The sequence below is a fragment of the Dermacentor albipictus genome, chromosome 5 (genome assembly GCF_038994185.2).
Source record: "Dermacentor albipictus isolate Rhodes 1998 colony chromosome 5, USDA_Dalb.pri_finalv2, whole genome shotgun sequence".
Classification (NCBI taxonomy): Eukaryota; Metazoa; Arthropoda; class Arachnida; order Ixodida; family Ixodidae; genus Dermacentor; species Dermacentor albipictus.
In genome coordinates, this window is record NC_091825.1 from 35,865,130 (window position 1) to 35,937,218 (window position 72,089).

Below are 72,089 nucleotides of genomic sequence, written 5' to 3' on the forward strand. Positions count from 1 at the left end.
TTTTCTATGGAGAAGACCTTTTAAAGAGGTTCTGAACCAGACCGAACGATGTTGGCAACGAATGACACCTAATGGCACGTATTTCTTAATTACATGCTTAACTTGGTTCTTAAACAAAGACCAATTCGACTCAACTGTTTGTTCAACATAGTTAGACAAGTAATGATCAATAAAACGTGACAGTCCTTTGTTGTTAGAAATACAGTTGGCTTCAGAATATTCCCGTATATGCTTTGGTCTCAATGGAACACGCTTGGGGAAGACATTGCCCTTGAAATGTGTTTCTATTGAACTCTTTGCATGGCTGGCCTTGATTTGCATAAATTGTGAAGACCTGAGGGACTTTGTGATAAATTTTTCTGGTAGAGTCTCAAATCTCCGCTACCTCAATTGCGGCTGACGTTGTCCTGCAGTTGAGCTGATACCTTCGAATGACACTACAACCCAGAATAAAAGCTGGCGCAGTTAGAGTGGGGAATGTTACAGAACCCTCCGTGTACATGAGCATGCAGCTACCATAGTCTTTCTATTGTATACGACTGAACTTGAGTTGCCCGAAGCTTCAATTACACACTCTTGTAGAAAATATAATTAACCCACCGTATTTTTCACCAGCCATGCGCTGGACACTGCCAAGAGCGCAGGAACGATCCAACACAAGCAACAGCGAACAGCGGAATGACAGCTTATACTCGACTGATCTATTCTCGAAAAGAAATAGCAACATTGGGCAGAATAAAATGGACAAACGCGTCTTTGCAGTTCAAGAAAGTATACAAAGTATTGGATGTTATATGGTATCGAACGTAACCATGGGCGCCTTCTGCACAGGTTAAGGTTGCATTTACACTATACGCGACGATATATATATATATATCGTCGCGTAGAGTTTATATATATATATATATATATATATATATATATATATATATATATATATATATATATATATATATATATATATATATATATATATATTGCCACGACAAACTTGGTGACATTCAAGTTGCGCGCCCTTTGTTATGATTCTGTGCTTCGCAACAGACGTGCGCCGTACCTTCGAGGACGTGGAGAAGCAGTCAGAAAAATCTTTTATCAGGGCATATATCTGTTTCTTTTGGGCTTCAGGGAGTCTCGGGTTGACGGTAATTGATCTGTCGACACTGCAGGTTCCTGGCAGGGCAGTTGACGTAGTTAGGCTGCATAATTCGGTCGCTTCACAGAACTCGTGGAAATAGGCAATAGCTGTTCCTTGTGCGATGTGTTGGAATTCATTACCGAAATTTGTAAGTGCGACATTTGCACGGCCATCGCTTAACTGAACAAGGCCCCGAGCCACGCAAATACCTTTGTTGAAAAGGAGCTCTATGTTTCCATCTGCTATGCCTTCGCGGTCAGAAAATCTTTCATTCTCCACAAGAACCATTATACTGCAGCGTGGCGGCACAGTTACGTCATCGTCAACGACGCGCAGTGCAGCGAGACGTCGCTCCTCCGATTCTTCCACAGGTATAGCTTGTTTTGTCGAGAAAGATACACTGGACTTACGTAGGTTAATTATGGCGCCGTTAGCTTGTAGAAAATCCATTCCCAATATAAGTTCCCGTGAACATTCTGGCAGTACAATAAAGTCAGAAACGTATGTGAAGCCTTTTATCGTAAGTCTTGCGGTGCATCGGCCAAGGGGCGTAATAACATGGCCGCCTGCCGTGCGTATCTGCGGACCAGTCCACTTCGTCACAACTTTTTTAAGGTGCTTCGCCATCTTGAAGCTTACTACTGAATAATCAGCACCGGTGTCGACTAAGGCATTCAGCTCGCATCCGTCTATTATCAACCGCAAATCTGACGTAATCGTTTCGTTCCTGCACCTGTTGACTGGAATTATCTCGTCACCGCACTGGAATCGCGTTGGAGGATCTTCGTAACTCTGGTTATCAGCGGCCTCACCTCCACAGGTCGCTCGATTCAGTTTTCCTGGTGTGGGCTTGGTGAACGACGCCTAGGCGATCTTGGAGGCGCGCCTGGGCTAGGCGATCGGTAGCGCATGGGCGATGGTGCCCGTGGTTGATGTTGGCGAGGAGTAACGGGGCTTTGGCGCGTCGACAAGTATTCTTCGATCTCCGCTGGCCGTTCACCGTTTCGGGGGCATGGTGCGCTTAAGGGAAAACCCCTTAACCCAACTTGACGGTACGGGCAGAACCTATACAGGTGACCCGCTTCTCCGCAGTGGAAACACAGAGGCCTGCGCTCGTGGTCACGCCAGACGTCACTTTTGCGGGGCCTTTGTTCCGCAAAACGAGGTGCACTACGTGCTAAAGGCTGATAGGCAGCCGATGGTTCCAGTAGACGAGGTGCACTGCGTACTGTCGACGGGTAGGGAACGGTCGTCGCAACTGCTCCACTACTGTGTACCGCGGGTTGCCTGAGTACGTCGGCGTAGGTTGGGGTGCGCCGCGTCGGCTGTGGCTCACGCTCTGGATCCCGTATGACGTTCCTGAGTTCGTCCCGGACAACGTCGACGATAGATAGCGCAGCTGGAGCCTGAGGTATCTGCAACTTGTTGAGCTCTTCCCTGATCACTGACCGGACAAGCTCCCGCAGGGCTTGCAGGTCGTTTGGCAGGCCTCCAGGGAAGACATGGACAGGTGCGCAGCTTGCCTCACGGTTGTATTGCCGAGCCCGCTGTTCCAGTGTCTTTTCGATGGTCGTTGCTTCACATCTGAACTCGGCGACCGTGCGCGGTGGGTTGCGGACGAGAACTGCGAAGAGTTCCTGCTTTACTCCACGCATGAGATGGCGCAGCTTCTTATCTTCACTCATGGTGGGATCAGCACGCTTGAACAGGCGGGACATGTCCTCGATGTACATCGCCACGTTCTCGTTTGTGAGCTGGTTCCTGGCTTGAAGTGCGATTTCCGCCTTTTCTTTACGATCAGTGCTGGCGTACGTTGCTAGCAGTTGTCGTCGAAATTCCTCCCAAGAGGTCAAAGAGGGTTCGTGGTTTTCATACCACGTTTTTGCGAAGTCTTCCAACGCGAAATATACGTTACGGAGCTTCTGTCTTTCATTCCATTCATTAAAGCTCGCCACTCTCTCGAACAGTTCCAACCAATCTTCCACGTCTTCGAACGAGTCACCATGGAATGTTGGCGGCTTGCGAGGTTGGCTTACGACTAGCTGTGCCGGCGTTACCTGGGTAGTCATTGTGGCGGCGTCCGTTGCGGGAGTTTCTCTTGGCAAGAAGAGAAGAGGGCCGAATTCGGGCGAGTCACCTCGAAGACAGCGGCTGGTCCGCTGGTGTACAGGCGTCAGTTCCACGGGATGGACTCGCTGGTTGTCGGGGCTACGCTGACTTTCGTTCGTGGGGCTTCGACTCATACCCCGCACCTCCACCAGAAATGTAACGATGTTAGTAAAACAAGGATATTTATTAGAGGCGAACTTGTGCCCACAAGTAAAAGTCACTGAGGTCGCGCAGAAAACCGCGGCAGTCGCGTTCTCAAGCTGGGCTCGAACCGTCTTCCTCTTCTCCTCGCGTGACACCTCGTGCGCGTGGTGCATGCGAGACGGGTCCAACTGGCTGCCCGTGCCACGAAGATTGCTGCCTGTTGTTGCCGAACAGCGCCACTGTAAGGCGTGCACAGTGCCCAATGCAAAGGGCGCGCAACTTGAATGTCACAAAGTTTGTCGTGGCGCATATATATATATATATATATATATATATATATATATATATATATATATATATATATATATATATATATATATATATATATATATATATATATACATGTCGCAGCAAACAGGCTGTCTACTCCAAGTGTGATTTGGGGCAAGTGGCGCAGAGAGTATAGCAGATAATCGTTGCTTGCGCACAAGTAATTGTGAACAGGATGCATTGGCATGTTCATTACTGTAAATTGGCAACTTTGTTTCTAGAAACTCAGAAAGATTAGCTGTAAGAAATGAATGACTTCTGTCAATATAGATGCGTAATTGATAATACCGTTGCCTTGGTCCAGCTGAAAAATTGGCGTGTGCAAACACGCCCACCGCACTCTTTAAACATTAGGGTACTAGAAGAACTTCAACTGGGCCTCGTAGGTGTTTATTGCGTGACATCCTTGCATCTAAAAGAAAAGTGAGCACAGTGCATGAAGCACGAACAACTGTTCGTGTTGTTATTATTCTTTCCTCCGCTGACTTCGTCTTTCTTTAGCGGCAAGCATGTCGTACTCACATTAAGGCAGCCTATGTCTCCATTCATCACAAAGCAATGCTCGATACTTTGAAAGCCCTTGTCTGTAGAAGACGGCTTTCATCATCACCATCAGCCTGGTTGCCTTCGCCTTTGCCCACTGCAGGGCAAAGGCTTCTCCCATACTTCTCCAACTACCCCGGCCATGTACTAATTGCGGCCATGTTGTCCCGGCAACCTTCTTAATCTCATCCGCCCAGCTAACTTTCTGCCACCCCCTTCTACGCTTCCCATCACATGGAATCCAGTTCCTAACCCTTCATCATCATCATCATCATCATCATCATCATCATCATCATCAGCCTGGTTACGCCCACTGCAGGGCAAAGGCCTCTCCCATCTTTCTCCAAGAACCCCGGTCATGTACTAATTGTGGCCACGCCGTCCCTGTAAACTTCTTAATCTCATCCGCCCACCTAACTTTCTGCCGTCCCCTGCTACGCTTCCCTTCCCTTGGGATCCAGTCCGTAACAATTAATTTCTTTTTCTTGATTTCAACTAAGATGTCATTAACTCGCGTTTGTTCCCTCACCCAATCTGCTCTTTTCTTATTCCTTAACGTCACACCTATCATTCTTCTTTCCATAGCTCGTTGCGTCGTCCTCAATTTGAGTAGAACTCTTTTCGTAAGCCTCCAGGTTTCTGCCCCGTAGGTGAGTACTGGTAAGACACAGCTGTTATACGCTTTTCTCTTCAGGGATAATGGCAACCTGCTGTTCATGATCTGAGAATGCCTACCAAACGCACTCCAGTCCATTTTTATTCTGACTATTTCAGTCTCATGATCTGAATCCGCAGTCACTACCTGTCCTAAGTAGATGTATTCCCTTACCCCTTCCAGTGTCTCGCTACTTATCGTAAACTGCTCTTCTCGTCCGAGACTGTTAAACATCACTTTAGTTTTCCGCAGAATAATTTTGGGACCCACCCTTCTGCTTAGCCTCTCCAGGTCAGTGAACATGCATTGCAATTGGTCCCCTGAGTTACTAAGCAAGGCAACATCACCAGCGAATCGCAAGTTACTAAGGTATTCTCTATTAATATTTATCCCCAATTTTTTCATATCCAGGTATCTGAATACCTCCTGTAAACACGCTGTGAAAAGCCTTGGGGAGAGCGTATCTCCCTACCTGACGCCTTTCTTTATTGGGATTTTGTTGCTTTCTTTATGGAGCACTACGGTGGCTGTGGAGCCGTTATAGATATCGCTCAGTATTTTTACATACGGCTCGTCTACACCCTGATTACGTAATGCCTCCATGACTGCTGAAGTTTCGACTGAATCAAACAGTTTCTCGTAATCAATGAAAGCTATATATAAGGGTTGGTTATATTCCACGGATTTCTCTATCATCTGATTGATAGTGTGAATATGGTCTATTGTTGATTAGCCTTTACGGAATGCTGCCTGGTCCTTTGAATGACGGAAGTGTAATGTTTTCCTGATTGCAATTACCTTAGTAAATACTTTGTAGGAAACGGACAGTAAGCTGATCGGTCTATAATTTTTCAAGTCTTTGGCGCGCCCTTTCTTATGGATTGGGATTATGTTAGCGTTCTTCCAAGATCCCGGTACACTCGAAGTCATGAAGCATTGCGTATAAAAGGTGGCCAGTTTTTCTAGAACAATCTGCCCATCATGGTGCAACAAATATGCTGTTACCTGATCCTCCCCAGCTGCCTTCCCCCATTGCATGTCTCCTAAGGCTTTCTTTACTTCTTCCGGCGTTACTTTTGGAATTTCGGATTCCTCTAGACTATTTTCTCTTCCATTATCGTCGTGGGTGCCATTGCTACTGTATAAATCTCTATAGAACTCCTCAGCCACTTGAACTATCTCATCCATATTAGTAATGATATTGCCTGCTTTGTCTCTTAACCCTTACATCTGATTCTTGCGAATTCCTAGTTTCTTCTTCACTGCTTCTAGGCTTCCTCCGTTCCTGAGAGCACGTTCAATTCTATCCATATTATACTTCCTTATGTCAGCTGTCTTATGCTTGTTGATTACCTTCGAAAGGTCTCGCAGTTCTATTCTAGCTGTAGGGTTAGAGGCTTTCATACATTTGTGTTTCTTGATCAGATCTTTCATCTCCTGCGATAGTTCACTGGTATGCTGCCTGACGGAGTTACCACCGACTTCCACTGCACACTCCTTAATGATGCCCATAAGATTGTCGTTCATATCTTCAACACTAAGGTCCTCTTCCTGAGTTAAGGCCCAATACCTGTTTTGTAGTTTGATCCGGAATTCCTCTATTTTCCCTCTTACCGCTAACGGTTTGATCGGCTTCTTATGTACCAGTTTCTTCCGTTCCCTCGTCAAGTCTAGGCTAATTCAAATTTTTAGTATCCTATGGTCTCTGCAGCGCACCTTGCCGAGCACGTCCACATCTTGTATGATGCCAGGGTGGCCGCACATCTTGTATGCTGCCTGCACAAGGGTGGCAAATCCTGCTCTGGTGAGAGAGTGCGTTATCCGTTCTGGTCACCGGGATCAAGCCATACTCCAGGGCTCTTTATGGGATTTTATCAACACGCGGGATTTTTTTAATCTGGTGGAACATTGCGCGGCACCGGGATTCGAACCACGGTCCTCTTGAACGCGAGGCTTTACACACACATTACTGGTCCACACACGGTCCTCTTGAACGCAGGCTTTACACACACATTACTGGCTTTTCAGTCTGTACTGAAAACACAACTTTTGACGCAACGTTTTCTGTACTTCTGAAGACCTTACAGCGATTTAGGATTTTCAGGAAAAAAAATAAAACGAGAATATGTTACCTGCCGTGGTTGCTTAGTGGCTATGGTGTTGGGCTGCAAGCACGTGGTCGCGGGATCGAATACCGGCCACGGCGGCCGCATTTCGATGACGGCTAAATGCGAAAACACCCATGTACTGAAATTTATGCGCGCGATAAAGAACCCCAAGTGATCGAAATTATTCTGCAGTCCCCCGGAATATTATAACTTTAACTCTTTCATAATTGAGCCATTCATTCGTATCAGAAAAAACTGGCCGCGTTTTGTTAGCATCGCACTGTATGCGGACCACAACTGCATGTAGACCGCAGCGTGTTCCAGCCGTACCCCTCCAAGTCTCCAGAGAACACTAGAAGCTATCTGTTTACCTGAATTAAAGGGAAATGAGCTCGTTCCCCGACAAAAGCGTTGCTATGGCTTTGCCGCAGAGGTGTATGGACAGCTACTACATAGTATTAAATGGTCGTGCCCATTCCATATGTTTGAATACAAAATTGTTTCAGAGTGGCGATCAACATTAATCTCCCCCGGTTGCCTCAAGTGAAGAAATTGTGCGAGTTCTAGCTTAGGGCAAGCCGTCGGAAGCATCTATTCCCTAATTTCTTATTAAGTCTTAAATATTATATCACAAAACATACCACCCTAGGCAATGTCACCCCTCCGAAGTTCTAGCTTAGGGCAAGCCGTCAGAAGCATCTATTCCTTAATTTCTTGTTATGTCTTAAATATTATATCACGAAACATACCACCCTAGGCAATGTGACCCCTCCAAAGTTCTAGCTTAGGGCAAACCGTCGGAAGCATCTATTCCTTCATCATCATCATCAGCCTGGTTACGCCCACTGCAGGGCAAAGGCCTCTCCCATACTTCTCCAACAACCCCGGTCATGTACTAATTGTGGCGATGCCGTGCCTGCAAAATTCTTAATCTCATCCGCCCACCTAACTTTCTGTCGCCCCCGGCTACGCTTCCCTTCCCTTGGGATCCAGTCCGTCACCCTTAATGACCATCGGTTATCTTCCCTCCTCATTACATGTCCTGCCCATGCCCATTTCTTTTTCTTGATTTCAACTAAGATGTCATTAACTCGCGTTTGTTCCCTCACCCAATCTGCTCTTTTCTTATCCCTTGACGTTACAACTATCATTCTTCTTTCCATAGCTCGTTGCGTCGTCCTCAATTCGAGTAGAACCCTTTTCGTAAGCCTCCAGGTTTCTGCCCCATAGGTGAGTACGGGTAAGACACAGCTATTATATACTTTTCTCTTGAGGGATAATGGCAAACTGCTGTTCATGATCTGACAATGCCTGCCAAATGCTCCCCAGCCTTTTCTTATTCTTCTGATTATTTCCTTCTCATGATCCGGATCCGCCGTCACTACCTGCCCTAAGTAGATGTATTCCCTTACGACTTCCAGTGCCTCGCTGCCTATTGTAAATTGCTGTTCTCTACCGAGACTGTTAAGCATTACTTTAGTTTTCTGCAGATTAATTTTTAGACCCACTCTTCTGCTTTGCCTCTCCAGGTCAGTGAGCATGCATTGCAATTGGTCCCCTGAGTTACTAAGCAAGGCAATATCATCCGCGAATCGCAAGTTACTAAGGTATTCTCCATTAACTTTTATCCCCAAGTCTTCCCAATCCAGGTCTCTGAATACCTCCTGTAAGCACGCTGTGAATAGCATTGGAGATATCGTATCTCCCTGCCTGACGCCTTTCTTTATTGGGATTTTGTTGCTTGCTTTATGGAGGACTACGGTGGCTGTGGAGTCGCTATAGATATCGTTCAGTATTTTTACATACGGGTCGTCTACACCCTGATTCCGTAATGCCTCCATGACTGCTGAGGTTTCGACAGAATCGAACGCTTTCTCGTAATCAATGAAAGCTATATATAAGGGTTGGTTATATTCCGCACATTTCTCTATCACCTGATTGATAGTGTGAATATGATCTATTGTTGAGTAGCCTTTACGGAATCCTGCCTGGTCCTTTGCTTGACAGAGGTCTAAGGTGCTCCTGATTCTATTTGCAATTACCTTAGTAAATAGTTTGTAGGCCACGGACAGTAAGCTGATCGGTCTATAATTTTTCAAGTCTTTGGCGTCCCCTTTCTTATGGATTAGGATTATGTTAGCGTTCTTCCAAGATTCCGGTACGCTCGAGGTCATGAGGCATTGCGTATACAGGGTGGCCAGTTTCTCTAGAACAATCTGTCCCCCATCCTTCAACAAATCTGCTGTTACCTGATCCTCCCCAGCTGCCTTCCCCCTTTGCATATCTCCCAAGGCTTTCTTTACTTCTTCCGGGGTTACCTTTGGGATTTCGAATTCGTCTAGACTATTTTCTCTTCCATTATCGTCGTGGGTGCCACTGGTACTGTATAAATCTCTATAGAACTCCTCAGCCACTTGAACTATCTCATCCATATTAGTAATGATTCTGCCGGCTTTGTCTCTTAACGCATACATCTGATTCTTGCCAATTCCTAGTTTCTTCTTCACTGTTTTTAGGCTTCCTCCGTTCCTGAGAGCATGTTCAATTCTATCCATATTATACTTCCTTATGTCAGCTGTCTTACGCTTGTTGATTAACTTCGAAAGTTCTGCCAGTTCTATTCTAGCTGTAGGGTTAGATGCTTTCATACATTGGCGTTTCTTGATCAGATCTTTCGTCTCCTGCGATAGTTTGCTGGTATCCTGCCTAACGGAGTTACCACCGACTTCCATTGCACACTCCTTAATGATGCCCACAAGATTGTCGTTCATTGTTTCAACACTAAGGTCCTCTTCCTGAGTTAAAGCCGAATACCTGTTCTGTAGCTTTATCTGGAATTCCTCTATTTTCCCTCTTACCGCTAACTCATTAATTGGCTTCTTATGTTCCAGTTACTTCCGTTCCCTCCTCAGGTCTAGACTAATTCGAGTTCTTACCATCCTGTGGTCACTGCAGCGCACCTTGCCGAGCACGTCGACATCTTGTATGATGCCAGGGTTAGCGCAGAGTATGAAGTCTATTTCATTTCTAGACTCGCCATTCGGGCTCCTCCACGTCCACTTTCGGCTATCCCGCTTGCGGAAGAAGGTATTCATTATCCTCATATATTCTGTTCCGCAAACTCTACTAATAACTCTCCCCTGCTATTCCTAGTGCCTATGCCATATTCCCCCACTGCCGTGTCTCCAGCCGGCTTCTTGCCTACCTTGGCATTAAAGTCGCCCATTAGTGTAGTGTATTTAGTTTTCACTCTGCCCATCACCGATTCCACGTCTTCATAGAAGCTTTCGACTTCCTGGTCATCATGACTGGATGTAGGGGCGTAGACCTGTACAATCTTCATTTTGTACCTCTTATTAAGTTTCACAAGAAGACCTGCCACCCTCTCGTTAATGCTATAGAATTCCTGTATGTTACCAGCTATATTCTTATTAATGAGGAATCCGACTCCTAGTTCTCTTCTCTCCGCTAAGCCCCGGTAGCACAGGACGTGCCCGCTTTTTAGCACTGTATATGCTTCTTTTGGCCTCCTAACTTCACTGGGCCCTATTATATCCCATTTACTGCCCTCTAATTCCTCCAATAGCACTGATAGACTCGCCTCACTAGGTAACGTTCTAGCGTTAAACGTTGCCAGGTTCATATTCCAATGGCGGCCTGTCCGGAGCCAGTGATTCTTAGCACGCTCTGCTGCGCCGCAGGTCTGACCGCCGCCGTGGTCAGTTGCTTCGCAGCTGCTGGGGACTGAGGGCCGGGGTTTGATTGTTGTGTTCATATAGGAGGTTGTGGCCAAGTACTGCTCCAGGGTGGCCAATCCTGCTCTGGTGAGGGAGTGCGTTACCGGTTCTGGTCACCGGGATCAGGCCACACTCCAGGCCTGTTTGTGCAATTTCATCAACACGAGGATTTTTTTTAATCCGGTGGAAAACTGCCGGCACCGGGATTCGAACCACGGACCTCTTGCACGCGAAGCGGGTGTTCTACCTCTACGCCACCGCTGCACCCTGGTCCTTAATTTCTTCTTAAGTCTTAAATGTTATATCACGAAGCATACCACCCCAGGCAATGTCACCCACCCTAATTGTAATAAACGAGAAGAAAGGTCAACCAAGGCGCCCGATTTCTATTAGTCATATCATGAGAAGCCATCAAACACTGAAACCAAGGACAACATAGGGGAAATTACCTGCGCTTAATGAATGAAATACAGAAACGATATATGATGGAAATTAAAGTGGATGAAAAAACAACTTGCCGCAGGTAGGAACCGAACCCACAGCCTTCACATTTCGCGTGCAATGCTCAACAAATTGAGCTACCGTGGCGCCATTTCCCCATCCACTTTCTTGGGTATTTACGTGCACCAGTAGAACCCTGGCATTGTTAGCCAGCGCCACAACTCACAGACCTTGGCGGCGGACATGGAACGTCCTCTTTGCCGCAGGCGTAAGGAGAACGTGATTTTTTTGGGTGAAGGCAACTGGTCAATAAACCCACATGTGCTACCTGAAGGCATCAATGTTTCTGGATTCGAGACCCTCGTTATGTAATAAACGAGAAGAAAAAGTTTAACCGAGGGGCCCGATTTTTATTAGTCACATCATGAGAAGCTAACAAACACTAACACCAAGGACAACATAGGGGAAATTACTTGTACTTAATAAATGAAATAAGGAAACGATAAATTAATGGAAATTAAAGTGGATGAAAAAACAACTTGCCGCAGGTGGGAGCCGAACCCACAACCTTCGCATTTCGCGTTCATTTCGGGTTCGGTTCCTACCTCCAGCAAATTGTTCTTTCATTCACATTAATTTCCATTTTTTATCGTTTATATATTTCATTTAATGAGCACAAGTAAATTCCGCTATGTTGTGCTTGGTGTCAATGTTTGTTGGCTTCCCATGATAACCCTCCAAATTGTGCCGTATGTATTCCAGGAATCAGTGAAAAAAAATGGCTGTGGCTTAGCTAAGGTTAAGCCCAGGATGCGAAGCATGCTAGCCTTTATTTTAGTTGTTGAACCACTGTTTAGCCTGGTGAACTGCTGTTGCTTGGCTATATTTGTTTCGGCTAGACGAAGAAACAACTCATGCAGGCGAGCGCACGAGCTGAGAGCCGGCTATGTAGCTACGCGGCCGCAAGCGAGCGCACGATTTGAGCCTCTGCTTTTGCAGCTGTTATGACGTCATATGGTAGCTACGCGGCCGCGCGTGGCGCAGCAAGGAAGAGCGTGGTTGTGCGGCTAGTATGCTTTGCATAAAAACAGGTCAAGTGGCATACCTCTAACGAAACGCTTCAGGTATACTGAATGACCAGCATTAGCCTTCAGGACTGGTAACCAAGAAACTATACATTCAAAGCTATGAAATCGGCAGTTATGGCACGAAAGCGACATCGAGGGAATGGAAGTAGTGAAGTAGTGAATGAACAAACATAGCAAACTTAAAAGAGAATAGACCCACATATGAGACGCGCAGCAATGAACAATGGCTCATACCCTCAATGGTAGCTACGCGCCCGCGCGCGGCGCAGCAAGGAAGAGCGTGGTTGTGCGGCTAGTATGCTTCGCATAAAAACAACTTACAGTGGCGTTTCAATTCGTGAACGTGGGTCACGTACAAGCGTATGGGTGCTGCAGCGCACACGACGCTATCAGCCATCGGTGCGCCTAGACGCCTACGCTGTCCATATCGCAGATCGTATTCAAGGCAGGGCTCATGCGGCCGCGCCATACGCAGCAGCCGCCGGAGCAGAAGGCCCCGTTGTAAACATTCACTTGCTATCTAAAATACCCAGGATAGTGTCAACGCGCACAGGCAAATATCAACGCTTCACACTCGATGACCGCGGACACTCGTTGACAAACCGCTGACGTGAGGGATCGCCGCAGCAGCAACGGGCGAAGTGACCTTCATGCTGAGTGGTAAGAACACAGCGCACGCACAGCTACGAGCCATCGGCCCACCTACATTGCGCCGTCAAAGTAAATCGCCTTCCAGATAAAGCCTACACGGCCGCGCGTAACCGCACCGTGGGACAGTATGGTGGCACTGTGGCAGGTTAGTACCATTGATTACCGCATGGTGGCTTGTTTGGATTTTGTGGGGAATGGACGTGCTTTTTGGGGCTCCGTGGCAGCGACGAAATCATGAGTTCTTGTGCATGCTTTGAGCTTGCTTCTGTTCTTTATTTGCTGATTTTTCGGCTTTAAATAGTAAATGGGTGGTTTTCTTTTTCTGTCCTTTTCTTGTCTCTCGCGTTTCGGGTGCGCCGGTGTGTTTCGTGTACATTTGTTTTTCAGGATGCTTAGAGAGTCCTTTCGTGACCCGTGCTCCAACACGTGCAGCCGGGTGGGACGTTGAGTGTTTGTAGACTTTAAATGGTAGCTTGGAGTGACAAGACAAATATCTATTAGTGGTTTTACTGTGCGTGTTTTGGTAGGAATGTGAGAGCGTGGCCACGTGGTTGAGCGGTGCGAGAGCGTGTCATACCTTCGGTTTTCGCGGCATTGATTATTTTTGAAACAGGGGTGAGAGTCGCTTTGCGACATTGTGAGGATTTGTATCCTGTCCGCATCGGTCTTTGCTAAAGGTACGCGCTCTGCATTGATATAGTATTATAGTATTATAGTATTTGCATCAGTAGTAGCATTATTATAATATTGTAGTCCATACTGAGGAGCGCCACGTCCCAATTCCTCTTTCTAGAACTGACACGGCACGGAAGCTCCGCCTACTTGCTCGGCAGTGCACCGCGTCGCAATGGAATGAGCCACATTTAAGAAATCCGCGACTGTACTCACTTGACCGAACATTAAGCCTTCGAGCGCCATCACAGTTTCGCCGTAGAGATGCCACGCTTTTATATCGACTTTGGTTGGGCGTTGCCTTTACTAAAGCCTATGCCTTCCGCATAGGGATGCCCGACACCCCAACCTGTGGCCACTGCGGCCATGAAGAATCAATTGGCCATATTTTGTGCACCTGCCCGCAGTACAGTCCACAGAGGGCATGCCTCAGCCAGGAACTTGACCAACTGGACGACCAACCACTATCCGAAAAAAGAATCCTGCAACATCGAAAGGACCTGCCGTCACAGAAGAAGGCCGTGCAAGCGCTTTTGCGCTTCTTGCGATCTACGGGCCTGTGTGAACGACTTTAACTGGAACGCCTTTTGTGTGTATGTCTCCATGTGTGCGCGTTCGCTTTTTTTTCATTTTTTTGCGTTTTCCCCTCTGTCATCTTTCTAGCCCCTATCGCCCATCCCCAGTGTAGGGTAGCAAACCGGAGACTCATATCTGGTTAACCTCCCTGCCTTTCCTCTTCATTCTCTCTCTCTCTTGTAGTATTTGCAAAAAGACGTGCAATACATGGTGAGAAAGTAGGGAAAGCAAGCAGTGCGCAGGGGGTCCCTCAAGGCAGATGAAGAGACGGATGAGAATGGAGAGGGCATCGAACCAACCGGCACACAATGTGATGTCGATACTAGGCTGCAGAAAATGGAGACTTTCCATGTTCTTCTCAAACAGGCGCAAAAGCTCAAAAATTACCTAAACAGGGAGCGTGATACATGGATGTTAGTTGAAAAGAGACTTGAAGCAGCGGAGGAAAATCTGACCATTGTGAACGAGAATGTGCGTGACAATGGAACGCAGACCCCCGACGCGACAGGCAAGGGAGGATCAGCGAAATACGTGGAATGCATGCAGGGTGATGAAGGGTTAGCTGGAAAGAGCGGCATCTACCTTGAGGCACCATGCGGAAAATGCAGGAGCCCAGGGCACAACGCCCCTTGTCGAGCACGAATCACGCAGAAAAGGACAAAGGCAAGCAGGTCGAGGTAGGAGAGAGTGAAATGGTGATTATCGCCGGCGACTCAAACCTGGCTGGGTGCTCAAAAGCAATTGTGAAGAGGGTGAAAGACGACAAATGAGTGGCGGTAGGGACACTTCCAGGGCGGGTGGGTTCTGTCAACTTGCGATTCGCTGATGATATTGCCTTGCTTAGTAACTCAGGGGACCAATTGCAATGCATGTTTACTGACCTGAAGAAGCAAAGCTGAAGGGTGGGTCTAAAAATTAATCTGCAGAAAACTAAAGTAATGTTTAACAGTCTCGGAACAGAATAGCAATATGCAATAGCTAGCGAGGCACTGGAAGCGGTAAGGGAATACATCTACTTAGGGCAAATAATGACCGCGGATCCGAATCATGAGACGGAAATAATCAGAAGGATAAGAATGGGCTGGGGTGCGATTGGCAGGCATTCTCAAATCATTAACATCAGGTTGCCATTATCCCTCAAGAGAAAAGCATGTAACAGCTGTGTCTTACCTGTACTTACGCACGGGGAAGAAACCTGACGGCTTACGAAAAGGGTTCTACGTAAGTTGAGGACGACGCAATGAGCTATGGAAAGAAGAATGATAGGTGTAACATTACCGTATAAGAAAAGAGCAGATTGGGTGAGGGAACAAACGCGACTTTATGACATCTTAGTTTAAATCAAGAAAAAGAAATGGGCATGGGCAGGTCATGTAATGAGGAGGGAAGATAACCGATGGTCATTAAGTGTTACGGACTGGATTCCAAGGGAAGGGAAGTGTAGCAGAGGGCGGCAGAAAGTTAGGTGGGTAGATGAGATTAAGAAGTTTGCAGGGAAAACATGTCCACAATTAGTACATGACCAGGGTAGTTGGAGAAGTATGGGAGAGGCCTTTGCCCTGCAGTGGGCGTAACCAGGCTGCTGCTGCTGCTGGTGATGATGAATACCAGTTAAATACATGACCAGCTTAAAAAATCTGGATGATTGCTATAAATAAAATGAAGGAAGTATAACATTAATGAACATATATAACATAATAATAACGATATTTATTTCCCCAAAACAGGCTAACCATGAACGGCGTGGTTAATTGAGCAGAACGGTGGAAAATCCTATGGTAAGTGCACCTGCCGTATACGCCTACCTTCCTGTATTGTGCACAGCACGTATTGAAATGGTCTTTTTGTTAGAGGTTCACAGTATACTAACAGCACGATACACAGGAAAATAAAGTGGACGACAGGCGTGTCTTTCAGAATGCTATGATGCCACGTACAGGTTCCTACAGAAGTGACGGTAGCTGCACAAAAAATTTGATGTGCCGGCTTTTGCGCCTTTAGCAATATTAAGAAAAGCCTCCTATATATAATCACAGCACACACCACGATGGGCGAACCAGGCTAGTGCTAAGGCTGAATACCAGAACACAATTTCCATTCCACGTTCGGCAATCACACACAGCTCATTTGCGGCTTCGTTCAGGGTCAGACGTGGGCTTTCGGGTCGGTGCGTGTTGCGTTTGGCGCAATAATATTGCTAGGAGCAGGAACCGCTCGTGCGGAATCACAAGCAATATACACACATCATTTCTCCAGAAACTGACGCTGAGCGCGGCTAGCGCGAGGATCTGGTTGGGCTGACATGACAACTTCGCTGTAGGAAAAATTCCGAATACTGTATATGCGGTGAGGGTAGCTATATGAGCTTGATAGCTCATCTTGTAGGTTGTTGTAGCGCAGGCAGAACTACACGAACATAGAAAGCACGAGACAACACATAGCGCTGAACAACCAGCTGCGTACAGTTGCTGTTTACGTACGCCGTGTCACATCGCACCGAACTCAAGTTACATATACCTGGTAGCGAAGCTTCAATAGAAGCCCTTACGTTCAAAAGATGGCGGTTCAGTAGCGGTTCATGGAGCTTAGCGCCATTTGCGTGACGAGGGAACAATTGCGGTGGAAGAACAGATCTGACGCCACATCCGATACGAAGAGAAGTGACGTCATCTCAAAGGCACGAAATTTGTTTTGGGAGCCTCACAATAAAGCTGTATATTCAAACGACCCACCATTCGACTTGATGGCCTTTCGAGCCTTCAGCGCCGAAATCGATGCAGGAAATGGGCAGCCGTACGGATGTTGTTAGCGCACCCCTGCACTGAAGTTACTTTCTTTAAAGGCCGACGAAAGCTTTAGGTGCAGAGTGCTGGTCCTATTATCGGACGCCAAGCCCATCGGCTTGCGTAGTCGCACGAAAACAACTAAAGTAAAAAACAATTATCTGGTGGTCGTAACTTACTACTTTTGACTGAACAGGTTAAGAAACGACGAAGCTACCCGCGTTATCAAATTCACACAAATGTAGACAAGCAAAACAGTAAAACGTGTGGGGGAGGGGGCGCATTGTAACAGGTGAACTTCATGAGCGCGCCTTTCTGCACTCTCCAAGGGCTGCATGGCATTGCAAGTGATAATGCATTGCATTGCAAGGCATTAATGGATAATGGTAAAATGAAATGGAGTTGTCTTTTCGTTACTCGTTACGCATATATAAAATTTATTAGGAATTTCATTTTTGTTGAATGAACCTAACTGCGTCTGGGTTCAATTAAAAAAACACTTTTTTCCCGAAATGTTTGTTCCCTACAAACATAGTCACGCTTCCATCGCAGCTCCAATAACCACTCTTGTTGATAGCGGTGAAAGTTTGTTCCGAACCGCTTTTCGCTGGAAGGTTCGCAACCTATTTGGATCGACCTTGCCAAACTTCAGAAACCACCGTTGCGCGCTTCAAAACAAATGTACATTTCAAATCTGTTTAAATTACAAAAAAAGCCTATTATATGCTCCGAATGAAGACAAGTCAATAATATTATGATGTATATGTTTTCTTTGTTATGTTAAAAGGATTATGCGGCTTTTGCCCCAAAACCTGGCAGCAAGCAACCCTCGTCGCCGAACCAGTCGCCTTGTTGAAATCGCAATCATGTGAAATGGGCCATCTAAAAATCGCTTTGCGACACGTGCGACTGCCCCGATTTTCGTCGTTCCAGTCCCAGCATGTGAAACAGCCTTCACCCTCGCACGCTTTTAGTCGCACCTACCGCATTAGGCGCGCGGCGATGATTTTATCGCCTTTGGATTTTATATACGGAACCTCATGGCAACGCCCTAAGTAGAAATACTCCTGAGTGTACACATAATTGCTATCGCAATGAAAAAAAAACGTACTGGCTACAAACAACGACAAACTGTATTATCTTGGTTCACTGTAGCTACGTGGCACTTCCATGTTTTTAAATTTGGCACAATTTACCCGGAACACTTGGTATGTTCTGGAAGAAGACGCAAACTAAATAAATACAAGGTAGTGAACAGCAGAATAATTGAGAGCTGGAGGATTTGGTGCACTAACCAAAGACTAGTATTAGCGCACAAAGGACGAAATACGGGGAAGGACAGCGCCCGTGTCGTGCCTTTCACCGTCCTTCGTCCTGTGTGTTCGGTTTGCGGTCTTATAAAAATGTACCAACCCACATAACTATAGATTATTTTGCACTTAATCTCTTACACATCGGACTCCTTTCTGTGTTATAACCCTCAAAGAAAGCGCACGTGTTTCTTTCACCGTCCTTCGTCCTTTGTGTTCTGTTTATATTATTCGAAAACAGTACAACGCAGGCGCGAACTATCGACTCATCTTGTCTCTGAAACACGCGCGCTTTTAAATGAGAAAGTATGTCTGTGCTAACCCAATGAAGAAACCTATCGGTCCGTCTTTCCGTCCGTCTGTAACGTAACAAGATCACAAATTTCAACAGAACTGCTTGTTGGCCTAGTTGGTGCTTGCTAAAAGACATGTTTTTTGCCGCAATTGAACACTCACAAAAGGAAGACACATTTGTGAGTGTTCCATTTGTGAGTGTTCAATTGCGGCAAAAAACATGTCTTTTAACTGTATACAGTGATCCAGGGAAAGGATTCGGCAAGCACACCTTGCACGTGTGAAGTTTGCTGGTCCGCGCCGTACTTGCCTGCTGCGGTGGGGTGCGCGCTTGCTCTCTAAAAGCGGAGACAGGAAATTCTTCGGCATTCCTCGACGCAGCATTGTGTACTGCACAGCCAGCACTCGTGTTTGAGTAATGTGTTCAAGCATCTGAAGGCCACGCAACGTTTAGGCATTCTTGCAACAGCACAAATTACGTGGGCAATGTCAAAGCAGACCGAGAGAAACGCCCATCAACTTGGAAATGTTGAACGAGCGACAAGCAAGGGTTCCTAGAGCGCCACTGAGAGATCAGCAGTGGTTCGCCCTTCTGAAACATCCCGTCATATCCCCATCACTACCGCTTACCAACGGGCGCCGGCGTCGTCTGCTCAGGGGCTTTATACAGGCTGCTAATAAGAAAATTTTCCAATTACGAGCTTTGAGGCTTTGATAAGATTACATTGACATTACATGCTAAGCGTTTATAGCAAGTTAGCTCAAGTGAAAGTTTGTTGCAGCCGGCGTTTGACTAGCACGCATTTATGGCACATTTAGTTACTCTGAGTACTTTCTTCGTTGTGCCTTCCAGAACTATATAGCATTCTGTAGCCACAACGTACAAAATATTCAACGGGACGCTTTGCATCACAAGTACGTATTACGCAACCTTCAGGAAGTAAAAGTTTGAAATCGGGTGAGCTAATCCCGCAGCTTGATTTCAAAGCTTGCTCTTTTTGAACGGTGTCTATAATGCGGCAATAAATAGAAATCAAGTTCTTCCCAGCGCTAGGGCAGGGTCTAACGTCCGCAATTTTCGAACAGATGTAGGCACACAGCATTTGTTACTGTGTATGTGGAATCACTGAGTCCCTGCGATTCAGCAGAGATGCGTCCTCGAATCTTTTTTGCTGCTCCACACTCTAAAGGACCGACCACAAGTTCTACTCTATCGCGAAGATTGTGCTTAGTGCGCAACGAGGGCACTGCTAAGCGCTTGCGCTGACTTCGCGCATTAGAAACTAGCAGATCAGCAACAATGATAGGAGAACATCGAGCTGTCTACCCGCAGATAATGTCTAGACCAGTGATGACAAAAAAAAAGCATAGAGTGGTCCATCGTCGCAGAAATCTCAGCGCGCTCTACAACTGCACATACCAAGGTCAGTTCTCGGTAAACGCCGATCAATAATATGCCAACTTTTGTATCTGTCATGCTGTCGTTTTTCAGGCCCCAGTTCTGATATGCCTTTCTAAGATGCCCATATAAAACTACCGTTCGACGCCAGGCCATTCCTGCCTTCTGCAACGAGCACAACAATGTGGGTGCCTCGCCTCTCAAAAGAAACGACGAAGGCGATCGCACGCCTCCAGCACACATGGCACCTTGACACGGCCGCCTACGAAGTCCTCAAGCCCTGGGTCCTAGGGGAGAACCTCAGGGCCCTCGACATGGTTCGTTTTGCACCGCCCGCGGCTATGGCAGCCGGTGCCGAGCCTCAGTACCTCGACGTCGGTTGTGGGCCGGGAAGCTTCACGAAGGAAACACTGCTGCCCCGAATGCGACCAGCGTGCCGCCGTATTGTGGCCGTCGACAGGTAAGCTACTATGACCAGCTGTATTTTATATGCGTTATAATGTCCAAAGGACCACGCCTGAAGCGCTTGACCTATGGCTACAGCCTTCTAACGTATGCTACAGCGGTGATTATTTTAATAAAATAGACAATATGGAAAAAGTGAATATGAAACAAGCAAGGTATTTAATGAATGCAAGCATAAAAAAAGATAAGTGATTTGTAGCGTTCCTATTTAAAGGACACAGTAGACGTAAAGCATTGCTGTGGAACTGGCGTCCATCTTGTCTACATTTTTATTCCCACTTCCTTCTTCTCTTCTCCTGTCTCCCGGTTCTCGCGCTTCTTCATCTTCTATTCGAAGGCTTATACCGCTTCACCCTTCCAGGTTTCTTTTGCTAACCCCTCCTGGGGTAATACTTGAAAACGTTTCCAATCGAAGCACATTCAACTGTGCCCCGTTCACCAATGTACCACACAGTCTTCAATATTCCTTTCTGAGTGGCTGTCTTTGTCACAGAGTAAGGACCATAAAATTTGGCACTGGATTCTCTTACTCCTTTCCTAACTAGAATGAGGTCGGTGACTTGAATGTCTGGGATATCTACGCAATGTCTCTTGTCAAAATTTTGTTTCATTCGTTTACGGTACCTCTCCTCCTGCGATTTTTGTTTCCTCTCCTCGACGATCTTGAGATTTTCTAACAGCCCCAATTCACGGTCCGCCTGAAGAATAGGGGTCTCTCCTGAAGACGCGAACTGCGGGCTACATCCCAAGCCACTGGTGTAGGAGCGATTGTGATGTCGTACAGCTGCTTCTAAAGAGCATTTCCAACCACCAGGGAAACTATCGTACATCCTGATGTATTGTTTTACATCTCGTATAGCACGCTCTGCAAGCCCATTCGCTGCGGGATGGTATGGCGCACAGAATTTGATTGATATATTATGGTCTCGAGCCCATCTTGCAAGCTTTTCACTCTTGAACGCTGGACCGTTGTCACATACAATCGTCCTGGTTGTCCTAAACATTTCCCGTTCGAGAAGGGCGATGACACTATTCGCATCTTCTTTTCCTGCGCGTGCCGCGATCATCCTGGCGCATTCATCTATGGCCAGAAGAAAAGCTTGCGTTTTTCGGACTCCTTCTCGTTTCTTATTCAGCTCGGCAAAATCAAGGTGTATAACTTCAAAAGGCACGTTCGAGTGGCAAGGTATTATCATGGCGTCCGTAGGCTGCTTATATTTCACTTTGTTGACCTGACAAAGGTGGCATGAACGAACGTATTGCTTGACGTCTTCTTTCATGTGAGGCCACGTAAATCTCTTGACTAGCTTGTTGTAGGTGCGCCAAAATCCGTCGTGTCCTCCAGATTCTGGGCTATCGTGGTACAAATAAAGAACCTTTGAAATCAGCGTTGGCGGGACTTGATAGCGACCTTCCATAAACATCAATTGTTCAGTGCCTTCCCACAATTTTACTTCATTGATTTCTTCAGATTGTTCGGCCTGTATCATCAGTCTAGACAATGCATCTGCATCAGTCAAAAGGGGTCCAGGTCTGTGGGAGATGGTGAAATCAAATTGCTGCAAATAGTTCACCCATCTGGCGATACGTCCCTTAGGTTGAGTCATATTCAAGAGATGAGTGAGGGCCTGGTGATCGGTGAACAAAGTAAACTTCGCACCTTCTAGGTACGTACGGAAGTACTGAATTGCTTTAAGGACTGCAAGCGCTTCCTTTTCAGTAGTGGTGTAGTTGACTTCAGGTGGCTTGAGGGTGTAGCTGTAGTAGCCTACTACGTGTCGCTTTTCTCGGCCGGATGCTTCTGGACATTTCTGGTACAAGACTGCACCTGTTCCATAATGTGAGGCGTCGGTATTCAGTTCAAAGGGTAAGGTGAAATCTGGTATGCGTAGAATAGGGTCAGCAGAGATTCTGTGCACCAGATCACGGTAGACTCTCTCACATTCCTCATCCCACTCAAATGGAACTGCTTTCTGCGTTAGGCGCGTGAGGCATCTTGTTTTTATGGCAAAGTCTTTTATGAAAGGTCTGAAATGTCCTGCTAATCCCAAAAACACACGCAATGAGTGGACGTCATATGGTTTTACCAGTTGGGATATCCTCTCAACGGACTCTTGTTTCGTGCTTTTGGTAGTCCCATCAAAGACTCTTCCAAGAAACACAACTTTTCTTTGAAAGAACGCACTTTTCTTAAAATTAACCTTGAGGTGTGCCAAGCTCAAGGCATTTAATACCTGGGACAGGTGTTCCTGATGCTCTGCCTCTGTTTTGGAGAAGACGATAATATCGTCGATGTACACGTTACAAAAGACACCTAGGAAAGGCTTCAGGACTTCGTTCATTATCTTCTGGAACCATGCTGGTGAGTTTTTCCAGCCGAAAGGAAGCCGGTTATACTCGTACAGGTCGAAGGGCGTGATAAAAGCAGTGTACATTTTTGTTTCTTCGGTTAGCGGGATCTGCCAGAAACCTTTGCACAAGTCAATACGTGAAAAACATCGGCAGCCACCTGTCTCATATATAATCGTGTCTATCTTCGGCATGGGAAATGGTATAAGCTCTGTCTGGCGGTTGAGAACCCTGTAATCTGTGCACAGTCTGAAAGTTCCATCTTCTTTCGGCGCAATAGTTATGGGAGAGGCGAAGGGTGACACCGAAGGCCGGATTATATTCGCGTCTAGCATCTCCTGCAATTCCTTCTTCAACCAAATCTTGCGCTCTCTTGACATGTTATAAGGCGATTTTCGGATGACAGTCTTGTCGGTTAGTTCGAAAGGCACCTTGTGTGACGTCATCGCTGGTGGGTAGCTTCCTATGCATACCAGTTCAGGATAGGTCGTTGCAATATCCCTCGCGCACTTGACAACTCGCAGGTTATCTTTTCTATCAGGCTGTGTCTCTTGCCTTGATAGTCCTTCCACTAAAACAGCATCGTCCCAGTAAACGTTGATTTTTAGTTTCTTTATATCTGGTCTGGATAGCAGAAAGTCATACGTCACCCCCTCAATCACCAGTACTTCACTCTCTATTTGATGACCTTGGAACTCGATGTTTACTGAGGCCCATTGATTATGCATTGTCACTTTTCCGTCGTAGCCTTGCACCCGTAGTACTCTTCCACTATGCAGGTGACTTGCATCTACCAGCTTGGCATTAATTATAGACACAGAGGCACCGCTGTCAACCAAAGCCATCATATGTCTGTTTCCCACTTTGACAGGGATGTGAAGTAGGCTAGAGCAAGTTAAATAAACAGTCTCAGTTGTGGTCATCGGGTCGGACTGATCACCCTTGTTTATCAGTTTTGTTGTCGTCGGAGCCTCTTCAGCGTCCGAAAGGAGGGGAACGGGGTCGCTGTCGACGTTATGCACCCGACCTCTGGGAGCGCGCCAACCCAAGTTCTCTGTGCCGCCTGCAAGGCGGCGCGGTTCTCGCTGATTACGGCTTGACCAATCCGCGCCGGACCGTGTGAAGCGACCGCTTGAGCTACCGTTTATATTTTCTTCTGAAGTAAATGATATGTCGTGAAGGCACTCCAGGAGCCCGTCCATAGTTTTAGGTGACCGTATTTGCACTTGCTTCAGGACTTGCGCGTGCAGTCCGTGCATTATTAGTGCTACTACGGCAGATGGAGGAAGCAGAGGTTCGGCCAGCTTTAAAAGGCGGCATTTGTCAAAGAAATACTCGACGAGGGAGCCTTGCTTGAATTTGAAATTAAGCGCGGCGTCCCACCTTTGCACTGGGTTGCTTCGGAATGTCGTCAAGAATTTTTCTTTCCACTGATTCCAAGAGTTGCCAGCCTCTTCAATAACGTGCAAATCATACCACTTCCGTGCAACACCGCTTAAGTAACTACGCATGTTAGTAATCTTGTCCTCATTAGAGTGCCAGTTGTTCTTCCCAGCAGCATAGTCATAGAATTCAAGCCAACCTTCTGGACTTGATGACATGCCGTCGAATGCATCGGGTTCTACAAATTTAGTCACTGGCTTCTCAGCGTTTAAAGAGCTTATAAGCGATGTCACCAGCTGGTTTTGTTGCGAAATCTGTTCTTGTTGTAGCCGAAGTGCTTTCAAAACCAGGCTCACCTCTTCCGTCGACGACTGTGATCCAGAGTCCTGTCGACGCATCGGTTGAAGAACTAATTCGTCGAAGATCACCAGAGGCAAGTTCACGTTCACAGCACCCTTCCGACGTAGTTCATCAGGGTCCATGGAAGCCTTCTCTAAAACCAGGTTCATGAGTTCTGCCGAGTTGAGTTCGCGAGGTAGTTCCACCGCTGGTTCATCTTCAGCTTGGTATCTCGAAAAGATGATCTTGTCCGCGGAGGTCTCCTCAAGGAAAAATCTCACCCACATGTTGGAGTTCGCTGTCGGCTGCGCCAAAATAATGTAGCGTTCCTATTTAAAGGACACAGTAGACGTAAAGCATTGCTGTGGAACTGGCGTCCATCTTGTCTACATTTTTATTCCCACTTCCTTCTTCTCTTCTCCTGTCTCCCGGTTCTCGCGCTTCTTCATCTTCTATTCGAAGGCTCATACCGCTTCATGATTTAGAATAACAACTTCTAGTTGTCTACTCAAAATCAAGTCGACGTGTAGCGTGCCTTCGTTGTGGGCCACAGGGTATACAAACGTAATTCAAGGATCCTATACGACCTTTAAGGTTTTTGCAGTCTCGTTCACATTCGTCCCTAAGAAGTCCTATATTCTCATATTTGGTGGCACCTTGCGGTTTGTGACGAATATTAACTTAATAATGTTGCAGAGCAGGAAGCGTTGGCTGAATTGGATGCAAATGGATGCAACAATAATCCTTTCACGCTAGGCGAATGTTAACATACACCAACCACTGATGTACGCCAATCTAATGTGCTTACCTATAACGGATAGTTTACTGAAATATCATATTTATCAAACCGTTCGTCAGTCACTGTACTGACGGAACTGCTAGCAAACGAATTAGCTTTGATAATGTTTCTAGTGTCTCATTTCATGTCCTTCTGAATACAACATAAGATAGCATGTTTATTTGTTTATTTATTTATTTTACCCTCAAGCGTACAAAGCTTTACAGAGGGGAATGGGGCACACGAATTAACAATACAAAGTATCAAATGTAATAACTGGACGTGGGTGGGGCGAACGAATAAAAACAGGTGTTAGTGCTGCAACTAGCAACGTGTGCCTTGCGGTAATAATCTTAGCGGACTGAAAAATAAGATAGAGTCGTAACGAATTGAGCTTTCAAAACTTGATTATGGTATTTCTTATGGAAAAGCGTACACACGACATGCTTTGCGACGGGAAACAAGTGTGTTTCATCGACGTGGTGCTACTAGTGCGGTGGTAGTTGGGCATTATAAAACGTACTTCATTATTCTGTATGATCTCAAGAGAATAAGTCAAGTGCCATTGAGAATGGTCCGAAATAGAGCATCCGTATTCATGTTTTGGGTGTACTATTGTTTTATACATTCTTAGTTTCACATGTACAAGAACATGGCCAAAGTTACGTCGTAGGTATCCTTGCATGCGGTTACCATTGGTAATAACGTAGTTAATCTTATGGTTTCAGCTTAGATGAGAAGTTCTATGAATCCCCGAGTGTTTATAGAAAGTAAGATTCTTCAATAGCGTTATTTAGGGTTCAGATAACAGGAAGTCTGCTAGTGCGTGAAAGACTTTAAACTTTGCGTTTGTTAGTCTTTAGTTCCATGTACCAAGTTCTGCACCAATTAGCAATATTTGATATATCGGTTTGGAGAGAACTAACGTCAAGTTTACTTGAAATATTGCGGTAAACGACAGTCAACTGCGATGAGGCGAATTGAAGAGCTTACGCAATCCGGTAAATCAATAATATAGATCAGGAAAAGTAAAGGACCCACTACAAAGCCTTGAGGCACGCCGAAGGTAACAGGTGACGTCGGTGAGGTGGAATTATTGGCCACAACATAGAGTAAGCGATTAGTTAAAAAGAACTCAATCCAAGTTAGAATTCTGCAGTCGATGTTCAAGCTCCTAAGCTTGTAGAATAATAGATGGTGGTTATTCTTGTCCAAAATCTAGGAAAAGTTCAAAACGATACAATCGACCAAGGAACCACGATCTAGAATGGGTGTAGGGAATGGGTAGAGCAGAACTGCGTTGCACAACAGAACGATTTCCTAAATCCATGCTGTGACTTCGGAAAGAACGAGTTGGATTCTCGCAAGGTGACCAGATTAGAGATTACACGCTCCAGAAGCTTACATGGCATACAAGTGAGAGAAATAGGTCGATAATGTATGTCGGATTGTTTGCTTCCTGATTTATGTAGTGGAACCACCTTCGCCTCTTTCCAAGCATGATGCAGCACACCTTTATTAAAAGACTGTTGAAATATCTTGCACAGAAAAAGAGGAGAAACGCCGTGTCCCATGCATTGGGGGCACGTTAAAGATCACCTAGTGGCCAAAATTAATGCGGAGTCCCCAACTGGAGCATGTGGCATTATCAAATCGTGTTTTTGGCACGTAAGACCCCAGAATTGAACTCATTTTAGCTGGGCAGTGCGCTCTGTCTCCCTGGCCTCTTTCGCGGCTTGTCGTGTGGCCTTCAGCCGGATTTCTTCTTCTAGATGGGCCGCGTCCATATGGATCCATGCACAGTATGGCGTAGTGCGGTGTGTCATCGTGAACACGCACTACACCCATTTTAAGATTGTGGATTGAATCATCTCCAACCAATCTGCTTTGCCGGATGCCATTTCATGCTTATTTCTACACTTGATTACCGAAGAGCCAGCACTTTCTTTTTTAACCGAGTGCCGTATTCTTACTGTACCTATCTAAACGTGCCTCGAGATAAGTGCGAGGTGTCGTAAGCTGCTGTATAATAACGCAAGAGAGTGAAAGGCCTCGTGTCACAAAAAATTGGATGTTTGCGTCGGTTTTCTTTTTTTCTGTTTCTTTTTTTTGGCGGAAGATCATCCGAACCCCAACCAGGCTGTCCGCGCGGCGCACAGACGGTACGGAACTAATTGAATTCCTTAAGGATGCTTCAGAAAAAATCGTATAGTATACAACCTAAGGACGGTCCACATACATGATAGCATCGATTTTAATTTGAATATACCATAAAACATGATTTTGTTACGTGGAAACTCAAACATAAACCACACTTCCAGCATTTCTGCCATTCTTTGAACGCTCGCTTCCTTGCAACACCATCTAAATGGCGCTTGCCTCCGCTGCACACGCACGAAGCTGCATTTCTACGAGAAAGCTCGCCTTCGTAAATAGCGTTCGCCGCCAGTGTTACCCGGTAAACATTACGCTTGCATGAGCTGCAGTTGCAGGGAGGCGTGAGAAGCTGGCGGGGATCTTTGAATACCATCGCGTTAGACTCTCAAAGGGAAAACATAAGCGTCCTCCATTTTTTTTTTCAAACACAATATGTGTGGAATTTCAACGGTGATGCCAAAGACCAATCTTTATTTTTTGCTTCTTAGAAAAGGACAGCGACGCTTTAATTCTTAATGTTAGCGCGTACAGGCACCTCTGCCGGCCCGCCAGTTGGTCACTCTCGTAGGCCACGTGATCTCAGAGGGCGACTGTGCGCCCGTCGCTATATGGCCCAGAGTGGCCACAGGGAGGCGCTAGAGAGGAGCCCTGCAGCAATTCATGGCTGATTCGTGACGTATTCCTGGTGTAGCAATACGTTTTGTCCCAGCGTTGCTTGAATGCTAATCATACTAACATTCACTGTCATTTTCATGCCTGTTCTGCTGACATTTTCATTTGAAAAGTAATACTATAAATAAATAAATTTTGGGTGGGCCATCCTAATAAGGCCACGGGTAGACGCGTAGAAGCTCAGAAAAGCAAGTAAGCAAAGCTAAGCACACAGTAACCTGCAAGCCAAACAATGCTTATGCATTACCGTGCCGACGCCCGTGAGGTTCATCAGAATTCGTGGCAGCCCATAGAGTTTCAGGCAGTAATTACTAGAGCGAATTCTGGCGCTGGTGTCTACGAGCGATGCAGTCGGGGTTGTTCAGCCTTTTACCTCCAAAGTAAGCCCCTTGTCTAATATTTCAAGCCCCTTCTTCATTTCTTTTTGACTTACTTTAAACCCGTTATTGCACACCAGCAGGAACGGGTCCTTCCGTTTTTTTAATTTTCTTTTAATGCATTAGGGGAAACAGTTTATCCAGATGTGGTTCAGCTATCATGGTAATTATGGGAAGTGTATTGACTTGCCTAAACTTCGTCCTTCTGGCTTTAAATGGCTGCGCAACTTTGTAAAGTCACCCTTTTAAGCAAAGTACTGTGTATTAGATAAGTAAAGAAACATTATTAAAATTGCCAGACTGCAGGATACGAGCACAGGACCTCCGGCACAGAAGCCTGATATTGTAACTATGCATAGAATAGTTACAATATCAGCCTGATACAAGCCTGATATTGTAACTATGCATAGAAATGCATAGCGTCCTTAAGAATGATTTAGACGCACTAACTAAACGCGTCAATGACCTTGCATCTAAATGTGTACCTATGCCTCCAACGCAACTTCCAGAAACCTGTGACAGCATCGTTCGCAAACTCCAAGAGAAAATTGATGACCTCGAGAACCGTTCACGACGATCGAATGCACTGTTTTTTGGCATTGCAGACACCGACCATTCAGAAACGTGGGACAGTACCGAAGCTATAGTTCGAGAATTTTGTAAAAATAAACTGGGGGTTTCAGTACAGTCTATTGCCAGGTCCCACCGCCTGGGTCGGTTCTCAGCCGAGAAAAATCGGCCAATAATAGCTAAATTCTACAATGAAAAAGGAATCGAGACTCTGCTCAGCAATGGCAGCAAGCTGAAGGAAACAGGTTTCAGGATAGCTAGGGACTACTCTGTTGCCGTGCGCGATAAGCGCCGAAAGCTTTGGCAGTTCTCGAAGTCAATAAAAAATGGCTGTGGCTTAGGTAAGGTTAAGCCCAGGATGCGAAGCATACTAGCCTTTATTTTAGTTGTTGAACCACTGTTTAGCCTGGTGAACTGCTGTTGCTTGGCTATATTTGGTTCGGCTAGACGAAGAAACAACTCATGCATTACTTCTTCGCCTTCAAGAGTGGAACGCGACAGCGTTCCCGTCGACCCGCCAAGGGGTGTAAGACAATGGGCTACAGGGCAGCGACTACGCGCCCCGCATTGGACGCGGTGAGCGTCGAGCAAAGCAGCGTTCGGCGCGGCAACGAAATGTGCGCCTGAGCAAGAGACGCACGCCTTAGAAACAGCGCGTTTCTAAGGCAACACCGCATTCACTAGAGGCGCTTTTGTACCGCTTTGAAGCGTTGTACTCGTGGCTCAGTGGTAGCGTCTCCGTCCCACACTCCGGAGACCCTGGTTCGATTCCCACCCAGCCCGTCTTGCAAGAGTTGAGCCAAAGCCACTTCTCCTCTTTCGTGACGTCACGGTGTCACGTGATTTCATGGTCACCGCCGCGCCTGAGGAGCTGGGTTGAGCCCTCGTAATATGCTTCGCATAAAAAGGAGGGTGATCGTCCCCGCCTTGCTTTCACCAAGCTCATTCTAAATGATGACGCTTACGTCCGGGACACGGATGCCAACTGCGCAGTCCGTTTACAAACATCTGGAAATTATGCGCCAGAGGTAAAGGACGGCGCCCACAGAAGCGCTGACGAATGACCCAATCATCCTCCTGACTCAGCTCAAGTAATCAACCCTTCTTCGCCGTCAGTTCATAAGCCTTGTCATAATACCGCATTAACTTTCCTCTACACAAATACCAGAAGTATCCTCTCTAAAGCTGTTCCCATTTCCTCGCTTATCGATTCATGCTCTGCATCCTTAATCGCGTTCACGGAAACGTGGCTTACGGACAATGTTCCCGACGACAGCATTTTTGTTACCGAGGCGACGTTTAACATATTTCGCTGCGACAGGTCAAATCGGAGAGGCGGTGGTGTTCTGTTGGCAATAAAAAAAGAATTATAATGTGTACCCATCATAATTTCTACGTTTCTTGAATGTGTATGGGTGTTGTTAAACGGTAGCAGTACTGACATACTTATTGGTGTTTTTTATCGCCCCCCTAATACGGGCAGAGCTCTTGTTGAAGAGTTCTATCGCATTTTGAGTGAAGTGTGTAACCAATTTCCAAAATGTGTGTAATTAATATTTGGCGATTTTAATTATCCACGCATCAATTGGGCAACTCTATCTGTCACGCAGAGTGAAAGAGAATCGAATGCATTTCTTCAGTCATGTCTAGATTTTGCATTACACCAACTTATCATGCAACCCACACGGCGCACTGCCACATGCTCCAGTATTCTTGATCTAATCCTTACTAATATCCCTGATATTTGCGCCAACATTAGTCACCTAGATGGGCTCTCCGATCATGACGTCATTACTGGCGACATGTTTTGTCGGCATAACAGTAGGAAGATCATAAAAAAAATTAAATGCTATAGCAGAGCTAACTTTGATGGAATGAATGCACAATTATCTCTTTTTGCAGACCAGTTTCTTAATGACTTCTTGTCCCGTACAGTTGAAGAAAACTGAGTCGCGTTCAAAAATATGTTTACTGACGTCGTTACAAATATATACCGTCCATAACAATTAAGAGTAGGAGCTCTACGCCATGGTTCAACAAGCAACTTCGGCGTCTAAACAAAAAAAAAAAGCGTTTGTACAGGCAAGCCCAGAAATCCAGTCTTGCACCATCATGGCTTAAATACAAACAGTGCGACAAAGAATACCAAGAGTTACCTAAATCCAGTTGTCGTCACTTTTTCAACCACGACCTGTCATCTATGCTCACTACCAATCCTCGTAAATTTTGGCAAGTAATAAATCCAAGCAATCGCCCCGATGTTGTGCTTACCGATCCCACAGGCGCCACTGTTCCCGAGTCAAAGTATGCACAAATATTAAACAATGCGTTCTCGTCAGTGTTCACCCGCGAGGACGTCACTTCATGCCCAAACATAGGTACACTTTCCGATATCATCATGCCGCAGCTAAATATTACCGACTCCGGTATCATATCACTACTTTATAGTCGTAAGGTATCATCTGCATCTGACCACGTTGGGTTCAACAACAAGTTGCTTAAAAGTACATCGCAAAGCATTTCGGGAATCTCGTGCGCTCTTTTTTCAGTCATTGTCATCCGGCCAAATTCCTAATGACTGGCGTACAGCCAAGGTCATACCAATTTTTAAATCTGGCGATCGCTCATTACCGCTTAAATACCGGCCTATTTCGATACCTAGCACCATTTGCAAACTACTCGAACATATCATAGATTCTCAAATCATAAAATACTTAGAAGGACATAACATAATCTTCAAATACCAGCACGGCTTTCGCAAGGGATATTCATGCGATGGGCAACTTTCAGGCTTTACTAATGACTTGCTTTCATGTATTGACGCTGGCAACCAAGTCGACGCGATATTCTTAGATTTTTCCAAAGCTTTTGACCGTGTTCCTCACCACAGGCTACTACTGAAACTTAAACATTAAAACATTGGCGCACTAGTCATTGCATAGATAAGATTTCTTGTCATTTCGAACTCAATTCACAAATATTAATCATTGCAACTCCCATTTTATTCCTGTCACGTCCGGCGTTCCAAAAGGGAGCGTGCTTGGCCCTTTGCTTTTACTAATTTATATTAATGGCTTGCCTAACTGCATGTCGTCCAGAGTAAGACTGTTCGCCGATGATTGCGTAATTTACCGTACCATTTCTACTGACACTGACCATCAAACATTGCAGTCAGACCTCAACGCAATAAACAGATGGTGTTCAGACTGGCGAATGACCCTAAATCATACTAAAACTAAGTGCATGTCATTTACGCACTCCTCTTCCGGTATTCGAACTTCATACTTTATAGGTAACAATGTTGTCGAACTTACTACCACGTACAAATACTTAGGAATCAACTTGCAATTGGATCTCACATGGCATCATCACATCAACGTTACTCTTGCATCTGCTAACCGTACTTTCGGAATCATGAAACACATACTAAAGCAAGCGCCTTCACAACTAAAACTCGCGTACACCACGTTAATCAGGCCTAAAATTGAATATGCATGTGCCATTTGGGACCCGAGCCAAGGCTACAATCCCTGCAAAGCCGTGCTGCTCGCTTCATTTTTTCAGATTTTTCTCCGTACTCCAGTGTTACATCTTTAAAAATTCGTGCCAAACTGCCTCCGCTATCACTACGACGGAAACACGGCCGCTTATCTCTTTCACAAACTTTATCATCATGATCGTTTGCGCGACGACTTGTTTCAGTCACCCCCTGTCATTTTTCCTCGCCGTGATCACCCCTGCAAAGTCAAACGCCCAGCTTGCCACTCGGCCCATTACGCACAATCATTCATCCCCAAAACCATAGCTGACTGGAATAACCTACCATGTGATATTGCCACTGAAGTTAACACCGATCAATTTCATCAAATGCTGTGGACTCATATCAGAATTTCACGTCTCTGTGCGTCTTTGGTGTTAGCTATTTTTTTCGGGGCTATTTAATACCTTTGCATCTTGCTTGACATCGCATTGCAGTTTTTATCTTTTTATGTGTTATCCTTGAACCCCCGGTGTTTCCATTTTCACACTTCATTCTTTACTCGAACTTTAATCCACTTCCAATATTGGTGTATGCGTATTTTGTGGTGTTCTTACTATGTTTGCTGAATTGTTTATTCTTACTATTTTTTTTCGCATATTCTTATTAGTGTGTTTCGTGTGCCCCCCCCCCCCTATGTAATACCCTCTCCTAGAGGGCCTTTAGGGTATTTGAATAAATAAATAAGTAAATCACGCCGCAGACACATGCATCGAGAAGCAACATACTTGGAACACTGTTTGACCACTTTCTGTTTGAGGCACCCCGTAGCGGAGGAGCGCGGAAATTTTGACCACCTGGGGGTTCTTTAACGTGCACCTAAATATATGTACTTGGGTGTTTTCGCATTTCGCCCTCATCGAAATCCGGCCGCCGTGGCCGGGATTCGATCCCGCGACCTCGTGCTCAGCAGCCCAACACCATAGTCACTAAGCAACCACGGCGGGTCATTATGAATTTCTTACAGAAAAGCGTGTTGAAACGCTTGGCGCGTTTCAATTTGGCCACCTTGGCAGGTTGAGCTGTTGCAATCGGTAGTGATTGTGGGTGTTCGCAGAGTATTGTGCACTTACAACAATACAGAAGGCTTTGAAATTTAGGGCAATGAAGACAGATAAGATTGATAAACTAAGCCACAAGAACGTCTGAATGCACAAGTACGAAGATCAGGCAAATCCATGTATTTCCTGAACAATCGTAGCGCTAGAGCTCCTTCTAGTAATTATTGTATGAAACTCCGCCTCGCTGCCACGATTCCCGAAAGAGGGAGGGGGGGGGGGGGGGGAGGGCGAGCTATGTGCCGTTTCCAAATTATGGAAACGCATGGTCCCACTGCTGTTTCTTCTGCCGTGACTGTCGGGGCGATATATCTGCGTATATATCTGGACGCGCCTAACACAAGCCGCTGCCGGCCATAAAACGAAAGCTCTCGTTCGATTATCATGCGTACAATCTTTCACTTGGATTTTATGCAATGCTTGTAAGCGACAGCACTTCAGAAGGGATACGTTGAATAGCGCTTTATGACTATGGTGGCGTTCGGCCAGCGACAGGGGTTGGCGCAGGGAGCGGGCCGCTAGCAGAACGCCTGACAGGCAGCAGCGGCAGAAACGTTTGTAGAAACGAAAGAAGCATGGCGCTCTATTCTCCACACGCATGGCAGCTGCACGGCGGCCATTATGTGACATGTTGACTCTCTGATTAGCGGTCTAGAGGTCAGGTGTTTCAAAATTTGATCCGAGAAGCGGAAGTCTTGCGAAATGCAATCTATAGTCTCGATTACGGGAGAAGCCAGCAATTTTTCTACATATGCCCCGCCGCAAGCTCGCCGAATAAAAAAAAAGTATTAGGCAGAATGTTACACTCGTGTAACACGTGAAGGCGCAAGCCTTCTGCACACGTGGTAATCAATTAAGTTATGTGATAGAAGGGGTCAGACTTCTTGTACCACATCACGAGCCACAGTGTGAAGTAAACCCATGGCGCTGTAGGTCGACCTCCTTAAGGACACATGTGAGCACCTCATGCACTACCGAAAGGTTCTTTCTTTCGTTCTCCCTTTCTTTCCGTTTTCTTTTTTTTTTGCAGTCTGTGTACTTCAAGCGACGCATTCTTTTAAAATAAGGGCTTGCATTTGCCTGAAGCGCTCCACTTCGATTTAAAACACAGCGATTGTCGCCGTAATATGAAGATGTCAGCGCAATTCAAGATATAAAATTTTCAATTATCCCCCTGTGAAAGAACTCATGTAAGTGAAACTAATAATTATAATAACTATCTAGTTAATTATTTAGTTATTTATTCGTTAAAACTAAGTGTTGGTTTGCATTACTCGTATTACCTAAAGGATTCAGTAATTAGGTAAATCATTTGGTTCATTATATTTGCGATATGTAATAGTGTTCAGCCTGGCACGTATAGACATTAAGCAGCCAGTTTCTTTACAGAATGTCCATGTATTGCTTTGGTATAAACTTTTTTAAAAACAGGGTTGAAGTGCCTCAGACAGGCTGGCCAACGTTTCGATAGGTGGACCTATCTTCGTCAAAGGCGGCCTCGTCATCCTCGGCGTGTTAGTTTTAAAGGGTTAGTGCAGTGACGTCACGTGCGGGTGTTGTCGCTGGCGGCTGGTTTTAAAGAGAGAGATTACAAGAGGGAACAGGCGTTGTCGTCCGACGTCTGTGAGCCTCATTCTCAAGACGAAGGGACAAGAGCGTGAGAGTGGGCACGCGGGGAGGAAAGAAAAGAAATAGAAGCAGAAAAAAGGGGGAAAAAAACAGGGGGGAGCCAGGGCCGTACCAAGACACAACAAAGGGGGGGCGGGTGAAAGAAAAAGAAAGAGAAAAATGAAATCTTTAAGAAATACGGGGGCTTGGGAGCGTGTTGGGGATGCGAAATGTTAGGAGGTATTCAGGGGAGTCGTTGGCGGCATGTTTTTGAGGCATTAGAACGGCCGGTCAAGCAATAGGTCGAGTAATTTTGAAAGAGTTAAGGTGGCGACGAGTAGTCTGCGGTGCAATGTGTGGGGTGACTGAAAGGCAGCGGCATGGTCTTTCAAGGGGCACTGCCCCACGCGCTTAACGTAGGTGTCGTTACGGCGGCATCCAGAAGGCGATACTCCGGGTTGAGGCGCCGAAAAAGGCATATTGACTTCGGAATGTGTTGTCGAGGGGGTTTCAAAAAAAAAAAAAGAGAGACTAAAAAAGGGGGCAGGGGGAAGGGGGGGGCGAAATCGGTATAGCAAACAGGAGGGTGACGCGTGCAGAAGCGGGCGCGGGCAAGTGTACATGGAAGAAGGGGATCGTACACTTGTTGTAGACGTAAAATCCTGAAAGAGTACATTAAATTGAGTAGTAGGCAGGAAATTTTTTTTCCCTTTTTTTTCTTCCCTTTCCCCTTCCCTTTTCCTCCGAAATGAAAGAGTAGGTGAGGTTAAGAATTAAAGTTGGCTGGTGGCCTAATGTGTTTTGTGTATTGGTTGATGATATGAGAGTTTCAGATTTAAGTTACAGCTTTTAAAGATTCTAAGTTGCCGCGTGCCAAATTAATTCCTGTCGGGTGTAGGCAATTAAACTTGTGTATGACGTATGATTCCGTGTACTTCCTTTCGCGAGGGGAACGGAAATTTGTTTGTAGTATATAGAGCCTTGCTTTGTCAAACATATGTCCATGTTCATTAAAGTGGCTGGCTACTGCTTTGGGTAAATTGTGTTTTGTGTCCGCGCGGTGACCATTGAGTCTTGTATTGATTTGTTGTCCGGTCTCACCTATGTATTGTTTGCTACAAGCGGCGCATTCTAGACAGTAGACTACATTGCTTGATGTGCAGGTGAAAGCCGAAGTTACCTTGTGTGTGTAATTCGACGCTGTACTTTTTACTGTAGTAGTGGATTGAATGTGTTTGCATGTAGAGCACCTGGGGCGACCACAGGGATTGGTTCCCAACTTCTTCTTTTTCTGTAGTTTGGCATGCACAAGAACATCTTTAAAATTAGTGTTGCGTCTGTAGGCTACTCTGGGAGGGTCGGGAAAAATCTTCTTAAGTTTCTGGTTGCTGGTGAGAATCGGGTAGTATTTACTTAGGATGTTATTCACGTTTGGGAGTGCGTTTGAGAATTTAGTAGTAAGAAGAGGCGTTGTTGTTCTTGTGATCTTCGGGCGGGGCTTGAGGACCTCGGTTCGATCAAGTTTGGTTGCAGCGGTGTAAGCTGTTTGAAGGTCACTGTTTGGGTGGTTCCTGTTTGATAGCGTTTCTTTAAGGTGATCGAGTCTATCTATGTAGTCTTGGTTTTCAACGCAAATGCGACGTAGTCGTGTGGCTTGGCCTTTAAAGATGCCTTGTTTGCAATGTCTGGGATGGTGGCTGGTATATTCTAGGTACTGTTGTTTGTCGAAAGGTTTCCTATACAGCGTTGTCTTTAGTTCACCATTGTCAATGTATATTGTTGTGTCCAGAAAGTTTATGCGCTCAGTTGAGGATTCTGATGTGAATTTTATTGTTGGGTGAACAGAATTTAGAAAGGATACATATTTATCTAGACTGTCTTGGCCATGTCCCCAGATTATGAGTATGTCGTCTATGTATCGTAGGTATGTGTGGGGCTTGGTAGTGCAGCGCGATAGGAAATTTGTTTCTAGAATCCCCATAAATATGTTCGCGTAGGTTGGTGCAAAAGGCGTACCCGTGCTTGTACCATGTATCTGTAGGTAGTAACTCTCTTCAAATTCGAAGTAGTTATGTGTGAGAACTAATTCAAGGAGAGACAGGTAAACTTCAGTAGAGTGTTGTGCACTGTGTTTAGACAGCGTTTGTTTTATCGAAGATAAACCATCAGGGATTGGAATGTTGGTGTGCAGCGCCGTGACGTCTAGTGTTGCGAGAATTGTGTTGTGGGGTAGTGTGCCTTTAGTATTAATGTCTTCTATAATTCTCAGCAGGTGGGGCGTATCTTGTACAAATGACGGAAGTGTTTTCGGCAAGTTACCAAGGTAGTGGTTAAGGAATGTGGAGATGCTCTCTGTCGGGGTGTTGTTGTTTGATACTATCGGACGGCCTGGGATAATAGCAGTGTATAGTTCAGCGGATGGAATTTTATGAATTTTCGGAAGGAGGTAAAAACGTCCGGCAGTTTTGTTGCTTGGTTTAAGAAATTTGTATTCTGATGGTGTTATCAATTCATCAGCCAAAAGTGATTTCAACCTGTTGGTAATTGTCACTGTGTAGGACAATGTCGGATCGTTATCTACTTTGCGGTAATGTTCTGGGTTGTTTAGTTGTCTGTAAGCCTCGTGCTTGTATTTTTCTATTGGCCAAATAACTATACTTCCACCCTTATCTGCTTCCTTAATAACAATGTCATTCCGGCAGCTCAGATTTGAAATGATATGACTCTCCGACGCAGTTATGTTTTTAGGTCGCTTAGATGTCTTGGATTGGCTTATAATTTCTTTAGTGATAGTTTTAAGGTATATGTCAAGTTCTATGGCTTGTTCTGGTTCGGGAGTCCAAGTGGATTGGGCTCTAAGTGGTGTCGTCCCGGTGTCTGGTGTGTCTGCAAAAAAAGTGTCGGATACGCATTCGTCGGGAGAATTGAGTGATACGAAGGAGTAGGTTTTCATTTATACAGTTAAATTTATTTTAATTGCAAGAATTGCGTGTGCATTTTCACAGTTCTGACTTCTACGGCTTACTATTGTATAGCATTTGTTTGATACCGCCAAATTTCAAGTAACGAGTTGACTCGCTCTTCTTTTCTGTATATTTACCCTTTCTTAGGCCCCCTTACGCAAAGCACTCTAAACCAACAACTTCACCAGCCATCTAAAAACTGCCGCGTCACCCCTTGCATGTCCTCTCCACTTTGCCACTTCTGTGCAGCACAGTGCACCCTTTACCACATTGTAGGGAGCTGTACAGAATAACCCTGTAGCACAAACAATCCGAACCACACACGTGAGCTTTGGTAGAGAGCCCTAGCCAGCTCCACCCTCGCAAGCCAGCGCTAGCTGGTAGCGAGGACCGTGGGCGCGGCGATTGCCTATGATTCCCTGGAAAGGGAGACCACCCTAAAGACGACGCTTAAAGAATCCCTGAATAAAGGTGTCTATTCTCTCCCCCTCACGCATTGCTCTACCACCGAGCATGTGAGGACCTTGTATATAAGAAACAAATAAAGCCACAAGCATGCGCAATCGGCGCAAAGAGCCGTCGTTGCAGAGCGTGTCGGGGGAAACACGGTGGCCTCCGTACAGGATGGATGAATGGATGTTATGAGCGTCCCCTTTGGAACGGGGCGGTGGGTTGCGCCGCCAAGCTCTTGCTATTACAGTTGATGCTGAAGTGGCGCCACCTGGTGACGTCTACAAAAGGAGCCTCAGCCACAGGTCCCCCCTGAACACAATACCACACTTCCAGTCTACTATACTCTGTGGTATGCTCATTGTCGCGGCTATCTTGCGATGCCAGTCGTGGATCGCGTTCGCTGATTTTCGTCAGGGCGCGTTCTGCTAGACGGCAATGTTCTCCAATTTGGCAGGGCTGTGTGGAAGGCGAGTGTGGGCCGAGCGTTATCTTCGGTAGCGAGGGGACGGATGCTTCAATGCTAGGCGATGTAGTAGTGTGCAGTTGCATAGGCGAGCACGGCGCATGCGCCGTGCTCCGCCATGCCGAGCACCGGCTAATAGGTCTGGCTGTTCTCAGGAGGGCAATGAACTGCTACATAGGTCACCGCACCTGGATTAAATGTCCGCACCTGGATGGCGAATCCCTTGCAGTGTCCGTTAGCGTCGCTCACCCACGAGAAGAATCTCTGCAGACTAATTCCCGCAGGGCCAAAAGCAGAGTGACGGAAGGCACGTTCGTCCGCTGGCGCAGACAGCCGAGGCATCACAATATGTATAAAACAACAAATTTATGCCGACATTGCCGCCGGAGATCAGCCTTTATCAGGAATGGTTTTACAAGTGCATGACAGATATTTTAACGCGTCGGGTAGAGTATTCCTGACGCATTGCCCAAGTAGCTGAAAGGAAGTTGTAAATAGAATTAACAAAGGAAAGTGTGAAGATACATAGTACAATAAAAACAGCACGGTTTCGCCATGAGTGACGCACAGTACACTGCCACGAATTCACAGTCGTCAGGCAAAGAAACTTCACACCTCTAGAAAGTCGCTGAATGACTTCCTGTATACGAAAGGTCATGTTTCGACTCGATACTAGACTCATCAAGCAGTACTTGAATTCTCAAAAGCAAAAATTGACTCTCGTCTGCAGTTCTCATATTTTGCATGTGGTGTGATCTGTTCGGGAGTGTCTTCGTCTTTCCTCCATTTTTCTCTCCTCTTCAATCCGAGGAGCGTAGTGTTCTACCATGCTTATTTTTCCCATTGTGTGGCGTTCTTTTTGTTCACATAGAAAATATTGTTTAATATCTCATACCTAGCTCTAGTTGGCGCTTAATTACGTGAGTCTCTTCTGTTCCCTTGAGGTACAATAACTGTAGCGCTAACAGAACGCATGCCTATCAAGGCTAGATCTGCCCGCAGCTGATTGCATCCTTCTGCTTCGAGAGTTCGTGAGAAGTGCTTTCTTCATTTTATTTCGCATATTGAGCCCTATGTTGTCGTTCTTCGTGACAACGTAAAACGTATTTTTTAGGGTATTGATAACTCGTTGACACCTCAAAGTAATATGTGTAAATTGTTTAACACGTAAGAAAAGACGTTACCATACCGAAAAAAAAATAAGCGTATGTCCCATATATCCCATATCCACTAAGAACATGTGAAATATTTTATATGAGAGAATTGGAATAGGATTAGTGCACGTTTCTTTTTTCAACAGGGTAGGTTTTAAATTTCGGAAGGCCGATGGACAGCCGGATGATTCCTTAAAGCCACGTATTTAGAACACATATGAGGTAGCATACTGTTCCAGTTTATTTATTTTTCACACGATATGGTCCCATAATAAGCAGCAGATGAGCCATGTATTTGCTTCTAGAGCTGCTTTATGTATTTCACTAGCTCCAGTTAAGAGAGGGGTGACTACATAAATCTGACAGCTTTCTTTTTTTTTCCCAATAAGGTGCTACAAAGCCATACATTACGCCAGAGAGAAATTCAGCCACCAACGCATAGTGTACGACATCCTGGACATTGAATCCCATGACGCGACGAGCATCCTTGAACGATACGGAGCATTCGATCGTGTTTTCTCATTTCTCACTTTCCACTACGTGGCGGACATCGCAAAGGCGTATGGCAACATTTTCAAACTGCTGAAACCTGGAGGCGAGTGCCTGGTGCTCTCCATCGTTCGAGCCGACGCCATCGACGTATGGAACGAAGTGTGCCGGATGGAAGAGTGGAAACCACTGATGATCGTGAGTGTCAATGGTGGAAAAAGAATCTTCGCGAAGTCGAGTGGGCGTAGATGTGTGGGAGCACAAACGGCGCATAGGCGAGCCGTTAAGGTGAGGTCTGTTTTGACTAAATAAAACAGATGGCTTTTTGTTCGAGTTCCGTGGAGTTCACGGTTACATTGATAGTGCGAAGTGTTTTATGCTTTATTTTGCAACATCCTGTGCATATGCTCCACAGTTGTTAATGGCCAAAATGTTTCCGCTAACGCTATTCATGTTGCAAACGTTTATTTCTATACTCTTAAGGCAGTTAAGGTTACTCGCTTCAGAATGAATTAAAACGTTCTACAGCCAGTGGGCTACAAACTGTTATAATCATGTACCGTACCGTACAGTGGCCATACGAGTATTGTGGATGCAGAGAAAGTTCAAAAAGCAATCCATTGAATGATATATTTTCCATATTATATGCCTTTTTTTTAATTGATGCAATGGTATAGCGACAACCTCTAAATTGCACGTAATGCTTAAATAGCAGTTGTCTTTCCTACGGCAACATCTAAGCTCTTGCCTTTTATTTCATCCATGTGAGGTAACTGTTCTTGTCGATGTAAGCAAGAAAGTACGGCACTAGAAAGTTCCGTCTCCAGCACGTGTCTCGGAGCCACAAGTAGGCGCACTAGAAAGCGCTGTCGCCATCACATGTCTCGCTACTAGTTCGCCTACGAAGCTGGGCCATCGTTGTTACCTCTGTGTTTCCGGCTGTCGCTCGACGACTCCATTAAACCTCGTCACACAGAGAAATGTGTACACGAATCAAGCGCGTAAAGCGTGATTGCTTAATTCCTGGGGAAGCCTGACCATGCCGCCTACGCTGGGGTATTGAAAAATGGGAAAGTTGCCTGATTACGCCGCGATTCGCGCAGGTATTGCTTTACCTGAAGTTTGTGTATTTTTCCTTTCGTTCGCACCTATAGCACATAAATATCAAGAATTCATTGTGGAGCACTTATCCACGGAGAAAATTGAGGTTGATGTTGCTACTGCTCTACTCATTTATCTATAGAGACTGACTCTTCTTTCGGCCTAGCTGTTTGCAATGTCTGTGGGATCACTGGAAAAAATGGGAGTGTGTGCGGTTTAGAGATTTCCGCTTTATCTAAGCCAACGCCACGGGAAATAAAACTTTATCCTTAATGATCACTGTCTACGTTTTGCAGCATATCGAAGATACCATGAAGTGTGTTCAGTAATTTTGCTTATGTAATACTTGGCTTTATAATTCGTCTTTCTCAATTCCCCGTTCAGAATCCTACAGAGCTGTTTCCAGGAATGGTGCATGATAGCGCTGTCATGAGATCAACTGTTCAACTAGAAGCCGACACAAGGAACAGTGTTTATGCTGCTGGTCTCGAATGTTTAGCCTACCAAAGGTACAACAGCTGGTGGATGTTTCGTCACCTCGAAGATTACCTTGGTAAGTTGGCGAAAAAACAACATTGAACTGAAAGTTGGCAGGGCCTGGAATTTAGGGGGTCTTTCTTTCCCTACGATTGCGCTTAGAACTCTCCTCAACATGCGTAAAGCGTTGTATTCAAATTGTTGGAACACACAAATGTGAAACCGTTCGAGTACCTTAATGGAAGCCTAAAAGGTATACTCTGAAATGTAACTTTCTCATGATAAATAAAATAGTAAATTCTACAAGCAAACAGTAAAAGTGTACTAAGTCGTCCATAACAGTGGAAATATACTCGATATGATCTTTACACAAGTGAGAACCCCTTTAAGCCAAATGCGATGTCTGTCTAGATGTAAATGAGCTGGATTTTTTGTTACCTTTACTGCCGCCTGTAAACGTACTTTTTTATGCGTTGCATATTGCAAGAGAGAGAGAAAATAATGCAGAGAAAGGCAGGGAGGTTAACCAGAGGTAGTTCCGGTTGGCTACCCTGCGCAGGGGGAAGGGTGAAGAGAAATAAAAAGACAAACAGAGTAGAAGGGGGAGATAGAAAGGGAGACAAGCACGAACAAAGCGCGTACACTACAGAGCGGTAGGGGGCGGCGTTCTTAGAGTCTGTCGTGAAGCCCCGTAGACCGCAAGAACCTTACTGGCGCGTGTAAGGCCTTCAACGCGGATGACCTTTCGGAGCATTGGCCTAAAGCTTTTAGTTCTGAAAGTGGACGATTGTCCAACTGGTCCAGTATACTGCACATCACTTGTCTCTCAGCACTGTATCGCGGGCAGACACAGATAATGTGTGCGAGCGTCTCGTCGATGTTACATGTCTCGCACGTGGGGCTGTTGGCCATTCCTATAAGGAAAGCATAGGCGTTTGTAAAGGCAACGCCTAGCCACAGACGGTAGAGCATGGTCTGTTCACGTCGTGGTAATCCAGGCGGGAGGTGCATCCGTATGTCCGGAGACAATGAACGCAACCGACACATGGTGAAACCATTTGAGTCCCACAGGGGCAAAGTACACTCACGGGACATCAATCGCAACTCAGCCGCAGCGTCTGTTCGCGAAAGCGGAATGACGACTCGTTGACCACTTTCGTGTGCAGATCGGGCGGCTTCGTCGGCGTGGTCATTCCCGCTGATGTTACTATGTCCTGGAAGCCACTGAAAGATTATGTCGTGTCCCTTGTCATAGCTTTGATGATATATGTGCCGAATTTCTGAGGCCAGTTGTTCATTCGGTCCGTGGCGCATTGGGCTTCGTATGCACTGAAGGGCTGCCTTGGAGTCACTAAAGACTGTCCATTGTTGCGGTGGCTTCTGCTTAATGAAATCAAGTGCAATCACACAATTCAGCCCATGGGCGCGGCCGGGCAGCCACCATTGAGGGTATGAGCCATTGTTCATTGCTGCGCGTCTCATATGTGGGTCTATTCTCTTTTAAGTTTGCTATGTTTGTTGTAAAGTTGCTTCTATTTTTATGCGGTGCATATTGCAATCACTCAGTTCAGCCGTTGGGCGTGGCCGGGCAGCCACCATTGACCTTTAGCGCAACCACGTGACGTGACGTCACGACAGCCCGAGGAAAAGCTGGGCCCCAACTCGGGCAATATGCAACGCATTCTTGGCTTAACCAAGCTAAGCCTGGCCATTTTTTATAGAAACAACTTTTGCCATGACATTCCGCCTACACAATGACGGACTCTGAATTCTTCAAGTGTTGTCACAACATCTAATCATACTTTCGTTACTTTCAAATCTGCAAAGATTCCCGGACGTTGCAGCGATATTTTGGGCTACATGGACATTACCGTACCTGTCGCTTTCTGAGTTTTATTCGCAGCAGATAGGTCACTCGCGCGCGCGGTGAACCCACTGCGTGTGAAGTTTCTGGTCGTGGACATCTTGTCCATCAAATGTTCATGACCTCGCCAATGATGTTTTTTATTTTGCCAGAGCCATACGGTAAGCATTCCAACCCTAAGTATAGCCGATTTTGAACCCCGCCACCCTGTGGCCAAATAGGCACTTATGTAAAACTCGACTGCCTCCTGTGGTGCTCGGACTATGATCAGAAAAATGCGGTGCCTGGTCTACGCTGCAAAAAGAAAATAAGTGCCCAAGTTGAACTTAAAGCCACTCTTAAAGCCAAGGGGAAATATGTCAGCGCTTCTTCTGTAGCAAACAAACATGGTAGACTAACATTGCATGCATCTAGTGGATGCCTTCTTTATCGTGTTTATCCGAGTGCCATGCGCATGCGTAAGTTGCCTTAGCTGCCGCGGAGCATACCCATGGGGCAGGTACTCCCCCGTTGCCGACGTTGATAGTACAGGAAGAGAGCCCAAGACGCACTGCGAAGCGGCTGGCCTTGCGCTAAGCACACCACAGTGATACGGGACAACCCCTGGCGACAAACAGCCCCTTGGCCAATAAGGACTCTGTAAAAGCGGTTAAGACTCTATTTGCAAGGAAATTTAGACAGCATTTACATATGAGCAAAGTGGGTCATCCTGCGTGGTATACCTACACAAAAGCACATTAAAAATAGGAGTCACTTGCAAAGAATCGTCCGAAAAAGGTGCGGTTATCTCTAAAAAATCTACAGCAAAGTGAAGCAGGCACATACGTCGCAAAAGTCTCCGTCAATGAGTCCCCTTAACTCCCAAGGCTCTCCGGTAAAGATTCCCTATATCTCGCAAAAGTATCCGGCAATCAGTTTCCATACATCGCAAACGTCTCCAGCAAAGAGTCCTCATATAACGCAAAGGTCTCCGGCAAAGAGACCGCGTATCTCGCAAATTACGTGGCAAAGCATGTGTGAAGAGTTCCCCATATCTTGCAAAAGTGTCCGGCGAAAAGTCCCCATGTGTTGCGAAATTCTTGGATGAAGAATCCCCATATCATGCAAAAGTCTCCGGCGAAGATTCCACATATCTCGCAACAGTCTCCGGCAGTCAGCCCCCTATGTCACAATGGTCTCCAGCAATCGCTCCCCATATCACGAAAAATTCTCCAGCAATCACTCCCCATATATCGCAAAGGTCTCCAGCAAAGAGTCCCCCGATATTTCTGTCATGGCTGAAGCATGCCCACGACATCCTGGCAAATCCGAAGCAGACACTCTGGTCGCACCTATCGCGCAGCCACCGCTGCAGACTGAGCGGCAGCAACAGATGCTGTAGCATCCACGTGGCCAGAACTCCTCCAGGTCATAGTCGCGCTTCCATGTCGAAGGTGAGAACGCCTATGAGGCGCTCTGACCTAGAGCACGGCACTCAGAAAGAACCCGCCAAATGTGTGGTTAGTGCTTTATTTTGAGCAGGAAAATGCAAATCGCTCTACCAAAGTAAGCTAGTAATTTGCTGACCTCTCACGTAACCTTCTTTATGCGTGCGTGTGTGCGCGTGCGTGTGTGCGCGTGCGTGTGTGCGCGTGCGTGTGTGCGCGTGCGTGTGTGCGCGTGCGTGTGTGCGTGTTCAAATGCAGGATGAAACAAGGCATGCCATAAGGGATCTCCAGTTTCGTGCCTAAATTAAACACCATGTCTTGTTCTTGAGAAGCGAAAACCTGCTGCAGATAGCTATTTGGTAGGCGATGGCCCCTCCGTAAAGAATGCAGCCGCTATTGGCAACGACTAATATTCGTAGCCAACTATGACAACGTTGTCACATTACGGATAGACGAGGACACGACCGCAACAGTACAGTTGCGCTTGAGCCGTGTCACAAGGGGCACTGGTTTCAACCAGCGACTTGTCGATGTATCGAAGCAAGTTGTGAGGCCGGGCTAATTGGTATTCTTTGTTGATGTGTCGAGCTCGGAAGGCTGGCGTGACCGTCGTGGAGCTTTTCCCGGACTAGCGACGCTGAGGCGTGTAGGTGGTTTGATCGGAACCGGTGAAGGCAACTTTCGCGAATGCTGTTCTTAGCGGTCACGCACAGCAGATATACAGCCACTGTTGGATATTTCTGCGTGTTTGCGTTTTTTTATAAATTGAAAATAGATCTCTATCTCCTAGAAAATATCGCACAATTCAGCTGTATTATCAGAAGAAATGCGCATTACTTGTACGACAAATGACAGCGTTCTGTTACGTGATCACAAAACTTACATTAATTAACCTTTCAGATGTTCTTTATGGCAAATATTGAAATTGATTGGATTTAAGTTGAGCAATTGGGAATTCATGTCTGTCTCGACGAAATTACAAGGCTTACGGCACCTTTAATATTTGTTCCAGGAATGTGAAGCGAAGTACATTGACGTTTCAGCAATTAGTTTCCCAGAATAGTTCATCTCGCATCTGCATTCAATGTAGGCTGCAGGCCAATGCATCGGTTGTCGGATTTTGTAGACGGGAATCAGAACTAGAACTAGTTTTGACAATTCTGTTCAGTGGATTGGATTTAATTAGAGCGGAACCTCGATAAAGCGAAGTTGTACTTGCCGCGAAAAACATCGCAAGATCGCGATATTTTTTTTTAATTCGAGATATAAAGTTTCAGAATGAAAACAACTTTGCAAATTCCTGAAGCATTCCAGTCAAATAATATTTTCTTAGTAAGCATTTATACACAAATCGCGAGAAGGGCGGACCATCATAGCATGGTTATTAGCGCCAGCGCGTGCGGTGCAGATCGCACCGAGAGCAATGCATCGACGTGGCTCGCGGCGTCCGATAATGGCGTGTACTGCATCGCGCGGGGACGTCAATCTTGGCCGCCATATCTGACCACGGCGCGTGGACCGCGCACGGACGCGCGCGCGGAGAAGGCAGATAGGGGCACGTGTCTGCCCCACTTCCCTCCCAGCTCGTGCTTGATCCCGTTGCCGTGCGTTCACTCCCTCCCCATCCCTCCTGCACGCAAAAAAAAAACGTCAGCTCTCGTGTTTCTCCGATTTGTTTATAGCAACGCAACAAACGATCCAGAGGTGTTCCTGCCTACCGCGTGCCGGCGCGCGCGCTTTTACAGCGGCTTTTGGCGCTCGAACTTTTCACGCAGTAGGACGCTTGGACTAACTTTTGCATCGGCTGACAGTTTTTTGCTATATTTACTAGCCATACAGGCTCCAGGTACACGACTGAAATGGCCGGAAACTTCGTTAAATCGACACTGTGTGACGAAGTTAGTTAAATCGCGCAAAATAAATACGCGCTCTTCGAGGCAACTTAGATCGGGAAATGGAAATAGTTCTTAACATCGCGAATTTAGTTAAATCGAGCTTCGTTATATCGAGGCTTGACTTCTTACGTGGCTTCTTTTCTGGAACTGTGACATGCGCGCTACATTGTTTACCTGGAAATTTCTGCACGTCGTTAATTATCTGTCGGAGATTGCAATTCTTGTGAAAATACATTCCGCCTCTTCCACAAAGCTGGCTCAGAAGGTGGACCGCTTACTTGTCACAGGCGGCATTAGAGCAAATCTGTTTCAATTAAGCAAAAGGAGAGAAGGACACGCACACGCATAGGGATAGAAGTGGTTTCTTCTCATAACATCACGCATGCAGGGAGGTTCGTGCGGGTCTTTCTGGTTCGCTTAAAATTCAGTGCTCATGTAAAGGCTGTAACGACACAGGTTGAATTTCCACTGGCTCCATATGCGTCGAGTCGTTTACTAAAAGAGCCACGTAAGGTCCTTACGCTGAAGAAGGCCTTGAAGGGCCTTGAAGGAGACAAGTACACTTGTCGAAACGTTGGCTCCGGCTTTCATCTTGTTCCCGTTTTGCTCAACGTAAGGGCCTTGCTGCTCCTTGCGTAATGAGCGGTCTGAAATACCAGATAAATGTATGTAGATACCAGGAACTGATGTTAGGGGGGCTACGGAGCGCACGAGTGATGGTTGCTGCTTCCCTGTGCTTGCATGAGTAGGGAACCATTCTTCAAGGAAAAATCCCCGTTTCCACGGGGTTTCTAATGGGGAAGGTGCTTCACTGACACACTACTGCAAAGCCTTACGTACTGCTAGGTTAAACTGTTTATTGCTAATGAAGGGATGGAATTAGCCTACATTATGATAAAATCTTTAAGATTTACTTCTATTTAACGCACCCATCAATAGAACTCTATAATGAGGACATTGTTTTATATTTGAGTAGATACCCTAAGGAGTACATTGGAACAGATGCTCGCGAGGTGTCTTTACGTACAGTGGATGGCCCTGTAATGTCAGTTATGTTTCCGTTACGTACAAAAGGCTTTCGAGTACCTTACCTCGCATGTACTGTCTTGTTCTGTACAGACGCCTTCATGTCGGCATTCCAAGCATACGACGGTGTGCCTCCAGAGCGGCGATCTACTCTCAGGGATTTATGGATCGACTTGCTTCAGAAAAGGACCCATTCCGCTCTTGGAAAAGAATGCAGCGTTAGATACACTTTCAGCATTGTTCACGCAAGAAAGCCATACATTTGCGGATAAGCATGTCTTGGACGTTTCTGCTTGGAGAGTGGGCAATGACGCCAACTGTTTCAAACTCCTTTATAAACGAGAAGTGGCTATCTCGAAATTTTTCCGAGCCAAGATATTCTGTAAAAAAGAGTTGAATAACTACAACATGTGAAAGCAGTTCAGCAAGTGTCTTGTTTCGTAGTGACTTATTTTATTTCACAGCCTTTCTTCTTTATCATCCGTAGCGCCACCTGGACACTCCCTGTGCAGCGGCTTGCTGGCGTCCGAGCCTACTAACAAGTACCAAAATATCGGCAAATGGAGCGTTTTGTTACGTGGTACAAATCTTTGTTAGTGATAAAACAACCGCACAGCGTTAGCTGGAAGCGAGCCTCTGCAGGCCCGTGTGGATTTGAAGTTGCAGTGCAATGTCGCTTGAGATTGTGGCAACTTGTTACGCGCTTTGGGTCGTATCGGAAATTCTTTTAGGATGTCGGTGGCATCAACACCGTCCACCATCTACCACCTAGAATTTTTCTGTCGATGCACACGTAGTTTTATACGAACACAAGGTAACCCTTAGAGGTGGACGACACCGAAGATCATCTTGATCTAACGTGACCTTAGTGCGCCCAGCGCTTCTCGCAACTTTATTAATTGTGGAAGTTGTGGTTTCACGAAACACACAATGAGAGCAGCGTTGCCAATTTAGCGGTTTTTCCGCAAAATTTAGCGTTTCTTCTTACGGTGTCTTGAGTGAAAATTTGTTCTGTTGCTGATGTAGGGTATTTTAGCGGGTTTTAGCAATAACTGATGCTTCAAGTGTCGCAAACGCACAGCTTATCCACGCCATTCTTTAAGTTAAAGAGATTTATAATCTTCAGCAACAAACTGTGGTTCACATTCATTTCTCCTCTGAGATATAGCTTTAGCCGTTTCGGCAGTTCTTAGCACTTTCCCTCTTCGCCATTTTCGCTCGGGGGCTCTGTCGAATTTGGCCTCGTGGAATGGATGCGATGAAATATGTCCAAAAGTTCTTGTAGGAATGTTTACAGCTGGCTGTGCTTCGAGAGTGGTTGATGGAAGTTGCAGGTGATGGCAGACCACCCAAGTGCTGCTATTGCAACGCAAAACTTCCTGCAAAGCGCAGGAATTCAGTCGCGCACGTTGCTATAAAAAAATTAAAATGTTACGGCTGCTGAAGCGTTCCTCTCTGGAAGCCAGGCAACAGGGGAAGTACCACAAAGAAAGCGTCGGATTTTACGCGCTGCTATGGAAAGCCTCGCCATGTTCGAGTGCGGCCTCTCTGAAGTTGTAACTTGGAGCCACTAAGTGCTGAATAATAAATTCTGCTTCGGCTACACACTGCTCAACCACGTTATTCACAGAACCGGCACGATGGAGATCTGTGGGATGAGCGATGGCGCCGGCCCTAGACCCAACCGCCCCAGCGAACAAATGCATACAGAGAACGCGAGACCATACCTAGACGAAATAAAGTGTCATTTTTTCTTCGTAACTTTAATCCCTACCCGTTAAGTTAACCTGTCTTCCGGCCATTCATTGTACGCAATTGTAAGCATGTGATGCTTTTTTTTCGTCTTGCTATATGTTCCCGCACTTCAGTCACACATAAAGCTCTTATCAATGTTGATAATTTACACATATTGTTTCATAATGGAAAGAAAGAAGTATACTTTTTATCAAGTGTATTTTTTAGCTTTGTGTTACCTAGATATATAACATATTTGGAACGTGATTTTAATTGTCTTTGTTTAGCGGGTGTTCAGTGGACCCGCCGTGGTTGCTCAGTGGCTATGGTGTTGGACTGCTGAGCACGAGGTCATGGGATCGAATCCCGGCCATGGCGGCCGCATTTCGATAGGGGCGAAAACAGCGGTGTACTTAGATTTAGGTGCACGTTAAAGAACCCCAGGTTGTCTAAATTTCCAGAGTCCTCCACAACGGCGTGCCTCATAATCAGAAAGTGGTTTTGGCACGTAAAACGCCATAATTAAATTTCTTTTTGGACTTTGGGTACTCGTATCGTGGGTTTGAGTTTTTTCCTCTTTGACTAGCGCTCTCTTCTTTCAAATTGGCAACACTGAATAGGAGACCCAACCAGTGTCTAAATATTGTGTACCGTTAGGGTTCTCGCAAAACCTCAGACCAAGCACTTAAGAAAGCAGTGAGTCCTAGGTAATGGTTCGGCTGTGAATACAATTAGTCATAGTTATTTGCCTTTTCCTGTCTACTACTTCACCCACGCTAACCTGCACTACAGGGACCTCGTCCCTCAACGCCATTTGAATCATTACTATGATGGACGAATAGAAAGAAACAATTTAGTTTTACGAAAAGGAACGCCTACTTTTTTGCTGTGGCCTGTACTTGACGAAACATATGATGGCTCACTAAGTATAGTTCTCTCTTTCGCGCATTATCAAAGATTTCATAAAAGAAGAATAAACGACTCGTCTTCGTGCCTAAGGGAAAGAGAGGAAGGTGTGACGATGCTTTCATAGACCACATAGTTGAAAGACGAGCATTATGACATAACATAAAGCGCGCACTGCGGTTCTGCACAGATTCAACTTGATTAAAGCTACGCGTGACTTTGATCCCGCACCGCATATGTGTATTCCAGCTAAGAGTGCACAAGTGTTTGTTGCTTTATTTGTGATAGTGCTCTCAAAAAGTTACGACGTAAGTTACCTACCATCTTCTTACTGTTACTGACTGCTAGCGTTACTCTTAGTGGCAATAATATTGATATGATTGTGGCGAATAGCGGATGCGACTGTAACACATCGCGCTCTCGTCACGGGCAGTCACTAAACTTACTGCAGCACTAGGAGGACAGTGCAAGGCTAAATTATTCCGTGCGTCTCCAAGAAATGTAGGTCAGCTGTTACGATAGTGCTACAACAAAAAAGAAACTATGTTCAAAGATAGGCTCGCCGTACGCACACGTGTAAACACGCTGGATGTAGCAGACGACGTGCAATGCAATCAACACTATCCGTGGCTCAGTTTGTGCCCGCATGGTGGGGACTCTATTTGATCTCTGGTGACCATTCAGTGCACATTTTAGGGGAATGTCAAGGTCTTCGATTTGCGAGACCCATACGTACCGTACACGTGCATCTTCCAGAAAGGCTTGAATTTAATGTTGCTGGAAGGATCAACTGGTCAGCAGTCGAGGCAAGCAAGTTACGTTTAGAGTAATGGTGAAAAAAAGAAAAGGTTGATCTCTGTTGTAGGAATCGGTCATAACACGAAAGTAAAATGTCTCTTTATAGAAGTATGCGCACTTTCGCTAGAAGTTAAGACACGCAAGACCATAAATTTGCAGTGGCCACTGCTTTTGGGGGGGGGGGGGGGGGAATTTCGGTCTGCCTCAGAAGTGTCTTTGGCAGCCCAGTAACTGGCCATGCGCTCAGCTTCGCAAATGCGAGAGGCACACTTCGTAGTGTGCCCCCGGTATGCGCGAATGCCTTGACCTTCCCGCTGGCGCGTCTGTTGCTGGACCAAGATGTCGGTTTCAAAACATTCTCTCTTAGACGTCGTTGGCTTCTTGCGGCGCTTAATGCAGCAACAATCACATATGGCGCAATTGCAAGCGAGAAGAATAGTAAGAATTGCACTGTTTTGTATATAAATGTACGTAAAGTTAAGCAATAAGTTATTGAAGCTGCCTTGTTAGCGATAGCCGCTGATAACTGCATAAGTTCTCCCTTCAGCTGCTCTGACTACAAGTGCATTTGCGTTCCTGGAAGCTGCTGGTTTTCATGTGCGGTGATTAGGCCTTTTCGGTGGGCTGGCCTACAAATGCGGTGTTTTTTATGGAAATAAACACTTACTTGAAAGTTCGCATTCGTCCCTTTGTCTCACTCTTGTCCATGTCTTCCAGAGCTATGACCACCGTTGGTATAAACAGTGCTGCAACGCGATTAAACTGCACTCCGGAGGCAACCAGGCGTCATAGGCTAATTCGATCCGGAAGAGCATATAGGAAGAGGAACTAGGGTTGCCACAGCTAACCACTCTAGCAAAACTGCGTCGCTGGCGTAGACCATCAAAGCAGAAAGCGCGTGATGATAACCATGATAATTTATTGACTTTTACTTTGACACGGGGCTCTGACAAATAGTCGCCTAACCTGTTTCAATTAACCAGGTATGCTATACGTCTCCATTTCAGGATTTTCGTTTACGTCTCCTCAACCTGCTTTTCTCTTCCTCAAAGCTTGTCCCTCTACCTTCCACCACACCTATGCTTGCAGTGGTACCCGGCCGTGTCAATCTCTTCCGTATCCCCCCCCCCCTTTTTTTTTCTTGCCAGTACGCTAAACGTCTCTTGCTTATGGTCTCTGGAGTGGTGTCCGCATTGGTCTCCGGAGTTTTGCTGCAGCACACATATGCCTTATCTTGTTGCGAATGTTTGCTGAGGTATGTTTTAGACGAAAGCCTTATTTGGCTAATACCCCTTATGGCCTTGTAAGAAACGCATTGTCCAGTCCAATAGTACCAAAACATCATCAGCAGCAATTGCTCATACCCACTGCTAAGCAAGCAAAATGTACAATGGCTCGTCCCTCTCGTAATACAGAGGGTACAAGCACTCAGCAAAGTTAAACTTACAGTGCATACATTCATTGGGATCACGCATATAACGTACAGAAAGAAACGCGACGCCTAGACAAGTGGTGCAAAACGAAACACGTGACCTTCTCAATGGCTGTAATAAAAAAATGCGATGGCTCATACAATTACTACAAGTGCCTAGCAAAGTGAAGCGAACAGTGCACACAATGCCTATTCTCATAAGATCACGAGTTACGGGAAGCCTTCAGACAGAAAGGATGTTCCACATCCACACACCATAGCTCTGAGTGGCGCGTCCTAAGAATAATAGGGTTATATCCACTAAACACCAATACCAAAGTTACTAGACGAATTGACAGCCGTTGCCGTAGCACAATAGAAAACTGGCATTAGCAGACGGCTGCTCCGAAAGTCGTAGATGTGTTTCGTAGATGTGTTTCAGCCGAGTTTGCATTTCCGCTCATTTTTTTTGCTTGCGACCACCATGCGTGTTTATGTAACAAATTTTACCGTCTCAGTACTTATTTATTGTGCGTCCTTTGTGTTCATAAAACAAAAAAAAATTGCGTCATCTCGTGGGCGCACGAGAAAACTTGCGTCCTGTTTTCGTGAGGTTATTCCGGTTACGTACGTTCACGCGAGAAATTCTTGGTTGAACCCAGCATAAAACACTGTCATGTCAATGGCGTCATCTCGCAGGGATGCTAGAAAACTGGCGTGATGTTATGTCACGTCATTTGCTCGACGTACATAAAAGCTATAATTTTTGGTGGAGCCCAGCATAAAACGCTTTCGGGTTAAATAAAGCAAGGAAGAGATTTATACGACCAAATTCATTAAATCATTCTAGGTGAGGTCATTATGAGAGCTCTAAGAAAAAGAAACAAGGTTAACCATATGTACACAAAATTCTACAATTAAATGCTTCTAAAGCAAATAGATTAACTGAAGCAGGTTAAGCGACTTTTTTTCACAGCCCCGTCAGAAAGGCGGGGCCAATAAATCGTGATCATTATTAGTGGCCATTAAAGAGGCATGACGCCGCCTAGTTTTACCATTGAAGCAGTCAACATCTTCATTTGTATCTTGGTGCACGATACAAACATTTCGCACCCGCTGTGGTTGTCTATTGGTTTTGGTGCTGAGCTGCTAAGCATGAGGCCGCGAGGTAAAAATCCAGCCATACATTGAGGCCGGGATATGTATGCGGCCCATACAGTGGCCGCATTTCGAATGGGCTGAAATGAAAGAACACCCGTTTACTTAGGATTTAGATTTATTTATTTCACAGTAACTCTAAAGGCCCTCTAGGGAAGGTATTACATAGGGTAAAGGTTACATTGGTAAGGCAAAGAACAGTGCGTAAATGTAAATACAATACAAAAAGAAAAATGGGACAAAATTAATTACAGTGCAACGTATAAACACCGAAAAAAAACGAAAAATAAAAAGTAAACAGAGTTATCAGTACAGCAACCTTAAATAATTTGCGCGAACTATGACAACGTCATGGATACTTTGGTTATCAGCACGTGAATAAATGCATGTTAAAGAACCACAAGTGGTCAAAATTATTCCGGAGTCCCCTAATGCGGCGTTACTGATAATCATATTGTGGTTTTGGCGTGTAAAACCCCATAATTTAAGAAACATTTCGCATGGTGCGAAGACCTGTGATGGCGGCCACCATGGCTGTGACTAGTGGCGCTGACGAACACTCCAGTACAAGCACAAAAATACTCTAGAAATTGCATGGGACCACGGCATGGCGGTAGCAGGCTGCGGAAATTCGCTATGCCCTCCTTGCGACTCTCGGTAGCATGCCGATACGTGTCGACAGCACCGCTTGCACCACTTGCGGTTGCCGGGTATCGAAAATGAAAATAATTCACAAATAAAACAGTGCCTTTGTGACGTCACTGCTGAAGCCAGAAGGTAGAGGAAGAGGGCCCGAAAATGGGAGTAGGAGGGTTGCCGCGGAAGCTTTCCTTTCCCACTTCGCATGCAAGCGGGATGTGTTCGTGCCCTCTTGCAGGTTCGCTGGCTACGCGACGACATTGGCCAAATCACGGAGCAGAACCCGCTGAAGTGTGCCGTGCATACAAAGAGCTTTTTTTTTTTGCTGCTACGTTTACCCCACAAGCAACTGTTCATTATTTAAAACACTCGGACATCGTTCGTGCACACCAGCGTCAAGCAATTATAATGAGAAATATTTATATAGCAAACCGTCGTTAACTGCCAATATTCGCTGTTAAAATGTTTAATTTCTTCAATTTGTGGAAGTAGTCGCTTTGGAATTCTTGACTGGTGGTTAAGTTTAGGACTGCAGTTGAACTACTTCACAGATGTAGTGGGTGCTAGCATAAAAATGACCTCCTGGCACCATCATTTGTTGATTTTGTTCGTGTGTTGTGAAATAAATCAGTAAAGCTAGCCATTTCACCATGAACCAAACTCGACGCAAGTAAAATGTAAACGTTTCTTTGTTTTCATTCACAGTGAGAGAGAGAGAGAACCCTGTCTCTCTGTGCAAAAACACTGACTTCAAGCATTGCGAAAGTGTCTATCTGCAGAAGCAATTTTCAGTCCCAACTAAAATTTATGCGTAATAAGCCAACATAGATTTTCACGATGTTATTCATTTGCTTTATTTCACGGCTTCTGGAAGGCTCCCATAAAAGTTAATTGACAAGCAGTAAATCTCGCAGGGTTACCCAAGCCGTTCCTAAGTCAAGGGCGTATGGTACCGCCTATGCGCCAAAATTGAGAGAAAACGGACAGCTTAAACCTCCTTCGGTGCGATATCTTAGTAGTGGTGCATAAAAAGGCAACAACGAATTATGTGCGTGCATCGTTTTGCCGTGATTGCTTTTGAAATTTGATAAAACATCAAAGATATGTCTTTTTTATTTTTTTACTTTAGCCTTGGCTATACAAGTGGGCAAAGAGTGAACAAAATGTATAGCCCAACAAATAGACACAGTGGCTCTTCATTACAAGTATTTTACCGACAGCAGATGGGCTGCGGAAATGACTAATGAGTCGAGCGACACCTTTCTTACGTCAGTCCACTCAGGCTTGCAGAGAACTGCTTTACCATAAAAAAATGAGCCCCTCCTCAGAAGATAGCGTGAAATACTTGTGTTTACCTGTGGTTACCTGTAGTCACTAGCAAACCCGAAAAACTTCGTAGAACTGGAAATACTGGTGTTATGACTAGAGAGCCGCAAATGTGATGCTCCGATTTAGCCGTCTTCGTAGAATGCATTGGCGCCCTGGTTTCCTGGTCTTCCGTTTCTCGCATGCCTGCTCAAGCTTCTCTTTCTTATCTTTTCCATCTTCATATTTAACCGAAGCTGATTAACGAGCCCGATCAGGCTTGTGATATCGCTGAGTCAGTGGCAAGGCTGAGCGGAGGCAAGCTCGACGGACCCACTTAATCAACTTCACGCGCATCGCCGGATTTAAAATAAAAAAAGAAATAAAAATAACTATACAAAAAGCTGAGTTGTTTGTTATTCATTCAGTTTTTTTTTCGTTTGTAAAACAACCTATGGTTGACAAGAAATGCGAACATCCGAACCTACTTTGTTCCACCAAATCTTAGGGTTCTTGAAACTGAAACAAGCACTCGCCGTGCGGCGGTTGGCTGTAGCTTGACCGGAATGATCATCGCAAACGCATTGTGAAGAGGTAGGGCCCTATAACGTAAAACTATTCCAATATGTTTTTATTCCTACCTCCTGACGTCAAATTTGCGTAACCGCCGACGCAAGCATCGGGCGGTCATCCGCAGGGTTTTCTGAACATACCAATCAAACGCTCTCCTCGTTCATAGGAGGTCACTTCTGTTTGTTTCAAAAACGAATAACATTGCCTACACTGAGCGGCTTGTCTTATATAATTGGCTGACAAGAGGCGAGGAGCATGCTCAAGTGGAGAGGCATTCGATGGCGCCGAGCCACTGCACATGAAAATTGATAACGGGATGAAGAGGGTGGTGCCGGCGTCTGTGATTGGTCCGCTTTCCCTTCATAGCTTGATGTGCCTGATCAAAAATTGCGGTGGCATGCAACGGAAGGTTAGGAATGCCGCTAAAACGAATCCTCAGCAAAGAAGAGTTGGCAGAACGAGGTCGTTAACGTGCCGAAAAGGATCGAAATCGTTAAACGGCTGCGCAAGACGTTTTTTAATACGCATATAAACCCATGCTCTCGGCAGGTGCGAGTACCTAGCGCCTGAGCGATCGGCAGCAGCTATCTTTTATTCCTTTCGGAATGAGGCAGCCTGCGGCTATTCGGAAGAAATTCAGTTTTGTTCGGCATATTAATGCATCTTCAATGCGTAGACATCACTCTGATGCGGTGAGTTTGTGAGGTTTTGTGACGTCGGGTGACAGGCAGGTGAAGTGGGTGCAGCCCGAAAACTTTTTGCCAATAGCCGAGGGCTAATGGCGAAAACACGTCGAATCAGAAATAACAATTTTTCTTTTGTTTGGTCAAATCATGCATAATCAGCGTGTACACGTCATATAAGATGGGGAGCTATCGCGGTTTTCGTGACGTCGCGTGATAGACAGGTGAAATGGGGGTGGTTCAATAAAGCTTCTGACCAATCGCGGAGGGTCGATTGCAGAAATGGAATAGAAAAGTTTGGAATAGTTTTAGGTTATAGCGCCCGTAATCTTGGTTCGCACCTGCGGTAAGTTGTTTCATCACCACTTTTATTGCTCCTTACTTTAAGATCGCTAAGCTGTATACATATACATATATATATATATATATATATATATATATATAGTCATATAATGAGAAGCCAACAAACACTGACACCAAGTACAACATAGGGGAAATTGCATGTGCTTAATAAATGAGATAAAGTAATGATAAATTAAATGGAAATTAAAGTGGATGAAAAAACAACTTGCCGCAGGTGGGAACCGAACCCACAACCTTCGCATGTCGCGTGCGATGCTCTACCAATTGAGCTACCGCGGCGGCGTTTCCCCATCCACTTTCTTGGGTATTTATGTGTACTAGTAGAACCCTGGGAGTGTTAGCCAGCGCCCCCACTCACAGACCTTGGCGGCGGACGTGGAACGTCTTTTTTGCCGCAGGCGTCACGAGAACGTGATCTTTTCGGGTGAAGGCAACTGGTCAATAAACCCACATATGCTACCTGAAGGCATCAATGTTGCCGGATTCGAGACCCTCGTTATGTGATAAACGAGAAGAAAGGGGGTTAACCGAGGGACCCGATAATACTCATATAATGAGAAGCCAACAAACACTGACACCAAGTACAACATAGGGGAAATTGCATGTGCTTAATAAATGAGATAAAGTAATGATAAATTAAATGGAAATTAAAGTGGATGAAAAAACAACTTGCCGCAGGTGGGAACCGAACCCACAACCGCGGTTGTGGGTTCGAAGGTTGTGGGTTCGGTTCCCACCTGCGGCAAGTTGTTTTTTCATCCACTTTAATTTCCATTTAATTTATCATTACTTTATCTCATTTATTAAGCACATGCAATTTCCCCTATGTTGTACTTGGTGTCAGTGTTTGTTGGCTTCTCATTATATGACTAATAATTATCGGGTCCCTCGGTTAACCCCCTTTCTTCTCGTTTATATATATATATATATATATATATATATATATATATATATATATATATATATATATATATATATATATATATATATATATATATATATATATATATATATATATCCTAACAAGCCAATAAACAAAGAAACCAACACAACATAGAGGAAATTACTCATGCTTACTAACTGAATTACAGAAATGATAAATTAATGGCACTGAAAGTGGGTGCAAAAACAACTTGCCGCAGGTGGCGAACCATCTGACGTCTTCGAATTACGCGTGCGATGCAATAACCAATTGAACTACCACGGCTCCGTTTTCCCACCCACTTTCTTGGGTGTTTATGTTTTTTATAAGTAGAACTAACTTCTGATGTGTTAGCCAGCACCACCACTCACAATGAATTACCCCCGGGAACGAAAAGGGAGCCACGCGGTGGCCCAACAGCTTGTCCTTATGAGTGGGTCATAGTAGGTCTTCAGGCGGTCAGCCTTCACAAAGTCTCGTCCACGACGGCGCATGTTCGAAGACAGTTCAACGGGTTCGATTACGTAGCTGACGGGGGATGCGTGTTCGACGACCCGGTGGGGCCCTTCATACTTGGGTAGTAGTTTTGAAGAGAGACCAAGTGCAGCGAAAGGAACGGAGAGCCACAGAAGGGCTCCGGGAAGGAAAGTGGGCGCAGAAGTGGTGTCACCGTGAGTGCTCTTCTGGCGCTCTTGGTCCCTGGAGGTAAAGGCCCGAGCGAGATCGTGGCACTCTTCAGCATGTCTTGCCGTGGCAGAAATGGGCGCACATTGAGATGTATCCGGCCGGTATGGCAGAATTCTGTCGATGGTGTGCGACGGGTGGCTACTGTGCAATAAGGAAAAGGGTGAAATGCCGGTAGTGCTCTGAATAGCGGTGTTGTACGCGTAATTCAAGAAGGGCTGAATGACGTCTCAATATGTGTCGTCGGAGGCGACGTACATGGCAAGCATGTCACCGAGAGTACGGTTGAAGTGTTCTGTAAGGCCAATGGTTTGACGATGGTAAGCCGTAGTTGTACGATAAACAACGTGGCACTCTTTAAGAATGAATGCAACTTCTTCGGTACAGGAGGGCACCTCTGCGATCACTGAGCAGTTTCCGAGGTTGCCTATGACGCAGGATGAATCGACGAAGCAGGAAGGAGGTAGAATCACGTGCTGTAGCTGCCGAGAGGGCGGCATTTTCGGCGTATCGCGTGATGTGGTTGACTGCCATAATGGTCCAGCGGTTGCCAGCCGATGTCAGGAGCAGGGGTCTATACAAATCAATGCCGACGCTCCCAAACGGCCCGGTATGGCAAGGTAAAGGTTGCAAAACAGCTGTCGAGAGGCGGGGTTAATATTTCCGGCGCTAACAAACGGGGCAAGAGCAAACCAACTTCTGGATGTAGCTGCATATTTATCGCCAGTAGCCCGGTTGCAGAAGGCTGGTACGTTTTGAAAACTCCCGTGTGTGCACACTGTCGATCGACGTGAAAAGTTGCGCATATCTCGGAACGCAGACTGGGAGGTACTACTAACAACCACTGGCGCCTGTAGGGGCTATTATTGCCTCGATGAAGCCGGTTGTCGCGAATGGCGGAATGCTGAGCTTGACCAAGCAATGTTCGAGTGGTTGGTTGTGCTGCTGCACCAGAAAGTCCATAGGAGAAAGGAAATATAATGGTCTTTGCGTTGCTCAGAAGCGACGGTGGTAAAGTCGAGCGAAGAAATGGTAAACTCGGATAGAGAGCAGCAAGCATAGTCGTAAAGTAACGGAGAGCGCGAGGTGGCGTTGGCGTCAGAATTCTGGTGTCCGATGCGGTACAGAACGCGGATATCGTAGCCCTGCAGACGAGGTGCCCATTGGGCCAGACAGCGCGAGGGTCCTTCAGTGACAACTAACAAAGCGCATGATGGTCCATGACGACGTCAAATGGGCAGCCATGCAAATATGGCCGGAAGTTTTTAGGAGCCCAGATGATGGTCAGGTGTTATTTTTCCATCATAGTGCGATTGGTCTCAGCTTTCGTAAGTGTGCGACTTGCAGATGCCACGACATACTCAGGAAACCCTTGTTTGCGCTGGGCCAGCACAGCGCCGAGTGTCCCTCGGTGTTACTATATAGCCTCTTGACAGCTGCAATTATCCGTGCCCCGCCAAAGCATTGCAGAAATTGCAGCACTTATCTTTGTACTAACCTGCATGTCCAGAGGAAAGCTAAATAGAATGGTAGAAGGGGGGAAAAGGAGGCACAGAATCGATAGAATCGACAGTTACCAAACGAGGGAATAACAGCATTGTTAGTATTCGCTCGCACTCCCTATACAAGGAGGGTGAGAGGATAGGGAAAAGTTTACTTTAGGAAACGCTATTACTAAAGACACGACAGTTGTTGCGGGCAAACAGGATAACTTTAGAGAGATAATATTTAATGGCAGAAAGGTGGGGAGAGGTCGGTCTGAGTGAAGTGCCTCTAGCCTGCTACTTCCCACTGGGGACGGGGTTTGGGGAATAACAGAGGCAGGATGTGAAGAGGAAGGAGGGTGGTGGTATGGTTAATATAAGTTCATGTTGCAGTTGGGTACATTTCTGCTATTTCTGAAAAATAAGCACCATGTAAATTTGTGAAGTGGAGAACTTACGCCAGGCGTGAGGAAGCAGAGGCGCATTATAGCGCAACGTAGTGACTAGACGACACTAAAAGATCGGTCACATGACAAACGTACACTTATGTGCCGGCTGCAGTAGCTTAGTGGCTATGATATTGCTCGAGGTCGTGGGTATGATTCCGGCCACGATAACCGGGTTTTGACATATACGAAATATCAACCCTTGTGCACTTCAATTTAGGGACGCGTTAAAGAACACTACGGTGTCAAAATTCACGATGTCAATGCATCGTGATCGTCATAACCATCATCATCGTCAACCTATTTTGTGTCCACTGCAGGACGAAGGCCTGCAGTGGACATACCGCATCGTGTACCGCATCGGACACCAGAATCCTGACGCCGACGCCCTCTCGCGCTCTCCCTTACCTGATGACTATGCCTGCTGCTCTCTAACCGAGTTTACCGTTTCTTCGCTCGACCTTACCACCATCGTTTCTGAGCAATGCAAGGACCATTACATTATCTCCCTTATGGACTTGCTTTCTGGTGCAGCCGCACAACCAATCACTCGCATGTTGCGTGGTCAAGCTCAGCATTTCGCCATTCGCAACAGCCTGCTTCATCGAGGCAATTATAACCCCTACGGGCGGCAGTGGTTGTTAGTAGTACCTCCCAGTCTGCGTTCCGAGGTATGCGCAACTTTTCGCGCCGATCGACAGTGTGCACACTCGGGAGTTTTCAGAACGTACCAGTCTTCTACAGCCGTGCTATTGGCGAGAAATATGCAGCTACATCCAGAAATTGGTTCACTCTTGTACCATTTGTTAGCGCCGGATTAACCCCACCTCTCGACAGCCATTTTGCAACCTTGCCCTACCTGGCCGTTTGGGAGCGTCGCCATTGATTCCAACTACCCCTCTCCTGCGTACATCGTAGTGAGCGTTAAAGTACACCGGGAGGTAAAAATAATTCAGGAGCCCTCCACTACGGCTTGCATCATAGCAGCTTTGGGATGTTTAGTACTATTTTTTTACACATTAGTCCCGTGTTTTAAGAGTTCATTGATTCTGAAGAGTTGCCACTTCTATCTATTAAGATGCTTTTAAGCTGCCTGTCTGCCATAGTCCAAGTTAACTGAGTAAAACACAAGAAACGCAGGCACATTGTATTTTGAGTGTAGGGCAAGTAATTGTGGAACATATCTGTAAAAGTACACGTAGATTTCTTTTCTGATGCGTTCTGCGCATTTAGTTTCTTCAGTGTACAAGTCATAACATAAACATCAAATTTTGCAATACCACTTTTAGAATTTTTTGCATAACTCTGTTCAATGTGCAGCATTTCTTCTAAAAACTTCTACAGAAGTAACCTGTCAGAAAACTCTTTGTAAGACACCATTACTACAATATCCTATAGCTCAGCAGTCAAGCCGGCTGCGTTTAGTACTGATCAGTTAACTTTTCTTTAAATACACGGAAACTGTACTACCAAGGACTGTTTGGAGGACGTTTCTAGTAGGTCTGCAAACTTGTATACGACGTGGGTCATCTCACCGCTTTTACGGATTTATTGACAGTTAGGCATGTTTGACGAAAACCGCTATAAAATTTTTGAGTATCCTTACTGCAACTGATTTACGAATACTTCACGCGATTCTATGATTCCTAGGTGGCATATTCTATACATCAAAACTTATTCCGCAATGCTTCAGTCGCTTTCTGGCTGGCATTCTAATGCCCACAAGGACGTCGCCGAAAAAGAGGCTTTGGACCCCACAGGTGTCTCGCTTTCATTATAGGCCACTTCAAATTAAATACTTGTGGAAGTCTGGTAGATGCTATCTCGTACACATACACAATTCATAATACTTTCTATTTCTGCACTATTCGTACCTTTGGCTACCAGCAAGGCATTTTAATTTAACCATGAATGATATCAAGAACACATTATCATCGCTGCTTCCTTGTGGCTTTTGAGAGCCAGTGTGAAAGGGTTGAAAAATGAATAAAAATAAATATCATTGTTAGGAAAGTTTGGTATATTTCCCTAACAGATACATACACTTATATCCCACTCATGCTCAAGGCTAAATCAGAATAGCACCAGAATATTTGAAAATACTGAAGAAAGTGGGTAAATGTCGCCAGGATCTCACTGAAGCGTAAAAAAAAGTTGCAAGGATGTTTCTAGGATGAGCAAAACGAAGTTGGACAAACGTTGCGATCGATCTTTTTAGGTCGAGCAATAATACCTTGGTAGAATGTTACTATAAGGCTTCGAAGAAGTGCTCAGATTGTTAGTAGATCCTGCTTTTAATGTTTGAGGTATGTTCGTTCACCGTTTAGGGTTTGTATATGATTTTAGACTGCATTATTAGTGGTCTCATTATTGGTGCAAGTCGACGGAAAGTTGGTATGAGGTATTTAGGAAATTTAAGAACTGTATCAAAGCAATATTCCTCCGCCGAATAGTTACCCTAATGATTCTCCCATAGAAGTCGTTACCTCCTATATGTACCTATGCGTCCACATGACCTCGTCACTTTCCTGGTCATTGCACGTCGATCAAGTAATTGACAATACCAACTGCATGTTAGGGTATTTTCACCGAAATTTTCTACTGCTCCTACAACATTATAATTATTTTTATACAAGACGCTTATTAGTAGTAAAATGGACTACGCCTCATCCATCTGCGACCCACACCACGAAACCCTTATCCTGTCACTTGAACTAATCCAAAACAATGCCTCGCGTTTCATTTATAGCAATTATAGCCGCACATCAAGCGTAACTGCCATGAAAAGCTCTCTGTTAGTTTCTCCTCCCTCAGCCTGACGTAAGTGCTTCTGCCTGGCTTTATTTTATAAGGTATATTTCCACAATTGCTATGTGCGCGATAATTTTATGTCATCTCCTACCTACATTTCCTTTCGCATTGATCATAGCCATAAGGCTGGAATAATTCTAGGCCACACCAGAACTTGCGACGAATCGTTTCTTCCTAGTACCTCTCAGGAATGGAATCACCTTCCCGGCTCAGTTGTCGCAATCAAGGACTACTCGAAGCTTCGTTCGGCCATATCAGACATCATCTTTCCCGTATGCAATGAACTAATCAATTTCGCTGTAATAACTGAGCACCTTTTGCTGCTTTGTTAATTACTTATGTAGATGTTTCTTACCCACTCCCCTCTGTAATACTTGGTCTTGAGAGCACAATAAAATAAAATCATGAATAAAATAATAAACTGTCAGTAGTATCTAGTAACATTTGTCTAAAATATGTTTATCCAAAGTTACTAGAAAATGTCTTAAGGGATGTTCGCTCCCATTGCAGCTCTCCTGATGCGGCAGGCTGCAACTTTATTTATTGCAAAAGCGTAATATGCCCAATTACGTAAAAGCCAAGGTGGCCGCATTCATGTGGGGCGAAATGCAAGATCACCGCTGTACCTAAAAAACCTTACATGTTTAAAAACCCCAGTTTGTAAAAATTAATCTGTGGTTGGCCAATGCGGCGTGCCTCATAATCTGATCCTGGTTCTGGCACGTAAAACCCCATATTATAATTTTGAAATCGATGATGCAAAAAATAACCGACTTGGCAAAGAGCGCGAAAACGTGAAAAATTATGTGATCGGCGTCAAATTTTTCACAGATGTACGTTCCTCAAAACAAAGTAAGTTTACGGCTTTGAAAATAAAAGAAAAATTGGCAGAGTACGTTAAGGCTGCTTACTAGTGGGAATGCGAATGCAGTAGAGCTCATCTGGTGAAACGTTTTTCTCCGCACGTTCCTTGTCCGCGCAAGTACCCATCTGCGTTCAAACTGCATCTCGGTAAGGCGAAATCAAAGCGCGCTCGCTTGCCCGCGAGGAGTTCGTAACCCGACGGATCACTCAACGTCGTTTAATTGGACGATAATTCTTTTTATTTTGTACACTCATTTACACACTTTTGTTGCTGTGCCACCTCTTCGCCGATTGACTGCGCCTTCACGCATGCACTGACGCACGCACTAGGCACCTCTTTGGTCAACGAAAACCGTGGGAAGCGTGCTCGCTTCGGAATTCGGAGTCCCCAGCTCGGTTTCCACCCATACTGGATTTTCCAAATTTTTGTTCGAAGCTGTTAATTTACTTTGTTTATAGAACCTCCCTGAGCATCCGAGCATTTCTTGACGCGTTCTTAATCTTTGCGCCTTCGGTCATCTTTGGTACCATTTTTCGATCACGCCTACTACTTCAAAGTGTTGTTTTCACTGGCTTTACTCAACAACAAAGTATAACAAAAACATAGACGTTTCGCCACCTATGCGGGTGGCATCGTCAGTACACAATGGCAACAAATGAGAAATACATCCTATTTATCTATGAAAGTGCCGTAAACATCCGGCAGGGGGCCACGGTTAGAGTTACATGAAGATTGATTACGACGGATGAACCATGACTCTACGAATTTTCTTGGGCCCCATCTGTGTTCCCGTGCTAGTGTGGTTACATTGTTAAAATCAAACATGTGTCCCTTCAAAGGGACACATGTTTGATTTTAACAATGTAACCACACTAGCACGGGAACACCGATGGGGCCCAAGAAAGTTCGTAGAGTCATGGTTCATCCGTCGTAATCAATCTTCATGTAACGCTAACCGTGGCCCCCTGCCGGATGTTTACGGCACTTTCATAGATAAATAGGATGTATTTCTCATTTGTTGCCATTGTGTACTGACGATGCCACCCGCATAGGTGGCGAAACGTCTATGTTTTTGTTATACTTTGTTGTTGAGTAAAGCCAGTGAAAACAACACTTTGAAGCATGAGTTCCCCTGGCTTTTGGAACATTTTCTCACGCCTACTACGTCGCGAGAGTTTCGCGCAATGGGGCATATAATGCTTTCGCATGAAAAGTTTGTACATATCGGCCTGGGTGGCAGTCGAAGCCGGGCCTCCGGAGTGCGAAGCGAACAGCTTCCCCGATGCCATAGCAGCTTCACAGCTCTGGCTGATTAAAGATGGGGTTAGTGCGTACGTCGTTGCACACGTTACGTCGGAGCCATCTGGCTGACTATAGACCTCTTCATCGGGCGAGGAGGATAGGGTGCGCGGCGAGCCTTTCCTCCTCTCTGGCTTTGCCGATCCGGCTCAGCGCTGCTTGAAAGTATTGCTGTCGCGTGCTGCGGAACGATTTCGAGATGTTTTAGATCATACTCTGTGAATGTTACGCAATGTACGTTCATATAAGGTCGTCAGGGAAGGCTTTCGGTGCATCGGTAACTACAGTAGGCGGAAATATGTGTTGGGGGCGCAAAAATGTGACGCGCTTCGTCAGCCGCGGTGTACGCCCATTATCAGTCGCGGTGTGTGTATGTGTTGTGAACTATTTTGGTTATATTGGTTTTAATTTAAGAAAGAAAACCAGTGTCTCTGTATTACCAGCATTAAATGGTAAATCAGCTCACTGTCTGATCGCTTGACGAAGGGAGTAAAACATAAAACATAAAAGCGCATGCTCGTGCACGGCCAAACTAAGGCAACCACGAAAGATCTAAGCGGCAGGCACTATCAGATATTTATGATGCACCGGCATCGTTCGCACGCATTTCAAGGCTAGTAGTCTTGAAATGACTATATGTCTAGTAGGCTAGCCTACCTGCATGAGTTCCGTGGCACTGCTCAACTTAGCGATCACTGCGGTTGGTGATCCAGCACGATACATATATAAGCTGTGTGCTTCGGCATTGCCTTTTTAGCCTGTATACAGCCATAATATATGAGAGGGATCCCGTAAATAAGGATGCCATGGCTATTTGTGAGGACAAAATTTCCCTAATACATCTGAGTGCGTCGTAGAGAACCGAATGAACGCGACCGAAAAAAAAAAATCGGTTATCATGCTCTTTCTCGAACAAGAAAGAGAAAACGGGCCTAATGCTGCAATATGACCTCGCATAGTCGCGCCGCATAACGTTTATATATATATATATATATATATATATATATATATATATATATATATATATATATATATATATACACATATATATATATATATAGGCACTATTAACGTACTTCGTCGTTTTCATTTGTACATAGCCATAATCATCTACCGTGTTCTTCGACTTCTTCGCGCGTGAGCTGGGGGCGTGGCCTTTTGTGGAAAAAACAGCGACGGACAACTTGATCGGTCTCGGTATTATAAAGTGGTGGAGGTAGGTCAAGATCCCGACGTCCTCTCGCGTTCCCGTCCTCCCTGGAGCTCCGTTCCGGTCGCCGCCTGCACCCAGCTACCCCTACTACAATGGACACTTCCAACCCCGGCCCTTCCGGCGCCTCAAACCCTACCACACAGACGACCACACCTGCGGCGCCCTCTTGGACTGTGACGAGCCCTCAGCGCGATCCGTCTTTGCGGGACTCCGCGGTGATGACGTAGACGATTGGATCGACCACTACGACCATGTGAGTTCTTGCAACAAGTGGAACGACACCCAGAAATTGAGGCACGTCGCCTTCTACTTGACCGGTGTTGCCAAGACGTGGTATTTCAACCACGAATCCGACATCGTGGATTGGTCCACGTTTACCTCGAAGCTGCGGCAAATCTTCGCTTCCTCGTCTGGCCGTGCAGAAGTCGCCAAACAGAAGCTGGGAACACGCCGCCAACTTCCCCAAGAGTCTTACACCTCATACATAGAGGATGTCTTGGCTCTGTGCCGCCGTGCGAATCCTAGCATGACGGAAGCCGAACACGTTCGCCACATCTTAAACGGCATTGGGCCTGTCGCGTTCAACGTCTTAATCGTGCAAAATCCGGCTTCTGTCCAAGACATCACTTCAACGTGTCAACGCCTTGACGAGCTGCAGTCTATTCGTCTTCCACATGACAGCAGCGATCCTCAGGTTCCTCATTCTCCAGATCTACGTGCTCTTATCCGCACCATCATCCGCGAGGAGCTTCAACTACAAGACCTAAAGCGTCCCCCTGCTGCCTGCGCACCAACCCTCACCTTCGACTTGCGCGAGGTCGTAAAGAAGGAGTTGACAGCGATGACTACACCCACGACGCATCTTGCTCCGGTGGCGCGCTCCACACCTACCTACGCGGATGTTGTTTCGCTACCCATTCCTACCGTGACTTCCGTGCCTACTGGCGTTTCCTATGACCATTTGGCTTCGATGGGAACCAGAGAACTTGCTGCGCCATCATGGCGTCCACCTCGTCCGGTTTGTTTTTACTGTGGCATACGCGGCCATATATCTCGCTTCTGCCGCCGGCGCCAGCAGGATGAAAGGCGAGGCTATGCTGAGCACGAAAGAGACCGCACTCACCGATCAGACGACTACTATCCCGGACCGCACTCGTTCCCCCACCAGCGTTCTCCGTCTCCACTAGCTGCTCCCAATCTGCCTCATAGTTCCCGTTCGGCCAGATGTCGTTCTCCATCCCCTTACCGGCGCTCTACATCACCGCTTCGTCCCACTTCCCATTTTGTCGACCAGCACTCGGAAAACTAACTGTTGCAGTTTTTGGAGGGGAAACTGCTTCTTATCGGTCTTCAAAAATTGCCCCTGCTCGCCCGGCCAACATGCTTTCTGTGACTGTCGAAGGTGTTCCCGCGTCAGCTCTCATCGATGCCGGTGCCGCCGTTTCTGTTCTTCGGAGTGATCTGTGTTCCCGGCTCCGTAAAGTAAAAACCCCTTATCTTGGACCTATTTTGCGTGGTGCTAATAATGCATTCATTCATCCTGACGGACAGTGCACTGCTCGTGTTCTCATCGACGGCATACGCCACCACATCGAGTTTATCATCCTTCCCACGTGTATCCATGAACTTATACTTGGTTGGGACTTCCTACATTCTGCTTCAGCCGTCATTTCATGTAGAGAGGAAGTTGTCCACATCACGGATACAGAGCTTGAACCTGTTGCGGACTATTCACTTTCATGCGTGAACTTGGTCATCGCTGCAGACTACGTCCTGCGTCCTGGTCATGACGACGTTGTAGCCGTAACATCCAGTCAGATCGCCGACGGAGACGCCCTAGTCGCCCCTTCTTCCCGCTGTACTTCTCGCGGAATTCTCATTGCCACCTGTCTCGTCCGCTTTTTATGCGGCCGCGCCCTTCTGTCTGCTTGCAACAAAACCCCAGATCCTGTGATGCTGCCCAAAGGGATGACTGTGGCAACCCTCGCCGACACTCTATCTCTCTAGTCACGCTTTGCCCTTCTTCATCGCCAGCACCAACCTCAGGTTTGGATGATTCTTTCCCTCCTCCAGCCGTTCTTGGTTCTGACCTAACAGCCGCGCAGTCCGAAGCCTTAATGGTGGTCTTGGCAAAACACAAAGCCTGTTTCGATAGCTGTTGCCCTGTGTTGAGCCAAACTCCTGCGGCTACACACCGCATCAAAACAGATGGTTCCGCTATAATACGACGACGCCCCTATCGTGTATCGCCGTCCGAACGAAAGGTCGCTGACATGCTTGCGCGGAAGATAACACGACCTTCATCTAGCCTATGGGCGTCTCCCGTGGTCCTGGTCAAGAAAAAAGATGGCTCAGTTCGCTTTTGCATTGATTATCGAGCGCTCAATAAGATCACACGCAAGGACGTATATCCAATACGTCGAATTGACGACGCCTTGGACACACTACAAGGGGCGGAGTATTTCTCCAGCCTTGATCTTCGATCAGGATATTGGCAAATTCCGATGAACGAGACTGACAAAGAAAAGACCGCATTCGCTACACCGGATGGCCTTTATGAATTTAACGTGATGCCTTTTGGCCTTTGTAATGCTCCTGCCACATTTGAGCGCATGATAGACAACGTACTTCGTGGTCTAAAATGGAAGACATGCCTCTGTTATCTGGACGATATTGTCATCTTTTCGTCTGACTTCAGCCAACATCTTCATCGCTTAGACGAAGTTCTCAAGTGCCTTGCGAATGCTGGTCTCCAGATTAATACAAAAAAATGCAAATTTGCAAGCAAAACAATAAAAGTATTGGGTCACGTCGTCTCAAAAGATGGCATCCAGCCTTACCCCGAAAAGATTAGTGCCGTTCTTCAGTTTCCTCGCCCCCAGCAACAGAAAGATCTACGCAGTTTCCTCGGCTTGGCGTCATATTTTCGTAGGTTTATACGCAACTTCGCAGCAATAGCAGCTCCTCTACACAAGCTACTGGTTACCGGTGCCTCTTTCACGTGCACTAGCGACTGCGAGTCGGCTTTTCAAGCTCTTAAGCGGCATCTTACTTCCGGACCAGTGCTTCGCCACTTCGATAATCATGCCCCCACCATACTCCATACTGACGCAAGCGCACAAGGTATTGGCGCAGTACTTCTGCAACGTAATACAGCATCTAAAGAGCAAGTCATAGCATATGCCAGCCGAACACTTTCTCCAGCTGAGCGGAACTACACCATTACAGAGCAAGAGTGCCTGGCTATCGTTTGACCGATTCAGAAATTTCGCCCTTACCTTTACGGCCGCCACTTCACCATCGTCACCATCATGCTCTGTGTTGGCTGTCATCAATAAAAAAACATGTCAGGATGCTTAGGACGCTGGATACTCCGCTTGCAGGAATATGACTTCACTATAACGTACAAGTCTGGAAAACTCCATCATGACGCAGACGCATTGTCTCGCTGCCCACTCTCACTCTCTCCAAGTAACGCGCCGTCGTCTTCCCAACCACGTCGTTCCGATGCTACGCCGGCCTCTCACCAACTCTCGATAACGCCCCTGGACCAAGGTACGCTTTCATCACGCTCTGATTTCGTCTCGCTTCAGCGGGCCGACTCCTACTGTCGAGCTCTCATGGATCGCCTTAGTGGGTTCGCCGAACCGCCCAACAGCCGCTTGCGACGCCAACTTCGACAATTCTGCCTTCAAGCTACACCGCTACATTTACCACCCAACAGGTCACCGGTGGGTCCCAGTTCTACCTCGCTGCCTTCGTTTGCGGGTATTAGAGGCACTTCACGACGATGTATCGGCTGGCCACTTAGGCTTCCACAAGACTTACGACCGCATAAAGACCCGCTGCTTCTGGCCTAGCCTATCCTCAACGGTGGCCAAATACATTGCCTCTTGTGCGTCGTGTCAGCACCGCAAACGCTCGACATCCCCTCCTGCTGGTTTACTACAACCTCTCCCTTGCCCGGACGCACCTTTTGAACTTGTTGGCATTGATTTATATGGTCCCTTGCCGTTGACACCCTCCGGTCACCGTTGGATTGTCACTTCGGTCGACCGTTTAACAAGATATGCCGAGACTGCACCTCTGCGATCCGGCGCCGCTTCTGAGGTCGCCGACTTTTTCTTGCGCGCCATCGTCTTGCGCCATGGGGCTCCTCGCGTTCTTCTCAGTGACCGTGGCAAGGCGTTCATTTCACAAGTTCTCGAGGA

At 46.0% G+C, this 72,089-nt stretch overlaps 1 protein-coding gene across 2 annotated transcripts; it reads left to right on the forward strand.

Annotated features, from left to right (window-relative positions):
• Positions 1–20,077: 20,077 nt before the first annotated feature.
• LOC135909518 (juvenile hormone acid O-methyltransferase-like) lies at positions 20,078–49,008 on the forward strand. Of its 2 annotated transcripts, XM_065441498.2 has the most exons (4): positions 20,088–20,438; positions 40,695–40,992; positions 42,280–42,448; positions 48,678–49,008. In XM_065441498.2, the coding sequence occupies exons 1-4, from the start codon at positions 20,161–20,163 to the stop codon at positions 48,854–48,856; spliced, it is 924 nt and encodes a 307-aa protein (XP_065297570.1). In that variant the 5' UTR covers positions 20,088–20,160; the 3' UTR covers positions 48,857–49,008. The 2 variants fall into 2 exon arrangements, with proteins under 2 accessions (XP_065297571.1, XP_065297570.1); XM_065441499.2 differs by lacking the exon at positions 42,280–42,448 and having other exon boundaries at positions 20,078–20,438.
• Positions 49,009–72,089: the final 23,081 nt, after the last annotated feature.

Coding starts and splice junctions, on each gene's coding strand:
- LOC135909518 (XM_065441498.2), top strand. CDS start 20,161: ATGTGGGTGCCTCGCCTCTCAAAAGAAACGACGAAGGCGATCGCACGC. Junction 20,439..40,694: donor CGTATTGTGGCCGTCGACAG/GTAAGCTACTAT, acceptor TTTCCCAATAAG/GTGCTACAAAGCCATACATT. Junction 40,993..42,279: donor AGTGGAAACCACTGATGATC/GTGAGTGTCAAT, acceptor TTCCCCGTTCAG/AATCCTACAGAGCTGTTTCC.